This window comes from Pelodiscus sinensis, chromosome 12 (assembly GCF_052426305.1).
Source record: "Pelodiscus sinensis isolate ZL-2025 chromosome 12, ASM5242630v1, whole genome shotgun sequence".
NCBI classification, from domain to species: domain Eukaryota; kingdom Metazoa; phylum Chordata; order Testudines; family Trionychidae; genus Pelodiscus; species Pelodiscus sinensis.
In genome coordinates, this window is record NC_143063.1 from 20,352,090 (window position 1) to 20,424,178 (window position 72,089).

The 72,089-nt window shown below is 41.7% G+C and overlaps 2 protein-coding genes across 5 annotated transcripts; one reads left to right on the top strand and one right to left on the bottom strand.

Annotated features, from left to right (window-relative positions):
• Nucleotides 1-1,433: 1,433 nt before the first annotated feature.
• CYLD (CYLD lysine 63 deubiquitinase) lies at nucleotides 1,434-42,968 on the bottom strand. Of its 4 annotated transcripts, none has more exons than XM_075940253.2 (17): nucleotides 42,801-42,968; nucleotides 34,432-35,090; nucleotides 33,871-34,038; nucleotides 32,484-32,589; nucleotides 29,449-29,547; nucleotides 27,570-27,686; nucleotides 21,329-21,708; nucleotides 18,437-18,602; nucleotides 17,119-17,260; nucleotides 16,558-16,680; nucleotides 14,668-14,759; nucleotides 13,438-13,504; nucleotides 9,449-9,581; nucleotides 8,653-8,761; nucleotides 6,916-7,034; nucleotides 5,598-5,814; nucleotides 1,434-4,268 (listed from the first exon to the last, which is right to left on the bottom strand). In XM_075940253.2, the coding sequence occupies exons 2-17, from the start codon at nucleotides 34,936-34,938 to the stop codon at nucleotides 4,084-4,086; spliced, it is 2,730 nt and encodes a 909-aa protein (XP_075796368.1). In that variant the 5' UTR covers nucleotides 34,939-35,090; nucleotides 42,801-42,968; the 3' UTR covers nucleotides 1,434-4,083. The 4 variants fall into 4 exon arrangements, with proteins under 4 accessions (XP_075796368.1, XP_075796367.1, XP_075796366.1 ...); XM_075940252.2 differs by having other exon boundaries at nucleotides 29,467-29,547; nucleotides 33,736-34,038; XM_075940251.2 differs by having other exon boundaries at nucleotides 33,736-34,038.
• A 9,197-nt stretch (nucleotides 42,969-52,165) lies between these two features.
• On the top strand, nucleotides 52,166-68,447 carry SNX20 (sorting nexin 20). The gene is made up of 4 exons (XM_006121137.5): nucleotides 52,166-52,323; nucleotides 59,582-59,754; nucleotides 64,573-64,724; nucleotides 67,371-68,447. The coding sequence occupies exons 2-4, from the start codon at nucleotides 59,595-59,597 to the stop codon at nucleotides 68,037-68,039; spliced, it is 981 nt and encodes a 326-aa protein (XP_006121199.1). The 5' UTR covers nucleotides 52,166-52,323; nucleotides 59,582-59,594; the 3' UTR covers nucleotides 68,040-68,447.
• Nucleotides 68,448-72,089: the final 3,642 nt, after the last annotated feature.

The window sequence follows — 72,089 nt, forward strand, 5'->3', positions numbered from 1 at the left end:
TTTCCCAATGAGAAGCTAATCCTCAATAATTTACTATGGAAATTGCAAGAAATCCTAATGTCACATCAGGTACTAGGCACTGCTCAAGTCAGAATACAGCATTTTGATAGGATCACTGATGTGATCAGATATGGCACATTCTTTATTTCCTATGCAAAATTCAGTTAGGAGCCCCATCAAAGAAAGAGTGCAGAAAGTTCTTAAAAAACAAACTAGACCACATTTCCATTTCTATCATACCCAGATAACCCAAAAGTCCTGGGGGGGGGGGGGGGGGAGGAGGGGAAATCAGAGCTATAAGAATGTTAAGTTTAACATTAATACAGAAATAGCATATAGTACAGTCCTTCCTAGGAGGAATTCATTCTTCCATGAAATTACTGAAAAATATTAAGACTCTCTAATCACCACTTGGAGACAGTCTTTGTAAGTTTAAAGAACAATGTATGCACAAAAACTTGGATGTTTATTTAAACAAAAAGAGAGCAGACAAATGCAAAACATGCTTTGTTACAATGGCAAAACAATTAACTCAAACCTTAAACTTCAACAAGCAGTAAAGTTAAAGCTTAATTCAAGCTTCATGCCAGCTCAATCTTTGAACTGTAGGAGTCAAACAGAAAACATTTTGTAGTTTAATACTATGAAGCAGACAATCAAGGACTCGGGTGACAAGCTCATTCTGAAGGAGTGTAAAGTGCACAATAAGAAAAATGCATTGAACTGAAGTAACTGACTGCTTATGACCATGAATAGTAATTCTGCTACAGTTTCTTAAAATGAAAATTCTCATCCCAGATAATAACAAACAATTACGTTTCTTAGTGAACAATATCAGAATAAATGTCAAATACGTTAGAAATTCATTACACAGAAAGTGACCGTAAGTCATTGGAAAAATGTCAGCTGAACATAGATCTTATATTTTCCTTCTACTATCCGATCAATCCCCCAAAACCAGAAGTATTTGTGTATAATGCACCAACATGGGCTGCTTGTTTATTGACATATATGATGCAAGGCAGTTGCAAGATCTCTCTGACTTCACAACCACAGTCTAAGCATATGACAATTGCTGTGACTTGCTGGTTTCAATTGACTGATACTTAATTTCCAATTTGTTTACTGAACTAAACTGAATACATAAGTGCATTATGTGCTATTCTCAGGCTATCGATTCCATTTAAAGGTATCTAGATATTCAAATTCATAATAATAAACCATGTTATTTTTATTTCAAATGTTGTTTAAAACCTTCCCTAATAACACTTGCAGAATGGAAATCTTAGTTTAAATTATAAAGTCACATCCTCTAAATGAATCATCACTTTAGAAGATAAAAAACAAGTTCTGAAAGGGGAGATTTTCAAAATAATAAAAAGGGTCATCAAGTCCAAGTCCCACTGGACATCGGAGTTCGGCAACTATCTGCCCTCTGGCGATTTAAAAAATTATCTCCAAGTTACTGGTTGACATAAAACAGTGAGAGCTGCTTAAAAATGCCAACTTTTTGTGAGCTCTCGCCAGAAAATAATGGAGTGCAAAGAAAGCATCTTTTTATTCCCTACAGAATCCCAAATTCATTTTCATTTTTTAGTCTCCTCATAAATAAGATGAAGTAACTGGGTAGGATTTACATCGCAATGGTAAAGATCATGTACATTGTTTACAAGTCATTCTTCATAGTTTAAACTTCTCATTTCATTGAAGAGAGTTTTATATATTTTTACTGAAAGTATTACACAGAGAATCAGAATAGTCAACTTCCATACTCTTTAAAAAAAAAAAAAAAACACACTGTAATATGTCAGACTACATACGTTTCCCCATATTACTCTACGGGATAGAGTTATATCATTTTATTTTTATTTTTCTAATCTTAATCAAAAGTTAAATACTACAAGCACCTCTCCCACCTATTTTAACTTTTCAAGACTGAACTATAAACCCCCTTACTCACATACCATCACCAAAAATGGTTTACAATTCATACATAATTAGCCAAATGTATACTGCACAACTTTGTATATCAACATGATCTTGAACAATCACTAAAAATATGTACAAAGCAACATAACTGACATTCCCTCAATTCTTTATACAATTGTAATTGTATGTGAAATCATTCTCTTTGGAAAGAAGTCCAATGATATGAGAGGGAGAAGGCAAGAGGCCATTTATACTTGTCCTTATAATTCACAATTGTCAGTAGGCATTTGTATTCTCCCTCAAACATTGGAGTCAAGGGAAATACATAATTGATAGAACTGTGAGATTGATTTTTCTAGCTATTAAAACAGTATTTTCAGCTAAAAACAGCTGCACAAGTCCACCACTATTCCAGTTTGCTGGGGGGAAATAAGTACTGTAATTGCCTTAAAAAAGAGTAAATTTGAATAGAAAAAAAATCAGCACTGGATTTTTTCCAACTAACAATTGCATATGTTTAATACACACTTGCAAAATATTGTGGTCCAACTCAATCTGCATTTTTTTAACTAAAAAACTTTTTCCCAGCTTTTCCCCCACAGTGGTGGTCATTTGAAGAGCAAAAGATATCCTTTTCAATATCTTGCCTATAGACATGGTAGGAACAAATAAGATTTACCTGACATTTTCAAGGCAGCACATGGTGTTCTATCAGAAAAAATAAACTTAAAACTACAGAAAATAACTCCAGATAGAAAGTTTTACAATATTCTGAAAGCCACATTTTTTGGTATTGGGTTTGTTTTGTTTTAAAAGGATAATGTATTTTTCATCTGTTCTTCATCCTTTCTACATGAAGTGGATCCCAAAGAGGCAGTTAGTTACTCATGTACAACAATTCTTAAAATCTGAAAATATGCTACAACCCACAATAATGGAGTTTGAACTACAACTAGTTGTACAACATCCAAATTTTGCTGTACACACATTTCTAAACATTTAAAAATACTTTAGACAGAATTATCTAAAAGGCCATTAATACAACAGAATTCCATTGAAAATAAGAATCAACTTCAAGTCACAAAATATCAATAATACTTTACAATGATTTTTTAAAGTAGTGTAATTCATTTTTTGTTCATACATACCAGGTACCAAGTATTTAAAATGCTATTTTTTAAAATTTGTAATTTCATCTTTCCTGATGTTAAGATATAAACATTAGTTTATAATCCCAAACACTGAAAAATTTAGATCACCTATAGCAGCTCAATATGTTGCTGGACAGTCAAATTGTCTACTTCATTTTACTAAGGACTACAAATTCTACTTTAATAACACTCCCTGAGGCAATTAGCCACATTATTTAGCTTGCCATCCAGACACTTGTATAGATTTAGTTTATTATTTTTTGCAGAACATAAGACACTTCCATGTGTTAGTTTATGTTTCTACTGTTATACTTAGACAATATTGCCCCATTCCCTGAAGAAAACTGACATATCCAGTGAAAGTATGTATGATTTGCCCAAATAAAAGAGAAGTACAAACCTCAAGAAATAGAGCAGTTTGAGATTATGGTTGTTGTGATGACTTAGAATTCTATAAAAGTAGACATGCATGATAACAATAGATGGCTAAAGGTTAACAAGACCATAGAAGTCAATTGCAATGACTTCTCTAAAAAAAAATTAAACCATCCTTATTAAAACCAAAAATATTCCTTCCTGAAGGCAACTGTTAGCTACAGAGCAAAAAATAAAGTTCATCATCCTTGGTCCACAGAAATACACTGAGCAAGTACACAGTGTATGTTTACATTCTCAATGAACTAAGGATTTTCTCTTATTACAATTCAACTTCTCATTTCAAAATCAACATATCAATGCACTTAACTTAAAGCTTCAGTTTTTAGCAACTTCATTTAGACTTTGTTTATAAAACAAAACACACACGCACACTTCCTAGAGTGCAAAATGCTTAAATATTTCAACAACAGAACTCTACATGTAGTTTTTAAAACATTTGTCTTAGCTTTTCCCTATCATAGCATCCATTGCCGGCAACGGTTGCATCAAAACTGACTAAGGTGAATAGTGAATGCAACAGTAGAGAAATCTGCATACAGTTTTTTCTCCTTTCAGAGTATAATGTTCATTTGTACAAGCTCATGGTTGGGCTTTGATACATGCACATGTAAGCATCACAAAGTAGTCTTCGTGCACATCCTTGAATTTTTCTGGAGTCCAATGAATGTAATTCTTCTAGAGACATTTTTAGGTACTCGCCAACTTCTGGGCATGGTATAACTTGTGGAATGTTAAAACCATTCTGGCCTCCTTTTGAGAATGGAAGGGAAGCAAGAAAAACAAGATGAGGCTAGCATCTTAAACTTTATCAGTGCTTCCTTAAGGTGTATACCTCTTTGAAACACATCTTGCATGTGTCTCAAATCCAAAGCTGGCACTGTGTGTTACTACAGAAGTTCACCATGTAGTAAGCAAATATTAACACCTCCCAACGATTCCAACTGCCACAAGTTTTTTGTAACCCCATGGGGACCTCGTGAACAAAATTAAAATTATTTTGGTCTTAACTATTTGATAACCATTGATTTAAACTGTGGGTTGGGTCATGACCACCTTTAAACGTGGAGGCATCGGCTGAATTGGATTTGCTGAGGCCTGGGCTGAATCCCAACCCTCACTGTCCAAGGCAGAAGCCAAAACCTGAAGGCTTCAGCCCTGGGCAGCAGGGGTCATGTTGCAGGCCACTACATGGGGCTGAAGCCCTTGAGCTTCAGCTTTGACCTCCCTGTCCAGAGTGGTGGGGCTTGGGCAGGCTGGCTTCGGTCTACTCTCCTGGAGCTGTGAAGTAATTTTTATGGTCAGGAGGGGATCATGGTACAATTAAGTTTGAGAAACTCTAGTTTTGGAATTAATTCCCCTCGCTAGCATGAGGACTTGATAATGAATGTGTCAGTCAAATAGAATTACTATACCACACAAATCCACTATTATCCCAATCTTAAATACTTGCCTAACTAATGGGGTGCTATCAGGTATTCTGGAACATTCAATGGAAAAGTGCAGTTAGAGTCAGAAAAATTACATTATCTTTATCGGGTGGTCTTCTGTTTGCATCCTGTCAGATGCATATATTTTAATGGACTTTTACTCTTGCAACTTTTTATTCTGGTTAGCACTGCAGCACGAATATAGCTATAGCCAAATACCTGAATTGATTACTATCTGCTTTAAGGAACTAGCAACATGTACTGAAAGCATTGTCCTCCTCAGATCATCAGTGTTAATGCAACAATAATTCACAGAATAGCAATTAAACAAAATATTATCATAGGATAATGGTTTTCTATCGCTACCAAACCAGATGGCACTGATTTTGCTCTGTAGAGATTTTATTTCTATTATACCCAAACAATTATATTGTTTGAATTGTTTAAGACAGAGATTTTCGGAAGTGAGACTGACAGTGGCACAATGAATAGTTAAATAGCTATATTCCAGTGGAGTTAAAAAAAGTTTCTTTTACAGCCTCATGACATATAAAAAAGTTGAGGTACTAGAAAAGTTTAACAGTCACAGTATTTAAGAGCTATTATATTGTTTAAATGTGACAGTCTAACAGAAAAAAAATGAAAGATATACCATCCCGATCTGCCATGCTGTCAAAGAAGAGCCAAGCGGAGTCATCCTTCCCATATTTGACAAAAGCTACATAATGGCTTGTTTCGATGCAGAGGACAGCAAATAACTCCATCTTCTGGCAAGGGATACATCCATGTCTCCAATCCCAGTCTGGTAGATCTTTAGGAAGTGACACTGGATTGAATTTATGACTCTGTCTCTTTGGATGTAGATGAACCTAGAATTAGATCAATATTTCAGAAGTTAAAAACATGCACATGGAGGGGGAGTATTAAAAAGGCAGTGTGGATTTTAGTACTGATGCATTAAACCAACTGAGAGCACTTAAGATTGAAGTCTTACTTTACCAAAGAACAGACCTGATATGGACAGAGGCGATGCAAAATTGCTTAGGCTGTCTCACATAGCTTCACCTTGCCGTGAAGAAGCCCTCTCAAGAGATGAGAGTTGTCTTCAAACCTATTCAAGTCTTTGCACACACCCCCATCCCAGATCGATTACAAAAATACCATCACTATTGATACCTTATTGAAAATGGATCAAGACCATGATAATTTAATGTGTCAAACAGTAATCTGACAGTGACTTTCAATCAGAGCTTAATTTGAATAAACAACACAGGAAATGACAAATACTAATTTTCTGCTTTTACTATCATTAGGTGCTCTCCTGTTGACCAAAGTTATGGTGTTGACCAAAGTTATGGGATTGCAAACCATCATAGCCTGGAATTACTCCTTTCTTTTCATTGGTTCACAAGGTTGGACTGTGTAGTCGCCAAAAGCTACAGTAAATTCTGTTCAATAGATGTAGTCATCAATTGATGTTAGTGAATTAAACAGAGTCTTATCTTGTTAATGAAGTCTGTACCCTTCACATTATGCTCAGTTACCAATAACTTTGCTTCCATGTGTCAGTCTGGGTATGTCTACACTACCCCGCTAGTTCGAACTAGGAGGGTAATGTAGGCATACCGCACTTGCAAATGAAGCCCGGGATTTGAATTTCCCGGGCTTCATTTGCTTAAGCGGGGAGCCGCCATTTTTAAAACCCTGCTGGTTCGAACCCCGTGCAGCGCGGCTACACGGGGCTCAAACTAGGTGTACCGGTAGTTTGGAATAGGAATCCTAGTCCGAACTACCTAGTTCAAATCCCGGACTTCATTTGCAAGTGCGGTATGCCTACATTACCCTCCTAGTTCGAACTAGGAGGGTAGTGTAGACATACCCTCTGTGCCTTCTGATACTACTATATTACACCAAGTTATGAGTACATACTGCTTAAAAGGACTAAAACATTTTTTAAAAAATACACTTACTTGTGTGTTGCAGGTTTTACAAAACTGCTTGATTTTTCCAGCAGAAATGTCAGTATCTTCGTAACATTCTCTGCACTCATACATTGCAAGTCCTCCACATATACGGCACTGCCTAGGAGCTACATTGTGGTTTTAAAAAAAGAGCTCGTGTATAAAAGATTTTATAAGGAGACTATCTATTTTGTTCCAAAAATATAACTTTCATCAAGCCAGTTAACACCACCACCAATTTTTAAAAGGTAAAACCAAAAAAAAAAAGAGTACATCACTACTTTCTGTAGGCTTAATTTATGCTCTTCTATTTCTTTCTTGGTGGGGGTGGATTTACATACTAGGACCTAATCCAGGGGTGGGCAATAAAACAAAACCAAAAAACCCTGGCAACCCACCATGGTTAATCCCTGGTGGGCCCCCACCTCTGTTTACCTGCGCCTCTGCACTTGTCGGACAACCACAGCTCTTGTTGGCCAAAGATTGCCACTTGCAGCCAATGCGAGTGGTAGGAAGCAGTATCCTGGTCCGTGCCTCTTCCTGCCGCTTGCATTGGCCACAAACAGCAATCTGCATCCAACAAGAGCTGCGATCATCCAATACTTGCAGTGGTCCAGGTAAACATAGAGGTGAGAGCCCACCAGAGATTAACCCTGTGGACCATGGGATGGATCTGGTCCACAATTTGCCCACCCTTCCCCTAATCTCAGAAATATTGCTGTGGGAGAAAATGTTTCAGTACTGGTTTTCTGGATTTAAGCAGAAAGCATCCAACTTCCCCCTTGTACAAGGTCAAGATGGGTTATTCGAAAGGCAGTTGGCTTCTTGCCAAACCATTCATAGGAGCCCTGAACCCAATTCCTGTTCTGTTCTTTTAACTAACACCTCCTTTTTAAGTCCTTTAACCGAGTCATTTATCTGGTTCCTTTCCCTGCAGACTACCAGCCCTGGACATCCGAGTCACACTGACCCAGTAAGTTATGACCTATCACTAAACTCTTTTCACTCCTCACCAAAACAAAGACCTCCTTGAAACTGCTGTGGGGACAATGAAACCCTTCTCCCCCTACGCATTCCACCAAAGCCGATCTGATGGTAAGGGAAAAAAATGTCTTCCCAGCCCCCTAAAGGAGTAGCTAATGTAGTGCTCACAGCAGGTCCTGACCAAACCTGATATTTTGCCACCTCAAGGGGAGGAGGATGGGTCTAGCTTTGCCTCTCTTTGGAAAAAGGGCTTTCCCCAATTTCAACACCCTTCCAGGCTTAGGAGTACAGTTAACATCACCACATTGACCCACACTCCCTTTTGTAGCAGCTATTCTCTCTCTTCCAAATCCCTACCAGCGTTTCCTATAAGCTGTGCATTTGAGCAGCCATCCAGGAAAGATTCTAACGTTGCCCAGCTGGCATGTTTTTCTATTGGTGGTGCACATCTGCATGAATCCTGGTACATGCAACTTTTATTTCACACATAGATGGAAAAAATTAGAGGGAACATTGCTCCCTACCCATATGGCACTCTTCCCTTCCCCTTGGCAAGCCAAACAACAATACCGCCACTTAAGATGCAGTGTAGTTATATACTACTTAAAAGGAGAAAGAAAAATTTATTCATTAGTATAGCTTCCCTAAAGTATGAAATGATCAAAAGTTCATTCCAAGATCAATCTACATTTTAAATATAATCTTGCATATGGCTACAAGGCTACTTATTTTTATTATAAGCTAACTATAGTTTATACTTACTGTCTTCAAGTAAGTCTGTTATATTTAATTCCAGAGATGGAAAAATTTTGTTGAACATTTTGAAGTCTTTTCCAAATCGAGGCATCTGAATAATCAGACATGAGGGTGCCTACCAAAAATCCGAAAATACAATACAATTTTGATCTTCAAAATATACATCTAGCTTATAGTTTTCACTTAATACTATATAGATTTATATCTACTATATAGGTATGTGGCCTATTAGCTTCAAAAACATTAGTATGATTTAGCAATTAACCAAACATATGAAACAAAAATAATTGAATGTTTACACTATATCTCCAATCTCAAAAATTCTAACATAAGGAGAAAAGACTTGAGCCTAATCGTGTGCATCAGCCATGTTTAAATGATATATTAAAACATTCTTCCCTTCGCTGAACAGCCAGTCTCTTGCAAAAATGTTTACATGTAAAATTAAATTATTAACCAAAGAATTAATTTTAAATTTAAAAAATTATGTTTAAATATGCCAGAACATTAAACCTTATTTCTGATCATCTTGCTTCTTTGGCCAATTGATAGACACACACTAAACCTCAACTCTCCGGGAGATTTTATAAAAGATAATCTCTAGCATTGTGTCAATTATCTGGAATTAGTGGCCCTGTGTCCTCAACCACAAGCATTAATGTATTTTTTATTAGTACTAGTACACTGTTCTTCTCATAAACTGGTGAACGTCCAATGTACATTTCTCCTTTTTTATAAGCAGAATAGTTTGCAATATATAAAAGGTCATGTCTGTATAAACAAACTAACAACTGTCACCAACCTCTGCAAATTTCAAGCTACTGTTGATAAAAGACCATTCCAGTAACTGCTGAATTGTTGGGACTCCAACTTTCTCATTTTTGTCCATAAAAATTTGATAGAAGTAACAGTCTTGTACCTTTTGACCAGCTGATCTAAAAATGCAGGTATAAATATATCTTAAAAATAAATGGAATTTCGTAACAGTTAACTTTCATTTACAGTCGTATCAAGACAGCAGGCTTAAGAAAACACAAATAACTATAAAAAAACCTACAGTGAACACAAATGAAAAATTAAGCAAGGAATATTGGAGGTTGTTCCAACTCCCCCTTGGCAGACAGTCAGAAGGAACTAAAAGGAAGTTGGGGTTGTACTGTCTTTTATGCCCCTGGAACAAGTATTGCACGTGAATTTTGCATGCCTTCAATGATCCCAAAGGACACTGGTGGACAAAACATTTTGAACTCCTGAACATATAGTGCACGTGGCAATAAGTGGGAGCAATGTGTACAAATACTCAAAGAAGAAAACCATTTCACACCATTCCCTTTACTTTTAAGAGCTTTATGCTATGTACTTTACATGTTACCACAAATAACTCCTTAAAAGGCACATAGTCAAGGCCTGCATAAGCTTGAATTGAAGAAAGAGATGTTTTATAAAAATCACATAAAGGAATAGAAATATTTTAATTTATATTTTTATAATGCACCCCTATGAAACACCAACAGAACTTTCAAATGCATAAATATAAGGAGGAAAAATGACTCACTAAGGCAATTTTCACCTTGAAAGTTGTGCAAGCAGTAAGATAGCAGAAAGACTGAAAATTACATTGTAAGCCATGTCATACTCTCCTGCAGTTAAGTCTGCAAAAGGATTGTAAGAAATTAAAAGCTCATTGTTAAGAGATTGACTAATGCAGCGGTTCCCAACCACTGGACCGTAGCCTGCTGCCAGGCCAAAGACCTCTGGCTGCCGGGCCACAGCAGCTCTGAGAACTGGGGCTATGGTACAATGCTCTCACCACAGCTGTTGTGAGGCATGTCCTGCCCCACCTCTCAGCCAACCAGTGCTGGCGAGGTGCAGTGTCTCCTTCTGACCGTGGAAGAGCAGTTCCCTGTGTGGGGGGCGGCTCAGGGAAGCACTCTTTTACAGCCACAGGAGACCCTGCCCAATGCTGGTTGGCTGAGAGACGGGGAAGGACATGGCAAGATGGAAGGCACTGGGCAGTATACCCCTGCCCCAACCCTCAGAGCTGCTGTGATGTGGGCAGTAGCGCAGGATTAGGTGAGAAGGGTGGGGCAGGCACTGAGGGCTCCAAGGGTGGGGATAGTGCTGGGGGGGTCTGGAGGCTCAGCTAATAGTTGGAGGGGCCTCTAGGGATGGAGCTAATATCGAAGATTGGCACTGGTGGAGGCTCTGGGAGGGTTCGGTGCACTGGGGTTCTGGAAACAGGAGGCTGGTACGGGGGGGGGCGGTCTGGTTGTGAGGGGCAGGGGTCTGGCACTGGAGGGCTCTGAGGATGGGAGGCTGGCATGGTGAGGTTGGGTACAGAGTGGCTGGTGCTGGGGGTAATGGAAGGATGGGGGCTCTAGGGGTTAGGGCTGGCACTGAAGTTCTGGGGGTTGGGATTTTGGTGGACCAGTAATGTTTTATATGCAGAGTCATCATTTGCATAATGAATATGCAAATAAACAAATAAAATATTACTAGTCCACCAAAAGTTTGTGAATGGGTTTTGCTGGTCCCTGACATTAGTTTAGAAAGGTTGGGAACCACTGAACTAATGCTCCCATCAAGGAAAAAGGACGCAAGAGTCAGTCACTGGACTCTAAATCCAATGATCACGGGGAAAGGAAGTTAGAGAGAAGCTACTTCACCATACTTCTGGATTTTCTGACTAGTCAACATGGCTTCCTGAGAATATACTGTCATTAAACTTCTGTCTGTGCAATAACTGCTACCCTAACTGCTACAGATCAATGCAATAACAACTCGGCTATAAGGAGGGTTCTTGGAGCACAACACTCAAGTTGCTGCTATCCAGCCTTGCCCTACGCCTTACAAACTCCCTCAGAGTCCCAGTTTTATAAAATATGGACAAAAGACATATGTGAGGTCCTGCAGAAAAGATAGCCAAGAGGCAGGCATAAGCAGAGGCATGCCTCCTCCCTTTTCTTTAATACTCCATCCTACCATTCTGTTTATGGATGTGCAATACTGAGCTCCAAATTATTAAAATGTAACACATGCTAAAGTCTGTCATTTATAACTCTGAAAAAGAGTATCTCCTTTGAAAGTATGATTTTGTCTCTTCAGGGTCCCTTTAAGAAAGCACAGTATTGGGAATTCTTGGACTTAAAAGCATTCGTAAATTTTGTTCAACTATAAAGCTATCCTACATCTATTTTAATTTGAATATCCTACATTCCCAAACTGTCACGTCTGGAATAGGGATGTTAATTTCGATTAACTAATCGAATAGTTGATGTGATTAGTCAATAAAGACTAACACAGCATTCTGCCTTTGAAATGTACAAGAGCCCCAGCAGGGGCTCTAACGCACTTCAAAGACTGAAACGCCCTGTTGAGCCTGGGGCTCTTGTATATTTCAAAGTTGGAACAAGGCCACTGATAGAGGCAGCAAGGGGGAGCAACTAGTCACTTACATCCCTAGTTTGGAAAATCCACGCTTTCTACAGACTGATTAGGTAGAATAACAGTTTCACATTGCTGAAATAGTGTAGTATAGTGGGCCAGGATCTTGCAAAGTTATCATCTGAAAACACTGCCTATGCAGACTCCATTTTTACTTATTTTTGGTGAAAAGAGGGGAGATAAAAGCCTGTGAATCTGGCCCAGGGTAGAAAGAGGAGGAAATTAGAGGGTGACATCTCCACTGTATGCAGCCCACGACTTACAAAAGCTTATCTGAAGAAGCTCCATAATCCTCACTACAGATCTGCAGACCAACTCAGGGGAAGTTTACCACAGACCCTATGGGGAGAGAGGATTTCCCAAAGGCTTCTTTCACTGGGAATCTCTTGCAGCCACCTTATTGTCAGGGATATATTGTCAAGGGAACACAAAGGCAAGGGCTAGGCAAGAGCATGGAAGCAGTAGGCCCTTCATGTAATAGATCTTACCTCTATTGCATGCTCCAAAACATGCAGATTTAGGAAGCTAAAATCTGTCGTAATAAGAACCTAAGAATAGCCTTACTGGGTCAAAGTCCATCTAGCTCAGTAGCCTGTCTTCAAGCGGTGGCCAATGCCAGATGCCCAAAAGGGAATTAACAGAACAGATAATCAAGTGGAGAAGGAGGCAAAAGAGAATGACTCCAATATCCTCCCAAAGCATGCACATAAGTCTCCATTAATTGATGTATAGTTCTCAATTCCAGTTCTGTCCTCCAGCTTTAAAAAGAATAACTTGCATAGGTGAGAGTGAGATCCTACAATTTTATCAAGAATTATTTTTAATAAAGGCTGCATGAAAGAAATAAAAACTCAAATACCTCCTCCAAAGCAAACCATTAATATTTTCCCTGAAGAGCCAAAATATCTTGTGTCAGATTCTACTGCTTAAGATTGCTTCATAAAGTTGTTCCAATAGTCCACAGCTATACATTAAGGGCTAGATTCAAAATTGCTCTGTGGGTCTGCTATGCTAGTACAGAGGAGCCATAAAAGTCAGTCACATAAGGTAATGAATGCACTGGGGACAGGAAAGCTTTGCACACCCCCAGCGAGGCAAAAGCCTTGACACAATGGCTTTAAAGACAAAGATATAGGCAGCAGTAGGCACAGCCAAAACACTAATATGTCTTGCCAATACCCACAATTAAACTTGAGTCAATGTTAACAGGGGGCATAATTTGGACCAGCTCAGAGTGGAAGCCCACTTTTCAGCTCCTGCATGGGCTCTAGCATCATTACTTGAATAAATCTGGCTTTAAGAGTTCAACACATGCATTTTTACTGCTTAGTAAAAAGAGCATTTTACCTTATTTTTAATAGTGGCTCTACTCTTAAAATATGATGAAATAAAATATTCAAGAATTCTTCCGGATCTAAGCAAAAATAAAAGTAATATTAGCATATGAAAGCACATTCTCCAAGACCATTTTCTTTGTACCAATTACAATAAAACTTCCTAATTGTATTAAAGTCTTTGAAGGGGCATTCCAATTTTAATAATATAGTTATGTCAATTTGAGCATACAATCTTTAACTTTATCTTATGAACATCAAACAGAACAATAAACAGATGAAGGCTAAATTCTGAATAGCAAGGCTTACAATCAAAGATATCCTACTACAAAAGGAATCCGTTTCACACTGTGAAATGTTATCTTGATAAAAGAGAAAACGGCCACCATTACCAGAAGAAACAGAAAAGTACAGTATCTGCTAATCAATCTACAGCAGTAACCTTCATTTTTACTTAGTGTTACAACCTCCAATTTAATATTGATCAGTCCCGAGGAAAAAAATACACACAGAAAGATCTCCTATGTAGCTCTTAATATCAAAATAAGTGATGGGAGGAAGGTTTCTTCTCATATAACTGAAGATATTATTGTGTATGCTACTTCCCAAACAGGAAGAAAAAAAAAGGAGGAAAATTAATGGAATAGGTAAGCAGTGACTTGATAATAAAAAATTGGGTTTGAGACTTTTTTTTTTAAATGTATTTTATACCTAATTACTTCTCAAATTTGTAAGTCAGTCAGTCAGCTTCACAATATAGGCGAGTCTTTAGGAAAGACCAGATCACAAAAAGGATAAAGATACTGTGGATCAATTCAAGAAGGTCATTCTTGAACTGGGAAAGGTGCTAGTCTTCCTAACAAAGTTATTTTCCCTGTGCCTTGGTCATAGTCTACGTTTTTGTCCCCATGCCCTCCTCAAAACAGCCTTGGACCTTCTCTGTCTGGTGGAAGGGGAAGTTTCCCCTTCATAATCATAAGGCAAGAAGAAAAAAAAAAACAAAAACAAAAAAAAAGAAGCTTGGATTGTGCAGAAATTGTTAGCTTAGGTATCCTCATTTATCAGCAGGAGAGTTAACTTTTTTCAATCCCTATCCCTAATCAAAAGCTTTGATACTATAGTGATGGGTGCTACAGAAAAGCATTTGTATACCTTTACTTATAATATGTAATAAATTCAAGTTATTTCAGGGCCTTCTTACAGCAACTACTGCATATCTAGAAGCAAAACATGCTACATTTACCTTTTTCCTCAGAAGTGAACCCAGATGCAGCTTCAACTTTTTCAAGTATTTTCCTCAATTTCATTATTTTTGTAGCGCACACATATCCATAACTACATTAAGAAAATGGTTTAATACATTATTAGCTAAAGCTTTTCATCGAATCAGTAAAGAAAAGAGACTTAATAATCAGAGGCTAGAAATACAGACTTTTTACAATATCTGGCATTCTCCCCCACCCCCCCAAACCTATATGCCTCTTGTATTCTGCAGTACACTGGACCCAAGTTTTTTATCATAGCCCACAATTTTCTGTGATAGAGCTCGGCTGAATTATGAGTTGCACTGACTTTTCTGTGATAACTTCAAGTAAATGCAAAGTTGTATTAAAAATGCAGCTAATCCTTCTTGTGTTAATTTGAAAACTAAAATGTTACACAAATTGACAGCTATTATAAATCTGAAATTTAATTTACAGACTGTTCTCAGTGGTAACAGATGGCAAAATAAGGAGCAACACTCTCAAGTTACAGTGGGGGAGGTCTAGGTTAGATTTGGAAAAAAACTATTTCACTAGGAGGATGGTGAAGTACTGGAATGGGTTACCTAGGGAGGTGGTGGAATCTCCATCTCTAGAGGTTTTTAAGTTTCAGCTTGACAAAGCCTTGGCTGGGATGATTTAGTTGGGATCGGTCCTGCTTTGGGCAGGGAGCTGGACTCGATGACCTCTGAGGTCTCTTCCAGCCCTATGATTCCACCCTATTTAGTTTTCAATGTGCCGCCAAATTTTATAAAGACAGTATGCAACAACATTGCCAACATTGTTCCAGTTTAGAATATTTCACTTCTTCATGAATGCTAAAAACTATTACACATGTAGAGGTCTCTAAGATTTTGTGAATTAGAGAGGAGATATGTCCCCTCTTTCTCTATTGTGGGAAAGTGTAGCAAAAAGCCTTAAACTGTTGCAGATACAAGAAAACAAAAAACAAACCAATTGTCCACCCGAGCAATAATTTAAGATTTCATTGGCTGGCGATAGAATAGATTTCAGAATCTCTCTATGGCCACAGAAACACAAAATCATGAGGTGCGTTCATATCTTCACTTCTAACGGGTGCAAAATTCAGCATATTTTTCTTCAAGAGGAAGAAAGATGAAACCTTTTCAAATAAGCTGTTAATGGTGAAACCAAAGTATAGTTTTCGAACAATCATTACTAGTGAAATGTTTTTTCAAAGACCCTTGTGGTCCTGAAATTTAATTTTCTTGAATTACAGATGAATAATTTATAATTCCCTTTGCATAGTGCTATGTATGTACTACTCTAAAATTTACTTTGTTCTAGGAGCCTCAAGTTTCCCATTTGTATTCATCATTACCTTTGAATTTCTTTTAATATGATTTGCTAAATGATCTCTGTGTATGACATACATGAACAGTTTCTGAAACTTTTAAAAAGAAATTGTGACTGTTACTAATGAGGAAAAGCAGAATAAGCCTGAATTATGCAGTCCTAAACAGAACATACACCGTTTTCCAGGACATAAGTATTAAGATGTTAGGCTGTTCTAAGTACCTATGCCCATCCAAGTCACCACTGGTGCTTACTCCCACTTGCATTGTGCCAACACATATGGTTTATCTGTAGCTAGATACATGTTTGTTTCTAGTTCTAGGAAATGCTGATATGATTGTGCCTCATATTTTTGGTAACATCCTCTGCAGTTACAGCAATTCGATTAAAAGTCACCAGAGCTATTTGCCCTCCCTGCTTTACAACAGCAGCCATCTCTAGGAACTTTGCATTTCCATGACTTATTTCATAGTTGGCTAGGTGTTTATGAAATGTATATTAGACTGGAGACTCACTGGCCAGTTTGGTACAATGTTTTCTATGCATTTACTTACATCCTCAGAGGGTTTACAATTTCTGTCCTCAGCAGCTCTTGAGTTTCACTATAATATTCTACATCATTCTTTTCTTTAGGTCTAAGTAAAACAGTGTCCAAAACAGAGCTAAAAGAAAACAGACTGAAAGAAGAAACAATTATTTTCATTCTGTAAAATGCTGAGGAACATAACTGACCTCAGGACAAGCCAATGAAAGAGAGAGGAAGAAATAAAGAACAAAGCAAGCAAAAATAAGTTACCCCACACCAAAGGTGACAAAAAGTAGAAGACTAGAGTAATGTCTGGCTACCAGTCAAATATTTCATGTTAAGAAGCTACTGAACCTGGCCAGTGAATATCACAATGCGTATTTGGGACCCCAGTCCTAGTGAGTTCCATTCAATTAAAAATAATGTTATGTAACACTAGGCATTACATGTATAATGTGTGTCTGTCAGTTGCACATCAATAAAGCAAAACATTCTATACAAATCAGTACTCAGCTACTTTGTTATATCTGTAATTTTTCTCATTCTCACCCATATCTTTGGATTCAGTTGCATAAATTAAAAAACTTACCAGAACAAGGTAGAGTCTAAGTAACAGGAATTGTAGTGACCCTGGATACCTTTCTTCTTTCCAATCATTGTCTCTAAACCTTCTTTTTCAGTTTTTGGAGGGGTGTTTTCTTCTACCACTTCACTTAAGTATCCTCCAAAGGCTGAAAATATTTTTTCAAAAGTCACTTATAAATCCCAAAATTCACCTCCATCAAGATTTTTCTACAAGTGTTTTGTAGAAAATATACTAATAACTTTGAAATCATTCCTTTCCTATACTGTACTAGAAAGAGAGAATAGATAGGCCAAGTAACATTTTATTGGATCAATGTGTGCTGGTGGAAGGTAAAAGTTTTTAAAGTTACACAGGAGTTCTTCGTTGGGTCTGGAAAGGAAGGAGCATGACTTTAATTGCACTACTTTCTCCTAGCAGCTGCAACACATTCTGCACCAGATGGCGCATAAGTCCTTAAAGCCGGATTGATATTCCACATTACCACACTTGGATTGGGCCCATTACATGTGAACAGAATATACTGAGTGTGTATAAATGAATTTCCCTCTAATTTCTATTTGTTTTTAAACCACCTTAAAGATATGAAAATTTAAAGTCTTGATTTCTCTTTGCCAAAAGACATCTAGCACAAGATCATCAAGACCGTCTGAATCAGTTGATACTATTTTCATCCATAAAATATGCCTCCATCATATAAACAGGCACTCTTTTCCATAATTTTTCTCTCCTCTCAAAAATGAGCTGTACTGAAGGAGACAGAGTTGGCTTACACAATCTGAAACAGAGATCATTGCATAGCTGGAGTTGCAAACCTAACTGGCTTAGCCTGCACCAAACAAGATTTAGAAATAACATTCTAGCTGGAAAGATAGTTAAGCACTGAAACAGGCTTCCAAGGGAGGTTATGGAATCTCCATCACTAGGAAGTTTTTTTTTTTTTTTTTTAAATGATTAGACAAACACTTGTCAGGATATCCTGCCTTAGTCAAGCGAGAAATACCAAGTGTAATTAAAAACTTCAATTTCCAGTTTGTTTCGCAATTTGCACACTGACCTTTGTCACATTATACAAGACTACTTTAGCTTTCTTTAAAGTAGCAGTAAAAGCAAAAAAAGTTCTGAAGTCATTGACAGACAATTCACAGAAAAATGTTAAATTGTGTTGTGCATAGTACTCTCACCATTGTCTAACCAGATTGAGTAATGTTTGTACACCCTTTTAAAAGTTTCATATTTCTAACTGACTAACATATGAAGAACCAAATCCAGAAATAATGTTACTTCCACATGAATAAATAACTGAGAAGGACATGTTCAATACCTAGAGAGTTGCAGCGTTCAATCTGGTTGGAAACAGGCTGCAGGGATGCAAACCTAGAGTCTGGCCTGCAGCTCTTGAGTTTAACAAAGAGAGCCTTCTTTGGGGCACAAGTGAAGTATCTAGTTCCTTTAAATGTTCCATCTGTACAGCCTGCACATTCATCTTCCTGAAAATTAAACAGAGGTAGTTTACCACTATATTTGGAAAAGAGTGCCTGCAGAACTACTGGCCTAGAACTTCCCATTTCTAGGTTTCTGGTGAGTTACGTATTTGACAAGGTATCTACAATAAAGACACCTGTATTTGGATTTTTTACTTTGCTATATAAGATTGATGTAGGGTTACAATTTGGTATATATGGTAGCTCATGATTGAATCATTTTTAATTTAGCGATGAGAGCAGCGAGACCATTTTTCTCTGCCCTTCATCCCCTCTGCAATCAGGTATGTTTTGGGTATTTCCACACCACCACCACCATAAATAATCATTTGAATTTTTTCATGGTGAGGGAGTGGAAAATACACTGCTATAATGGTTGCAATGGTGTAAGCACAAACAAAGGTAAAACAGTCTGAAAGTTTGCATTATAAGATCTCTATAATTATAACAAGTAATTATTAAGACTGGAAGATAGCTATTTCAAGGATGATGTTAAAAGCATTAATGGATATTAAACAGATGTTAGACCTATTGCAGAGCTGTATTATGTACAAGCCCACAGGCCAACTTTAGCCCATGGACTTAAAATTCAGCCTGTGATTGAAAATATAAGATGAAGGATAAAGCTATCACCTGCAGTGGAGGTTTTCTGGTGACAACTCAAAACTACCTCTGAGAAAAATGTTTACATATGTATACTTTCATGATTTAAATGTATACTTGTGTAACAGTCAACAGAAAATTATTCTTAAGAGGCATCATATTACAAGCACAGAAAATAATGTAGCTGCTGCACAGTCACAACCAGATACACAACTACCATAAAAATAAACCATAACAAGTCTGTGTAATTTTGCTGAAGCTGTGGCTTTATTGATATTTGTGTAATTGGCCTTATAAGTAGAACTGGTTGGGAATTTTCTAGCAAAATAGTTTGTCAACAAAAATGCCGACTCATCAAAACTGAAAGAAAAACTTTTCCCACTAACTTCTGTCAAGTAGGATTTTTAGGACATGCAAATGGGGCATGAAAGACTAATCAAGTAAAACCTGGGCTACCATGTTCCAATGAATGCCCTAATCACTTGCCCTACAGTGAGCCAGTGAATTTTAAATGAAACAAAGCAGCTTCAACAGTATATAGAGGGAGATCCATCTCTAAATAGCCAATTGCCTAGCACTCTTCATCTGGCAAAGCAAGGATTTGATCCTGGGTTTTGCCCATATCCCCAGTGAATGTCCTAACCACCAGGCTACTGGCTATTTTGAGGTGGGAGGATGCACCTGTCCTTTCTCTCCATTCCTTTCCATCTCCTCCTCCCCAGGAAAAACATTTGAAAAGACTTTGTTCTGTTCCCATGCAGAATAGGACTTAAAAAATAAATCTCCAAAATTCTGCAAAATGAGAAAACCATTTCCTGCTCTGCTTGTAAATATGACTTAAATCTGCTCAGTTCAAATCTCTGAATATAATTATTAATTACTATGGAAGCGATGGTGGCAATCATATTCCACCACCATTCTGAAGATGATTACAGACAGTATTTTATATAGGTTGAATTCTGTCTTTAAGAAAATGATGGATGTCCAGTAGTGCAGAAGTTCTAATGAAACAGCCTATATAAATTAAGAAACAAGTCAAGACCCTTCTACACTATATGAGTATGTCTGCACTGCCACCCTAGTTCAAACTAGGGTGGTTAATGAGGCATTCAAACTTGCAAATGAAGCCCGGGATTTAAATATCCCGGGCTTCATTTGCATGTTCCCGGGCGCTGCCATTTTTAAATGCCCCATAGTTCGAACTACCTGCCCGCGGCTACATGCGGCATGGACTAGGTAGTTTGAATTAAAGCTCTTAATTCGAACTACCGTTAAACTTCCTTGCAGAAGGAATAATGGTAGTTTGAATTAGGAGCTTTAATTCGAACTACCTCATTCGTGCCACGTGTAGCTGCGGGCAGGTAGTTTGAACTAGGGGAGATTTAAAAATGACGGCCGGACGGGAACATGCAAATAAAGCCTGAGATATTTAAATCCCAGGCTTCATTTGCAACTCCGGTTGCCTGATTTGCCTACCTAGCTCAAATTAACGAGCTAGTGTAGACATACCCTAAAAGTGTAACTATAGGATCCCCAGTAGCTGTCCACTGAGCAAACTACAACTGTTCTATCAGTAGTACAGAACAGGCCCTAACTGTATCACAACTTAGGGTGCGTCCACATTAGCTAACTAGCATGATTTCAAAATAACAATGTGAAAGCAGACAGCCATTTCGAAATTATTTTAAAAATAACGGACGGCTTGTTCTGAAATTGCTATTTCAAAATAAGGCATGTGAAGATAATCCACTGCTGCTATTTTGAAATTAGCCCTGGTGAGAGGCTTTCTAAGTTATTCCTCCCCAGTACTTCCTGGGGCTCTAAATCGAGATAGCACGTCTAAATTACAGAAGCCTGCCTTGGACTAATTTTGAGGCTTCCCTGCAATGTAGACGTACCCTTAATGATGAAACAAAGCATTATTAGTGGAATTATCAAATGATTAATTCCTGTCTCAAATTGAAACTAATCTGCACTCAGTTCACATCACAACAATGTTTCAGCCAGGCCCCAGTATTTGGTAGAGTACATAAGCTAGGGTCCCTCAGGTATAGAACTATTACTTGAATTGCAACACAGACAGCAAATAGAATGGTAAACAATAAGATTGTGTACTTTGTATTATTTACCAGTTCCAATCCAGCCAATACTTCATTTACCCCTGGTGGCTGACCAATCCAGCGGATTACTCCATAGAAAGGAGGATTCTCTTTAACTTCGGCCAGTGAACCTGCTTCAAGACCATGCAAGTTACTGACAGGCACTACTGTTGATGGACTCTCCTGGGTGGCAGCCGTGTTCATATCCCCAATAACTGACTGAACAGACAGAGAGAGGGGACTATGTCCAATAGTACCATTAGTATTAGATGTTTTTGTTAAGTTAAAGGGTAAAGAATGAAATCTATTTTCACTAGATAAACAGTTTGTTGGGGGTGGCTGTAGTGGTGGTGAAGAATGACCAAACCCAGTAGATGAGTCAGTAAGAGATTTTGCAGGATCTTCAGCAACTGTTAAAAAATAAACAAGAAACAAATTAAGTAGCTCATTCTTGCTTCCCAAAGAAAAGCTGTGTAGGTGTAAAAAGAAACAGAAAAAAAAAAAAAAAAAGATAGACACAGTTACCTTTAACTAGTGTTCTTAGGGACGCATTTCTCATAATCATTCCATATTAAGTGTGTGCGTTCTAGGGATGTTAGATATGGATTAATTTAATAATCATGTAACCTCACCAAACCTTAGTGGTTACATGCTTATTCAATTGTCCCTAGGGCAGCGCTGGCCCCACTCCAGGGGAGCCCCCTGCTACCCTATGCTGCTGCTTCTGTATCAGAGGCAGCAGTGCGGAGTGGCAGGTGGAAGCCGGTCTGCACACAGAGGCTGTTCCAGCATCCCACCTTCCCCACCCTCCCATGCTGCTACCTCGGATACAGACACAGCAGTGCGGGAGGAAGGGGGGGAGAGGGGAGGCAGCTCCCTGGAGCTGGCATACACGGAGAACCGGCTTAAAAGTATCAGAGACAGTCACACGGGGCGGGGGGAGGGGAGAGGAGAGGAAGGAGCGGCTCCACGGGATCCAGTGCTTGGGGGGGAGAGCTGGCTTAGAAGCTGGCTCTCCACGGGCACCGGCTCCCACCAACCGCCCTCCCCTTGCTGTCTGGATAACTAATGAGCCCAGGTTCATCAGTTAATCATTTAAATGACTGAACACTAACATCCCTAACGTGCATCACATGCATTGGTGCAGGAAGTTTCTGAGTAATATTCATAGAAAACTGGTTCTTGCACCCTCTAGAGCAGCACACACATTGTGCAACAAACCGGGAGAGCAGACTGAGCTGGAGCTGCCTTGCTTCCCTTTCACCACCATGGTCAGTGAGTGTGAGGGGTCCAGATCCTCCCACTGGTCCCACCAGATAGCCATGGACTCTAGCCCCACAGATTGCTGGCCAGCCCCTTTCCCATCCCACCCACGGTGGGGGGGAGAAGGGAGGAATCTGCCCCCTCGTGAGTGCCCCTTCCTGGAAACTTGTCAGTGGGGATTGGAAGACAGGTCATGGAATGGACATGAGCAACACAACTCGAAGAACACCATTTACAGAACACCAGTTTTCTTCTTTGAGTGCTTGCTTATGTCCACTCCATATTAGGTGAGTCCCAAGAAGTACCAATAGAGGCGGGCAAGAGTTCATGGATGTGTCGATTGCAATACAGCTCTGCCGACCACAGCATAGTCTCTGACCTCCTAAGTGATGGCGTAATGTGCCATGACCATGTGAACTGAAAGCCACATCGCAGCTCTGCAGATGTCCCAGAAAGAAATGTGTACCAGATAGGCAGCTGAGGATGCTTGAGCTCTAGTCATGTGCTAGCATGTTTCTGACATCAGCTTGTAACAGGCCCTTATACAGGAGGTGATCCAATGTCCTCGCAGACGATTTTCAATTGAAAGTCCCCTTCACCAATCTGCTGTAGCAATTAAGATCTGATGCTTGGCATAGTCTAAGTAAAAAGCCAAGACCCTTCAGATATCTAATGTGTGAAAACACCTCTCTACTCTACTTGTGTGCTTTAGGACAATCCATCAGGAGGAAGATGTCCTAGTTCATAAAGAAAGTAGACACCATTTTTGGCAGCAAGACTGGGCAGGATCATAGCTTGTCCTTTCTGTTATAGTAGACTGTGTATGGTTGCTCTCTGGCAAAGGCGTTAACCTCAAACTTGTCTTGATGTCACTGCCACCAAGAAAGCAACCTTCCATGACTGGAAAGAGAGCAGGAGCACAGTGGCTCAAAGGGCAGGCCTGCGAGCCTGGAGAATTAAGATCCCACTGTGGGGCCTATATCTGCAAGAAAGAGTCTCAAGGTCTCTCAAGAATCTGACAGTCACATCATGGGGAAAAACCATCTGGCCCTGTATCAGAGATAAGACACAAGATGCACCCTAGTGTGTTGCACTGGTTCCTCAGATGTCACAGGGAATATGTGATAAACTGTACAGAAGAGAAAGACGGAGAGATGCCATGCCTGGATGACTAACAGGAAAACCTCATCCACTTGGTTAGAGTCTGACTGGTTGAGGGCTTCCTACTCCCTAAAAAGACCTGTAGGAACTCCTCCTAGCAGGTCTGCTACTCCAGGTTCAGCCATGCAGCATCCATGCCAAGAGACGGAGGGACTAAGGATGTTAAATATTAAGTAATTTACTAGTCAAACAGATGATGGAATTTCCATCAACTACTCAACTAGTTGATAGGCACTTCCACATTCCTCCTTTGAAATGTACAAGAGCCCCCGCTGCGGTTCTTTTGCATTTCAAAGGAGGAATGCGGAACTCTGAGTGCATCCCAGGGCCAGCGGGAAGTCCCGCTAACTCCAGGCTGTACGCGGGTGCCAACTTTGAAATGCACAAGAGCAGAAGCGGTGTGTGGCGGGCTGCAGAAGCTGGCGCCCCAGGCGGGCCGTGCGATCGGCGCCCCCGCCTGCACGGCCGTCAATGAGCCATCAATGAGGTGACGTCATCATCAGGTGCCGTTGAAGGCAGCGCCCTAGGCAACGGCTGAGTCGGCCTATAGTCATTGGCCGCCCCTGCAGAAGAGTCCCCAGCAGGGGCTCATGTGCATTTCAAAGCGTAAGCACCCTCATGGAGCCTGGGGTCAGTGGAGGACTCAGAGTCCCCCCATTAGCCCCAAGCTCCATGCTGTCGCTTTGAAATGCCATGTGGAGCCCAGGTCAGCTAGGGAGTCCCCAGCTGATAGCGGATTCCACGCGGTATTTCCCCAGAACCCAGGATCTTGAGTTCTCCAACTGACCCCAGGTTCCACGCAAACGCTGCGGTAGTGTTTCAAAGGGGCAGTGCTGCACAGCATGAAGGGAGGCATTAAGTCTAGGGTACATATGGAGTGTTTAAACTGCTGGTCATCACTTTTCAACTAAGGATGGTAAGGACTAGTCAACTATCCGATGAGCAAATTCTTATCAGATAGTTGAGTCGACTAGTTGATTCCCCCCCTCCTCTTTGCTACCTCTATCAGCAAAGGGGGAGAAGAAGGGGTACTTCAAGGCGGCAGCGCCACAAGGAGCCCGTACCCAGGCTCCGTGCGGCACTGCTGCTTTGAAACGCCACCTTGATGTTTCAAAGCATTGCCGCATGGAGCTGCCCCTGGGGTCCATGTGGCGCTGCCCCTTTGAAACGTCACAGCGGCATTTGAGGCAGATCAACAGAGGCCCAAAGGTGGATTTACCCTAAGACCTAGATACCACTGGAATTTATGGGGGAAGCACTGGGAGCATGAGAATCTCCCAATGCTTGCAAACACTACTGGAAGTATGAGACACCCAGGTGAGAAGGCAGGGCTAGACCTATAACCACTTTCACAGCAACCAACAGAACTGGGCACAGAGAAGGGAACATATTACGTTGTACTATTATGATGTTCAGGGATCGACAAACCGCTGAATCTACTCGCCTGTGGTGAGTAGATTTTAGCCAGTTGCTCCATGTGCCCCATGCACACGGAGCAACTGGCTAAAATCTACTCGCCACGGGTCTGGGACATGCGCGGTGCGGGGCTGGCAGCTCTCGCCAGGGTTTGTCAAGCCCTGATGATGCTGTAAGCCAGGGGTGGGGAACCTTTTTTGGGTCAGCAGCCAATGACTCACAGAAAAGTCATTTGGGGGTCACACACAAGTGAGAAGCAAAGTGAAAAGCCCCTGACAGAGAAGGAAAAAGACACTTCTCACATTCCCCTCATACACCAGTGCCTAGGGGGCCTAGGCTAGTAGATTTTGTATGCTTCAGCCGTTTAGGTGGGTGGCAGGGGGGTTGAAGTGCCAGCGCAAGCTCTCCAATGCGAGGGGGGGGAGGAAAAGGGGGAGGGAGAAGAATCCCTGAGCCTTGGGAGCCAGATCCAGGCAAGGCAGGGGCCACATCTGGCCCCTGGACTTGAGGTTCCCCACCCCTGCTGTAAGCACATTGCCCCAGTATGCCAAGAAGCTCCAAGAAATTGTCACTGGGTCACACAAGTCTTCCACTGTTCCTGATGGGAAAGAGTGTCTATCCCCCTTCCTCCTGCACAGGATAGCATTCAAAATTATGTAATATAGGCCTTCAGCAAAGTTAATTCATTTAAAATTAAAAGGAATAGCTAATATGCTATTATGCCTGTGGAGCAGTATTTCCTGACATCTCAAAACACTGTTCTTTTGCCTCTAGATTTTTCCTGTATTTACAGTCAAGTTTGCAGAACTAAGTAAATAGTTTGTAACCTCGCATCACTGTGTAATGGACAATTCATTTCACAAATGAACACACTACATTAGGCACAATATTCGCACTGTTCGCTGAGGAGATCCCATACCATGATGAAGCAACACAGATTTTCTAGGTCAGGAAAAGGTACATTAGCAAGCAATTATAGGAAAGCTTATCCTGAATATAGAAAATAATTTTCTTAAACTGCCAATCTTTATATCAGTGTCCAGGTCTCTCAAATTTTAAGAAATATGCTATGTAGAGTGGCCAAAGTAAAAAATTCCGCTGTCTTAATATACAGGCCAACAAGAATCAGAGTGACATGATAGTTGCAAGTTAGTAATGAGTATGGTATGTTTCACATTTGCTTGCGATTAACTATAGGTTATAAATATCTGATTTAGGACAGTAATCATCCCCAGTCATCATAAGAGCACATTTTGGTTCTCGCAGAGACAGAATCTGTCATCTAGTGCTCATACAAGATAAAGTAACTGACTTGCTACCTGAAGAAATATAAATAAATCATGAGTAATTCAGTGCTAGATAAATGAGGTCACAAGCAGATTTACTAGTATGATACTATTTATAAGTGTCTTACATCTTACCTCAACTCCCTGGCTTAGTCTACAATGCACAACGACTGACTTTTATGGAGCAAGTAGCAACTTAGCCTTTTCTTGACAGCCTTATTTGTGTGACTATTTCAAAATGCCCCCCAAAAAACAAAAATTATTCAGAGGAATTACCTCTCAAAGTGATTTTACACTAAAGTGATGCATTTATTATTTGAGAGGCAGCTAGGAATGATTTTTAACTCCAGTTTCATTTCTAACAGTTTGACTTTGGTGTCTCTTACTGCTCTGCGTGTCTTAATTACAAACCCATATTTTTAGCAGTGACCTCCCCAGTTTCACCCATAAGAACTCCTTACCAGACGAAACACACTTACTATGACCCTAAAAGCAATTTCTGGGAATAATATAAATTAGTCTTTTGTTAGTGAAAAGCAAAAATCTAGCAAAAATTACTGATTCTAGATGCTTTGGTTAGTTCCTTAAAAGTCAAGTGTGCAATATTAAGAACAAACATTAAAAAGAGATATAAAAATTTAAGTATCATTATTGATATAAACATACATTTGATTTTATTGAAACTGCAATTGAGCTGCAGACTCTGAACAACTGGTGTTCTGAATATGACTGAACATTATGATCCACTTAAAACTGAAAGTTAAATTAACATCAGAAGGGTAAGTCAGATAAAACTCTGGAGGACAAGGGTTTAACGATACTATCTTAGCTTAGTGATGTGCCTCAACAATCATGTTATGTGCAACATGTACAATCCATTCCACTTACATACAGTGACTTTGTTACAGAGCTACATACAAGACAACTGAAAAGCCATTGTCTTCAAGTTAGTCTTAAGTGTATATTATACTACTAAGGAGCACTCACCAACATTTGGCATGATCAACACACTCATGAACACAGAACAGCTGTTTAAAACATTTTTATCCCCCTGCCCAGTCATGCTCACTGTCCACTAAGCTAATGAACAAACCTATGTGAAACAGCATGCATTTGTAAAAAAGGGGTAACTTATTCCTCATTACCTTCGTCAATATACCATGTGTTTTTTGATTTAGCTTGTGGTTGAGAATCAACAGAAGAGCCATTTAATGTGTAAAAAAATTCAGATCTGTTTCTATTTCCAGGCTCGGAGGTAGATCCTAGAAAAAATCAGTATATTTTATTACAAATACAGAATTTCTTTATACACATCCTGTCTTGTGCTCATTTCATTAGTATCTTGCTTAAGAGCAATCCTATCTACCACTTTGCAGGGCCAACAAACACTCCTGCAGCAATGACAACATAGTTTGAAGTCTGTGCTGAGGTAACATAGCTCCTAAAACTATTTTCATTGTCCAAGATGAAATTTTAAATCAACAATCAGAATAGCAAAAAGTTGCACTGCAAAAAGTGATATTTTAAAGAGTATAAATTACTAGCAATAAGTAAAATTTTTATGACATATATGAGCATAAACTAAAATCCAAACTAAGGTCCAATTCCACATTGATATCCAGGTAGTTTCCTATGTGTGCACAGAGTCATGCTCTGACATCCACTCAGAGTTCAATGTAGGATTGGAGCGCGGGGGGGAGGGGGGGCCGTATTTTACAAAATATTCACTTTCAAGATGGGAATTTACAACTAGGCTTGGTGGAAACGGATTCTTTTTTAAATTACTACAATTTTGTCGCAATATATATTTTAAGCATTTCAATGTATTTAAATTTTACATTTGCTAAGATATAGAGGGAGTTCAAAATTATTTAATGAATGCAGACATTGAGATTCAAAATTTTAGAGTTTTAACACTGTCAAAACAAATCAGTATTGGGTCTCAAAAGTAAATATTCTTAACCAAATTAAGTTCAAGCAGCATTTTTCTTTCTTTGATTATCTACAATCATCAATAGAAGGTTGGTTTGTTTTTTGTTGGGGAGGGGAAGGCTTTTGAAAAAGTGAAAAATTGGCATTTACCAACATTTACTGACAAAAGTCTAATCTTTCAAAAACTATTTAGTGTCGGGGTGTGTAAAAATTAATAGGTCTGAAATGGCCTTAGCATTAGTTGTTCAGGGATCAGCAATAGCATTACCCTTAAACATGCTTTTTCCTTTTGTTTTTTGTAGTTTGGGGAGATAGATTAAGGGTCCGGTCGCAACCAATATTATCCTTTGACGTATAAACATGCTCTCTCTCTCTGTTCTGTAGCCTGGGAAACCAGATAAGTATGAAGTTGCTCTATTTTATTATGTGTCTTGCTTATCCTCATTGGCTCTGCGTAACGTATCTTCAGGGTCAAATTCCTTGTAATCTCTATAACCTGTTAGTTTGTAGTATAAAAATGTTGATTCAATTAGAAATTATATAAACCATAATTAGGGGCAGGTATAATTGTATTCATTATTTGCTTACTATATTCATTTTATGGGCGTTAACATTACTAAATAAGGTTTAGGAAAAGTAGTGATAGACGTGTGAATTAACATACTAATACAGATAAAAGTTTCTAACTACTGCCAACTTGTTGCCACCCAGACGTTGTGTTGAATGTCCAAGGTAAACGTGTGTAGGCAATAAAGCAATTCCATTTACCCCATCTGCTCCTGGGTCGCCTGTTTCTTCTCTAACATTTACAACCAACTGAATTTCAAGGAAAACCAGAAAATGTATTTAGCACTGTATTCTGCTTCTATGGAATAATGGTTTTGCATTTCCCTGCAAGTGTTTTTTCCTATGGGCATTTTCATGGAAGCACATTTGCTACTTATTTACCTGAAATCTTGATCATTATTTCAAAAAAGGACTCACTTCAAGTGTCAAAGAGGACCAGATGAACAAAAAAAATAAAATAAAGAGGTCCCTAAAAATAAAGTAAGATGGACTATGTTTTTGAGAGTAATTTTACTTCTTAAGTACCTGTGATTTTTTGCTTACTATGATTGAATAAGCTTTTATCACCGCCACCTCTTGAAGCAAAGGCAAGTTTGGAAGGTCTCCTGTCCTGTGATACAGTCTCTAGAATAAGCAGAGAGATAGAATTTTAGTTTTTTCACACAAATGCAAACATAACATATCATATGCTTTAAAGCAAAAGTAAGTTTATTGTACTGTGGTTTTAAAGGTTTTAAAGAAAAATAATGGCCATCTATTTCTACTACCAAGAGTCAGTAAAATAAACATTGCATCAACATGTCTCTTATTAAAAACCAAACGTCAAAGATTTCAAGCTTGGAAATACAAGGTCAGAATCTTATACATTTGGTAGGCTCTACTTGGTCTGTGTGTCAATTCGGGTCTCATTCTGCATATGGTGTAAAAAACAAAAAAAAACAATCAATACACACCACTTACTTGCAAACCAATGAAAAAACAACAACTCTTCCTCTCCTTGCCCCAATATAATATGATTTCCCACACACACTCACAGAAAGTATTGACAAAAATTAAGGGATTTTTTAAAAACAGGGCATGCAATAATTTAAATATGATATTGGTTTCATTTCCTCCTCTTTTGTGCACAATTATATATGTAGTTCATTGAAAACAGCAAGTTATCATGCAAGCACAAAAATCAACATTTCTTCTGCACAACATCAGAAGATTTGGAATATGCAACATATCTTTTGAAGAGTTCAAGTGAAAAAAAATCCTGATGTTTCTGAATCAGGATAGTTCATTTACATTTTAGGTGTTCAACCCCCCCAGGCGTTGTACAATTAAACACACATCAGTGACTTCTCCTAGAGTATATTAGTTTATGTCTGCCCATCCATCCAAACTAGCATCTCTTGAAGATACTTGGGGGGGGGCGGGGGGAGAGGAGAGGGGTTGGAAGGTTTTCCATTAACATGATCCAGGTCTATAGTGCCACTTAAGTTCCAACAATTTACCATTACACTGTTCACAAAAAATATTAAATATATAAAAAGCCTTAAAGTCATTCCTTTTGAACTGCTAGGCTCCAAGTCAACAAGGCATTTAAACATATGTATAATATTATGCATGTAAGTCCATTACAATAAGCTGGACTATTTATCTGCTCAAAGAGAGGCAGTCATATGCTTAAATACCATGTATATTTGGGAATTACAACTTAAATCTGAGCAGTGCAAAACCTAATTTTTGGAGGACTAAAAAGGCACACACAGTTGTATTTGCTAAGTTAAAGTACTATAAATTATTGCTGTACTTTGAAGTCTACATTTATTTTAAAAGCAATAAAACTAAACCCAATGAATTCAGGTTCTGTGATATTAGAAGTCTTATTCAAAAGTATAAATACATATGTCAATAGTTGAAACACAAAAGAAGCCTTCAAGTTTGAATACTTATGATTTTATCAGCTATGCTACAATAAACACTCTTTGCCAATAATATGCTTGTTTTTCTGAAAGAAAAACAAAAGAATCCAATGAACTCCATGCACTGCAAATTCAACAAATGAGTAGGAGATGAACATAATGCTTCCATGAGTGATATTATGTACATGTGCCATTTTACATCACTTCTCAGGATAAATGTACTACTGGGAAAAAAATAATAGAGTGAGAGAAAGTAGCAATTAAATACGACAGCTGTGTAAACTGCAACTATGCTAGCTTCTTTCCCTCCTACCTCTGTCCCCCCCCCCCCCCATTTTTAATATAAAATACTAAAAGGTAACAACTTTTAGTTAGGTGGTTACATATTCCAGCTCAGAATTTTGGTTACCATATGAAATGTAGAACTTTAAACAGAACTAGAAAAAAAATTTTAAAAACTGACTTTTAGTAGTTTGTGATAAGGATGTTAAGTATCGAGCTGATGCTACACTTCAAAGGCAAAAGTGCAGCATGGATCCAGAGTTCAGCGGGGAGTCCCCAGCTGATCCCGGGCTCCACGCAGTGCTGCCGCTTTGAAATGCCACGTGCTGGGGACACCCCAGCTTGTCCTGGGCTGTATGCAGCTTTTCAAAACGGCAGCACCATGTGGAGTCCGGGGTTCAGCCCCAGGCATCAAGCAGTGCTGCCACTTTGAAGTGCCCCTTCTTTTCCCCTCCTCTGCTGCTTGCTGCCTCTATCTGATAGAGACAGCAGAAGGGTGGGGAAGTGACTAGTTGACTATCCTATCAACTAGTCCTTCACATCCCTAGTTTGTGAAGTATCTACTCAAGCAGGAGTGGGAAATCTAAGACCTGAGGCTGACTGTGGCCCCCAGCTTGCCTGGATCCAGCCCCAGAGACTTGGTGCTTCCTTCCCCCCCCCACCCCCCTCCATCACCAGGGATCCCACACTGGTGCTCCAGCCTCCCATAGCCTCAAAATCTACTAGCCTGGGCCCCACTAGGCTCTGGTGTGTTAGAGGAATGTGGGAAGTGTCTTGCTTCTTCTCAGTCAGGGGCCACATTAGTGAGATTTGGTTTGCGGTTTTTTTTGCTTCTCACTTGTGTTCAGCCCTTGACTGATTTTTCTGTGGGTCAGCGTTACCTGAACCAAAAAAAGCTGCCCACCCCAGCATCAAAGGGCTGCAATTATTGCAGGTTACTTCACTGGATTGTTATGAACAACAAACACTATGCATTCACTAATTTTAACTGGAATTTCTCAAACCTTTACTGTGGGTATTTTCTTCATGCAATGCATTATACTAGTAGATCACATAGAATTATTTGCATTCTACTGGATGACCTAATCTTCATATATACAAGAAACGGCCTGTTCAAGGTATTCAAGTGGTTCAACACAATCTGATTAATAAGCAGCTTTTCAAGAATGGGTGCACTGACACCACTCAGTGCCTTTGATCGAAACTCCTCTCCACTCAAACGTTTATTGCATAAACAGAAAGGGTTTCAGTTACCAAGGAAAGCTAATCAGTAGTTTATATTTCAAACTGTTAATGTACTTATTTTGCAATTATATCCTTATGCACTGATTTACATAGCCAAGTGTTTTTCAGATGCACAAAGCATACCTGGGATAACATCATTGATATGCAAGAGAAGTGTACTTTCTACACTTGCAAAACTGCAGAGCTGTATTCCATTGTATCGTCCATCCCAGTTCCCAATAGGATTATCCTTTTTAAAAAAAATTAAGTATTAACCACATTTAAAACACACACACATTTGTGTTAGTTGCAGATTTGACTATATGTAACACAAGTGGAAAAAAATGCAAAATTTGAAAAAATAAGTTCTTGTTTGGCAAAATTGCAACTACAGATATTTTAAAAATCCACATTACTCCATTCTCAGAATCCATGAGTGCTGACACTAGATAATGTTATGTTACAATATTTTAAACATGTAACAGATATGTCATCATTAGTAAATTGAACAGAAACTACTTAAAGATAACATTTAAAAACAGTCAACCCTGATTTAATACCAATTAATATGAAAATACCACAGCTGATACAATTATTCATGAAGTGGCTTAATTAGGTGTTTGCAGAGCACTCATGAAAGGCTCTTGTGCTTTTTATATTCCAATTACTTATAACACATATGGGCTTTAAAAGACTGCCTTTTCCAGTTCATCTCACAAGTATTTCCTGTTTGCATGAATGTGCCATTTAAGTTTTTCTTTCTGTACTAATAATTACATTATCTAACAATCACTGGACATTTTGCAGTTTCTATCAAAAGTATGGGTATCTTTTTTTATTTGAAGTAAATTTTTCAGAAATTGCTAAGAGTAAGTTTAAACTAAGGTGGAAATGATAACTAAAGTTAGAGAAAATATTTAGAGTTTTATAGGTAAGTACAGTATTGCTCTTCAAAACTTCAATGTTATTGTAAATACAGAACAAAAAACACAGTATGCATACAAACTGATTATACCAAAATAAAACTCAAAACATAATAAAGAGGGAAAAGTAATCCAGTATATTTCCCTAAGAGCAAAATAAACATCAAATCATACTCACAAGCCACACCATTAGTTTGATACCACCAAGCCTCACATGATAGCTAGCAAAGCAAGTAACTCAGTGGAGGCAACTTGATCAGACTAGTCTGCCTAAACTGTTTGGGAGTCAAATATTATATTGTTACCTCGTGCCAAAAATCTGCTGAATGCTATCTTTACACGTTGGTGTTGGTTTCCCTCTTTCATGTCAACAGCCTCCACTGAAGTAACTTGTAGATACCTGTTTATCTTCTAATTGCATGTACTTTCACTAACATACACATGCAAACATTATTAAAATCAGATTTTCTTACCATGTCCACTCCAACAACGTATCCTAAACTTTCGTTTCCTGGTAAGACATCACAGAATATAACTGTCCCATACTCTATACCTTCTCCTATCTTCAGAGAAACCCTGGAGTTGATCTCCAAAGGTGGAAGTTCTACCTGCATCGTGTCAACTGGAGCTGCATAGTCACTCTCCAGTTCATTGTCATCATCTTCCACCAACTCTAATTTGTCCAAAGCAACAAAAACTCCACAATCCTCATCGCATCTGAAAAGCTGTTTTCCTTGGTACTGTCCATCAGTAAAGCCTTGGCCACGACCTTCTTCCTGGATTTTGGAAAAAAATTAAAGGTTACAAATATTTTTGTAGGGAATATAATGCATCATCTTGGAAAAATTCCAGTCAACAATTAGGACCTGATTCAGTAATGTATTTTAACAGGTAACTGGAGCAGTCGCATTGGCTCAGTTCCAGGACTATATATATGCTTTAAAAAGTTATGTGCTTAACTACTTTGCTGAATTGGAGCCTTATTTAAGAACAATAAAAAACCACCCATAAATTTAAGTGTACTATAAGAATCAATGCTTTCTGTAAAATTTTGTATGCAATTTTAAGTAATTACAAGGCATCTAGACCTTCTGCATGGATACCATGTTTTTTACAAATTCAACTGACACAGAGTTTAAGCTAATGTATCAAGCATGCCAGAAACTTACCAGTAGTTCTACTCCAAAAAATATCCCTGACAATAGTCTGTCTTGTAACAAAGGTCCCCTGAAGCGAACAACTCCCGGAAATTTATCATCTCCCGACCTCAGCTGTACTCTCACAGGTGAGCCAACATCTATGTGCAGGCCTTTACTTAGTCTGCTTTTGCTTTTAAATAGACTGTATCTTTCCTCACAGTTGGTAATAGCCAAGAGCAATTCAGCTAGTTTCTCATTTATTTCTATAACATCTTTCTCATCCACAAACAGGACTGCGTGTGGTTGTTCCAGAAGCTTTAAACCAATCTGCATTTTCTTTCCTTTAGAAGGGATATTTCTGCCATGTCCTACAGCAGAACGATCTTGAATAAACTGGCTTATGCTACCCTTGGGTACTTTCAAAAGCTTTTGAGTCTGTTTGTCTAAGACACTGCATTCCTGAAGAAGCAAATAAAAAATACGCTCTTCCCAATAGGATGAACTGGCTTTTTCTTGACTCCATAAGCCTGAATTCATGGTGATTAAAACTTCATGAATAAGCAGCTTTATTCAAGAAAGATGATCTGCTGACAGTTGTACAGGAGTTACAAAAGAAAATTCCTAGAGGGTCCAACATTTGTTTAACAATTCTCTGTCACTGTTGTCAAGATTTAAATCCAGAATGAAGCCTAAATTAAACAAAAATAAAAGCATAATGTAATATTATGTTTAAGAGAATCAGCTAAAATTAAGCATGATAGGAATTCATTTAGGAATTCATTTTAAATGCAAACAAATAGACATGAGTGATATTGAAGATAGCTTAAAATAGACAAGTATTTTTGCAGAACATCCTTCTGATTATATTCCACTTACCTTTCTCTAGTGTTTTGAATAAAAACTATAAAAATTAAAATTCAATAAAATGAAACAACCACACACAAGTTAAAGAAAGTCTAATTTTAAGTGACTAGAAAAAGGCCAAACCAAGTTTAGTGACATTTTGAAGAGACTCTCTCTACAAAGATTTTTTACGCATTTAATGATTATTTATTTCTGACACAGCAGAATTACCTCTAGACCATGTATACAACTTTTCTGAACCTACCACATTTTAGAAATTGCAAAGTACTTATTACTATGAGATATTATTTCAGAGACAATGCTAAAAGGTATTTTCATTAAATAAAGCTAGAACTTGAAGAGTACACTTTGTGAATTATATTGTCTAATACACACTTTTTTTTAATCAAAGCTAATGTTTGGATACTCAATTCATTTAGTTTAAAATGTATAATCTTTTTTTAAAAAAATATTTAAAATACATCAGCCTCACCACCCCGTGGGAAGTACTAAAATTGACTACAAAGAAGGACTACAACCCTTCCTTTTGTTTCTACAAAAACACATTACCTTTTATCATACAATTATGTTTTGGGTTCTCCATAGCAACATTTGAACAAATCTGAGGATCATGACCATGACAAGTAGATCACACTTTTCATTAACAAATATCTAGAAAAAAGTGATCCTAGTGCACAACATTGCACTCTATGGAAGTTCAGTGATCCAGAATGAAATATTGACCTTGATAGTACAGGTTGTACCTCCTAAATCCAGGACTCTCTGGTCCAGCAACATCTGTGGTCTGGCAGGATCATGGATGCTGCTGGACAAGAGAGGCCCGGCACCTGAGAGCACGAGCCGGTAAGGAGTCCAGTGATGGAGAGCCCTACTACCGTAATCAATGAGCCCCATATCCAGGAGCCCCGGCTAGATGCAGCAGAAGCGGGACCAACAAGCCCAGTCCCAAGGAGCCCCAGCCAGGTGCAGCATAACAGGGCAGCTGCAAAGCCCCAACCCTGCACACCAGCAGCAGGAAAGCCACAGAACCCCATCCTCAGGGAGCCCCAGCCAGGTGCAGCATAACAGGGCAGCTGCAAAGCCCCAAAACGCCAGCAGCAGGAAAGCCACGGAGTCCCATCCCCAGGAAGACCAGGCTGGTTGCAGCTACTGGGCCATGGCAGCTGGAGAGATCCATCCCCCCAGAGAGCCCCAGCTGGCTGGCAGCAGCAGGCCAGAGCCAAGCCCAAGCCCCGTTGCAGCAGGGATGGAACGGAGCCAGCTGAATGGAGGAGCAGTGTCGTGGGACAAAGGTGGCAGGGGACCTCACCTAATCCAGAAAATTCCCTCCTTAGGACAGATCAGGTCCTGAGGGTGCTGGACCAGGAAGGTCCAACCTGTATCTCACTTCTCTGCCACATTAAGCAAACAAAAAAGATTATGCTGGAAAGAAGGAAACAAATTCAGCCTGTCTTGAAAGAACAAGGATTAAGATTCCATTTTCTGTGATTCCCAAAGGAAGTTGGGGTAATAAAGAAAAGAGGTCTTGTGACAATGAAGAATTATAGTGGATGGAAGATCTGTTCTTTACCAAGAAGAAAAATCTGAAAGTTTAGTTAAGGTATTTGAGCTAGTTCACCAATGAATAGACTAAATATGAGAAACATTGAGATGTTTTATAACAGGATCTGCCATAATAAAACGGTACTTCAGACAAAACTCACTGCAAGACCTCTTTATAAACAGGCAATATAGCCATTTAAAAGTTAACCCTAAAAATGCAGTAAAATGTAACAGAACATTTACCTTTTTGCTTATATTCTAACAAGTTGGAAGTGACAGAAAGAATAGGACTGAAAGAAGAGGTCATCTCATTTAAATGGCTGTGGTAAACTGGAATTCATAAAATGTATAACTTAAACTTTAATATGTAATGTTCCAATACTTAACTGCAGATTGTTCAAATTCTATCAGGCAATTAAGTAAAAGAGCTTTCTACAAATCATACTATATCACACTGATTAAAGAAAAAAAATCTGAAATCTTACAATTTATTTATATTGTATTCAGAAAGTAAAAGTTGTCACAAAGGCTAAATATATATTCTCCAGCTATAATTTTGCTGGATTTTGGTTAATGGATAAATATTTCACTGATGACTTACTAAACTACCTTCTTATACTTGTAATTTTTTTGTTTGCATTTTTCCCCCCATTTCAGTCAGCCAGCCTCTCTTCTCAATCTATTCATATTCCTGTCACTCAGTTTTATCCCAAAATTGGAATCTATCCAGAAGCCAAGGAAGTGAAGTGACTACGGCTATTCATTTCTAACTAGCGCACATACTGATTCCATCGCCCCAACACAAAAGTACATTTTAGTTCTCTCATGCTTCAGAACAAACAGAAAGTTATGCTATGACACAGTAGTAGAGGGTATAATGGAAGCATCTAAAGCAAACAAAATTTCTAATGACTAGTCTTTCACAGATATCTGTACTGAAAAAAACAATACCTCCTTCTGATGCTTTTTTACAATAACACAGCCATTCAGTTCCTGAATATACTATTTGTTTCATCTTTATTGATGGAGAACATGAATATCCATGCCACTAACATTCTATATTGCTGCAGCAACTGGCAGAACCAATGCATTTAAAAGACTAGTACAACAACTGGACCGTTTCAGTTCTCACTGAGCCAAAGTTTGGTAGAGGCTGTCAAGCTGTATTCAATTTTTGAAAATTAGCCAATCAAAACATAGAAGCCCTAGTTGTTTGTTTTTTGCCAAAACACCAGTAACTTTACTAAAGATTATTAAGAATTAACAGGATATGAGATGTCAGTCGGGGCCCCTCAATGCCGGTGATCAAAGAAAAAAGTACCTACATTTGCATCACAAATCCTATCCTATGATCTCATGAGCCATTGCAAATTTCAAGACAATCCCTGTAAACATGCTGATGCAACTCTATAGTTATATAAAAATCAGAAGGAAGAGGAAAAGGACTCCAAACATCCATCTGAAGCATGAAAGGCCCCGACAGGTATGAAAGGACCATTCATCTCAACAAGATTTTCCCAGCTGAAAGACCATACCCCAAAGCCTGAATCTGTAACTCCTTTGTGAAATGCTCCAGTCACATCAGTGGGTGTGGCATCTCCCTGACTGAGTGCTAAAGAGCCCACGATATTCATCAAATATGCCCTCTTTAATTTGCACCCCAGTCTCAGCAGAGTGTTCTTTGTCTATGCTCTAAGCCAGTGCTTCTCAAAGTGTGGCCTGCAGAGGTGGTTCACTTGAGTGGCTCATGGTGGGGGTGGGAAGGGTGAAGAAAGTCCTGACCTTCACCACCAGATCTGGTTCAAGAAGAGGGACAGAGCAACAGTTCCACTCACTGCTGCTCCCCCAGCTGGAGGAGAAATGGCAGCGCATGGAGCCACTTGCTCTGCCTCTCTCCCCTATCACTGGGTCTGGCAGAGAAGGTAACCCCTTCCATAAATAAAGAAAACATCAAAACCTTGTGTGTTTGACATAAATTTATATTTTACTTTAGTTAAAATTAAGTTTGATAAACTAACATGAGAAAGTTAAAATGCTTAACCTGTTTAATTGATTTAATTTAAATCATTCTCCCTAGCTACAACACTAGCAAAATGGCTCGGGTGTAATTATGTAATTAATTGTGAGTTTCTATTAGCAACTGGTGGTCCGTGGAAAGGTTTACATTGAGCCAGGTGATTCATGGGCCAAAAATGCATGACAACCACTGCTCCAAGCGTATCTGTTTCTATGCTTTTGAACTAGATGAGCAGGGGATGAGATGAAACAGGGAGGTGGGTCCAGACCTGCCCACCCCAATATCAGCTCACGTGAGTAGCCAGTAGAGAAATGCCTATGCCACCCTAACTAAAAGGCAAATCCACAAATTGAGTTCACGTTTCGGTGGGAGTCAGACCCCCACAGACATACACAGGTACCCCCCCATTTCTCCCCCCAAAATCACCAAAATCCCAGCACACATACAGGGAGCAAAGCCCTTCCAAAAATGTCTGAGTCAAGCCCATATCTGGCCCACATGAAGGGGACATAGAAGAAAGGGGTAGTCAGACCCCCTCCAGAGGATCTGACAGCTTCAGAAACACAAAGGTGAGGGAGAGGAGGTCTGAGCCTCTTCCCCTAAGAGAGGCTCTCTTCCCCAGCTGCCAGCACACATAAGAGGGAAATATGTGGCTGATGGGCAATCCTATCCCTATTCTCCCCCACTGGAACTCAACTGTTACATAGTCCTTCTCACTGTACCATTCCACCTCTCCCACTCCATATCACAAGACCCCCACCCATCCATATCTCTCTCTCTCTTTCTCATCTACTCATACCCGTAATTGCTCCTCCCATTCCCTACACTACAAACCTCTCCATCCCTTTTGCCACCCACTCTTCCACACTTACCCTGTGAGCATTTGCATATGTGATTTATTACATTGCATAGCAATGCATTGTTGAATATTATGCACTGTGCCTAACAGAATGTATAACAGTATTGTCACACTTCTGCATGACAAACTTAAGAATATTTTCTATCCATCTAGGGTCTTTTACCATAGCCATGTTTGGAATATCTGAACCTAACTTAGTATCAAAACGGGTTGAGACACAAGAGAGAAAACATCTTCCGAACAGGAAAGATCTAATAGGAGCAAGTGACTGAAACTTTGTAAGTGGGACTTATTGTGGCTCAAATGTGCAGTTTCACCCACGAACCGGTCCAGTTAGAAGTTTTCCTATATCTCCCCACCCCTTTCTTCCTTGGAGTCACTCACATATACTGTTACAGAGAATCATCTCACTTGAATAAAAAATTTGTTCTGAAATTTGAGAATTTTGTTTCTGCTTTAGCATTACTTGGGCTAAGAAATGTGATTTGTATCTCCTATCACCATGAACATACTCAAATTATTGCCCTGTCTCAAACTACAGAACAAGTGGGGAAAACTGGATGAACCTGATTCAGATTGTCTCTTGTAGATTCCTCACTTCAAATACCATGTTTTTAATAACTCCATGTACAGAACCACCATGACAGTCAAACAGCCTGAAAAATACGTTTAAGCGCAAGAAGCTATATCCGTTGATTAGACAAAGTAGCGTCCAAAGAAGTCAATAGCTGCACATTTGCAATGCTGAATGAAATAAAAATATGCCTTTTAAAAGAATGCTTAGCATTGCTAAGAGAAATCTTAAAAACAGACCAATAAATTATACATTTTAAAATTTATTTTTACTGTTTGGATTTTGCTACTTAACTTTAATACTGTAAAATATGAAATACATATTTTTCAGTTTTCAAAAAGAATGTTTAGATAAAAATGTGTTTAAAAGAGAAAACACTACACTATAGTTGTTTGATATATTAGGTACATGGACTTGATTTGGGGATGACATTTGTGTATCAGTGTGGCATTTATCTCCAATTCAGCAGGGCTGTGCACAGAGTTCATGTTTTGAAATAAAAGACGAAAACAGTTTTAATGTTCTTGATTATGACTTAATATATTTCTTTATTCTTGTTAAAGTTTGTTTCCTGAGTAGCATAAAATATACTTAAACATTTCCTCTTTTAAATGCTTACTTTTTTTAAACACCGATTTTCATTTTCGATTAACCTACCCTTTTTTCTTAAACATTTGTACACATGAAAATACTGTTTAAACTTTTAACTAGATAGCACTAGCACATTTACCCAGTGTTGCTTGGGTCATTAAGGAGGGGCTCAGGACAGGGGGCCGAGGGTTCAGGACTCAGAGTTGGGGGTACTAGAGGCAGGGGGTATGGAGGTGCAGGAGTCAGAGTTGGAAGATAAGAAGGGACTCAGGAAAGGGGAAGCAAGGGTGCAGGAGGTTGGCCAGCTCACCAGCACAGGAACCTTATCTGTCTATCGTGGCCAGCAACATCAAGAATCCTGCCCTCGGCCAGCCACTCAGTGGACCTGCCCTCCTGTGGTCATTCCGCAGCATAACTGAGCCTATAGCAGACTTGTCCCTTTGTGTTTTATGAGAACCCATAGTATTTCAGGCAAATCCCATTGTTCTGGCACAACCAAACCCTTACCTTGCTTTGAAATTATGATAAGAAGCAGCATCTGCATACCATATTTGCTGGTCCTAGCTTTTACATTTAGGATGACTTGAACCCACTCAGACAGACTCTCTCAATTTTGTATATATAATAGAGGAATGGTGGCCAGGATCATTACAGTAAACCTGTGAGCCGAACTGACCAAAATCAGTGCCCTTCTACACAGCACTTATTTCAGTGGGCAACTGAGAAAAAGCACAGATCATTATAGTGCTAAATCCTAATCCTACAAACAGATCTGAGAGTGTGAGCCTCTTACCCAACTGACTTCAAATAACGTTCTGCAGGAGTTACCAGAGCCAACTGTAGGATCAGGGCCTAACGGAGATAGCCTACCTCCAAGATACATGTTGGTTGGCATGATTTTCCGCAAATGCTTTTAACGGAAAAGTTTTTCCCGTTAAAAGCATTTGCGGAAAAGAGCGTCTAGATTGGCACGGACACTTTTCCGCAAAAGCACTTTTTGCGGAAAAGTGTCCATGCCAATCTAGACGCGGTTTTGCACAAGAAAGCCCCGATCACCATCGGGGCGTTTTTGCGCAAAACAGTTTTTAGCTGTCTACACTGGCCCTCTTGCACAAAAACATTTCCAGAAAAGGGCTTTTGCCCAGGAATGTCAAAGCATTTGCGCAAGAAGCACTGATTTCAAACAGTAGAAGGTCAGTGCTTTTGCGCAAAATCAAGCGGCCAGTGTAGACAGCTGGCAAGGTTTTGCACAAAAGCGGTCGCTTTTCCAGAAAAACTTGCCAGTCCAGATGCAGCCGTTGGGTTTATTTAAAATAATCATAACGAAAAGAAGCCAAATCTCACCTTGCTGCTCTGTAGCCAGTGTCTAAGCCTTTGGGCCAGCTCAGTCTAAGCACAGAGGGGCTGGGCTGCCTTACACACCCGGGAGGGAAACGGGGACACCGACAGCGCTCGGCACGTACCCTGCCCTCATCTACCGGCAGCCCTCCGAGCGCTGTCCCACGGGCGGGGAGGGGGGGCTTTTACCGCCGCACGTGCAGAGATTTAAAGGGATTTGCAAGCGAAGCAACGTGGGGAGCAGGGAGACAGCGCAAGGAAAGCGGGTCCGGCTCCGCCACAAGTTCGCGTGGAGCCGCGGGCAAGCTAACGCTGCCCCCCCCCCCTTGTTACAAGGACCAGGCGGTCGGACAAGCTCGCCCGGGACAGGCTCGCCGGCTGCGCTCCCACCGGCCGGGGGGGGGGGGGGGGAGCGTTTATAACCCGCCGGTAAAGCAGCTCCCGAGCCTAAGCCTGGAAAAAGGCCGCTGCCGCCGCCCATAGCGGCACCGTTAGGTGTCAGCAGCCACCCCCCACCCTGCCGCTGCTGCCGCCTCAGAGGAGGGGGGCGGGGGGAGAGGGCAGCGGGAGGCAGCCCCGAAGCGCAGAGCGACCGCTCCGGGCCCATCACTCACCTCATCCTCCGCCCCACGAGCCACCTCGCTGCTACCGCCCAGGCCGCCCCTCCCGACAGCCCCGGAGCCGCTGGCGCGGGGACTTTCCCAGCCACCTGACATCCTCACGGGACTCCTCAAGAGCGAGGCAACCCGCGTAACCCACCCCCTCAGAGCCGGCCCGGCCCGTAAAACCTACCCTGCTAGACCCATAGCACCGCCCCCAGCCTTCTGCCGGAACCAACCACAAGGCCCCGAGCCGGCCACTCTCCCTCCTATTGGGCAAACACACACATGTTCAGCAACCCTGCCGCTACGAGGGGATTTCCACTCCATCAGGCTTGCCAGAGCCGCAGATGAAGGCGGGGACAGACGTGAGGGAGGAATCGATCAGCTAGGATTGATTGGCCAAGCCCTTTAGGCCCGCGATGAAGATTGGCTACCGAGACGAGGTGGGAGGGGAGAGAGGAGGAGCGGAGGAATGCTTGGGTTTGATTGGTGAAATCATCCGAGTCTAGCGATTGGTAGAATTTAACCAGGTGTGGGGTAAGGCAACTTGATTGGCTGGATCCTTCAGTAACCGGCTGACAGCAGCGGGGAGCGAAGGCGGCGTTCAGGAGCCGGCTAAGGGAGCAGAGTCAGCAGTGGCTGGAGCGCATAAGAAGGGCCATACAGAGTCAGGCCACCAGTCGCTAATGGAAACTCACCGTTAATTACACCCAAGCCATTTTGCTAGTGCTGCAGCTGGGGACATTGGTTCATTGTAAATTATTACACAGACTAAGCACTTTAACTGTCTCATAGTCATAGAGAGGTAGCCCTGTTAGTCTGCTCTTGCTAAAACAAAAGGAAAAACTACGTAGCACTTCAAAAACTAAAAAGATGGTTTAACAGATGATGAGTTTTTGTGGGCCAGACCCACTTCCTCAGATCATATTCTGGAAGAGAACTGGCATAGCCATATATACCAAAGGACTACAATGAAAAAAGTGAACATGTTATTAAACTGACAAATCAAATTTAGTGCGGAAGGTGGGGTAAGGGAGAGGGAGGCTGTTTTGATCTCGAATTTTTTAAAAATGCAACATATTTTGAAGCTTTTTTAATTTCTAGTTTCTGCACTTACTTAATGAGAGCAGAGATTTTTACTAAATCACAGGAACCTGAGGATTAAAGAGAAATATGAAATATTGCAAGATCTGTGATAAAATTGCTCCATATTTATTAGAGATGTTAAATATTAGTTAATTGACTAATCAAAAGCGGAGAGGAGTCCTGTGGCACCTTATAGACTAACTCCGTGGTCCCCAACACGGTGCCATTTGTGTGCGCCCACCAAGTGCTCAGGGCTGGCCTGGCCCCGGGCACATGGTGCATGCACAGTGCCGGAGCTGGCCTGGGCGCATGGTAAGCGCCAACCCCGGGAGCGCCGCGAATTGGCTGCTCGCACCTCGGGCATGCGGCGCTTGCGGGGGGGCGGGGGGGGCGGGGGCCCCGGGCGCGCGGCGCTTGCAGGGGGGGGCGCCAGCCCCGGGCGCGCGGCGCTTGCAGGGGGTGGCGCCGGGCGCGCAGCATTTGGAGGGGGTGCCGGCCCGGGGAGCACGCAGCTATGGGGGGGCCGGCATGCATGTTTCCCCTCCCTCTGGCGCCCGGCAGGCGAATGGCCACGCCCCCTGGCGCCCGGCAGCCTCTAAAGGTTGGGGACCACTGGACTAACAAGTGTTGGAGCATAAGCTTTCGTGGGCAAAGACCCACTTCGTCAGATGCATGCAGTACGTGCATCTGATGAAGTGGGTCTTTGACCATGAAAGCTTATGCTCCAACACTTCAGTTAGTCTATAAGGTCCCACAGGACTCCTCGCCGCTTTTGCAGATTCAGACTAACATGGCTACCCCTCTGATACTTGACTAATCAAGTAGCCTATGGAATTTCCATCAACTACTCAATTAGGGTACGTCTAGACTACATGCCTCTGTCGCAGGAGGCATGCAGTCTAGACGTACCCATAGCCGATAACAGGGGGAGTGGTCCCACTCCAGCTCTGAACTTTAATGGTAGTAAAAGCCTACTTCTGTGCAGTGCAGAGTCACCACCCCCAGGAGCTAACCCTATGGTGAGTTACCCCAAGGTAGCTCCTGTGGGCGGTGCAAGCCTGGACTGAACAGTCCCAGCTCACACTGCCCTCTAGGATGCTGCAGCTCTGCATTTTAAATGTAGTAAGAGCCCAGCAAAGTGCAGAGCTGCAGCAGGGTTAGTTCTCTGGGTGGTGGGAGCTGGGACTGAATAGTTGCTCTGCTACCCCTGGCTCCCATGCACCATGTAGATGGTGCTGAGGGGCAGCCAGCTTTCAAGCTGTCTTCCCCCACCACCGGCTCCTGTTTCCCCGCCCCTTGCTGCATCTAATACAGATGCAGCAAGGAGTGGGGGAAAGCAAGCAGTCACTCGACTACCCGATAAGGATAGTCAACTACTCGACTAGTCGCTTACATCCCTAATATTTACCATTGCCACTCCCTTAGACATGCAGTGAGACATAGCAGTACAGGTAACCTGCAGTGACCTGTGCTATACAAGTACATACACTCCCTTTTGATGTATCATGATCTGACATATCTGTCCATATATGATCCATTAGATATGGAATAGCCCATATTCAGTCTCCCTCAGATCTGCGTTTACTCAACATGCCCAAAACCTGTCGTCCCACACCTTAGACATGTCATACACTTCTGTGCAGTGCAGATATACCCCCATATGCAGACAAGCACTCACTGTTAGATGTGCAAATACCCAGTTTGATTACCACACACCTTCCTATGTGAAAGCATCCAGTTCCACATAAAAGAAAGGGTACATGCAAATCTAAACGTATTTCCTGATATGCATGCATGCTGGTGCATCAAACATTCATTTGCCTCATTTGCATATTCACAGAGTAGAGAGACTGCATTTATTCAAATAGGGGCTAGTACACATTTTGATGAAAAATGTTCACTTAATACATGTTGATAGAAAAGCAGTTTAACTAAATTTCCTTCCTTAATTAACTAGGCAATATATTGCAAAGCAGAAAATGTCTGTTGCTACATCAGTTGTAAGTAGTAGGAAAAAACTACAGATGTATTGTTAAATCATTCATTATCTTTGTGAAAAGTTGAATCAATATTATATGTTGGATTACCTGCAGTCAGCATAAATTGCGATTTAAAGGCCTTAACCAAAGATCAATGAAATCATTGGAAAGACACCTCCATTGAATTTGGTGTGCTTTGCATTGGGCCCTGACAAAGTATTTTGGCACGATAACTCTTTAATTACACAGCATATGTGTGGTCAATACATGATGTGGAACGTGTATATTAACTAAATAAGTCCATATGATACTGGCAATATTTTCTGCTGGTAAGTAAATTACAAGAACTCCTGCATCAGTTAGCACATTTGCTACTTCAAAGACATACAGTACTTTTCAAAAGAAAATTCTTGTGCAGAATTTTCAGTGCTTTATACCAAAAGGTTTTCCAGTCAAAATTTCTCCATGTTAAGACTAGCTAAGTGCATGTTTTCAATTAACCATTAATGTTTCCTTTAGAAATCAGTGCCGGTCATTCAGTCATTACAATAAGGCTATTATAAACCTATTTAATACAAATATGCAATTTAACTTTTCCCCTACTATAGCGTTGTCAGTCACTCAGAACTCATAGGATAATTAATTTAAATAATGCATCAGGGAATACTCAGTAGTGAAGACTTTGTGATAAAGTTACTTACATATATCTTTGTGTGAACACTGAACATGTGAACATTCAGTTGCCTCTAATCTTTAATACCCAGTTTAAAAATGAGTCAGATTCTTAGGAAAGTGCAAAGTAGTATTATAAAATAAGATTAACATATACATGCATGTATTAAAATCCAGATTTAGCAACTGCTAAAAATGCACGATTCATACTTTTATACATACTAGACTGTTACTAACTGGTGATTTAAATAATTGTTTTCCTTTAAATCATGGAGAGACAAACCCGCAGTCCTATCTCTTCCACCTGAAGTCCTGCAAGCCACTCCCCCAGCAGGAGGCAGGTGGCCCCAGCCTTCTCCCATCTGCACAGGGAGGGAGGGCGGACAAAACCCATGGCCCAAGCCTTCCCCAGAGCATAGGACAGGCAGGTGGCCTCTGAGCCCAAGAGGGCAAGCAGCTCCCCTGACCTTGGAACATAGATGGTTCCCGCCGCAAGCCTACCTGGCCCCAGGAGAATTGGTGACACAGCTTCAGCCTTGCAGGGGTAGCCACAGGGCTGAAGCCCAAGTAGGCCCAAGAGACTGGGGGGCCCATAATGAATGGGGGTGCTGAGGGCAGAATGTAGCCTGATTCAGCTGGGCAACATGGGAAGGCATTGCCTTTCCTGGCCTCTTATTCCCTCCACCCATGCTTTAAATCATATAAAAAATTCCTTCTCTGAAACTTGTGTTTCCAGCAGGCAACTTCCAATATGCTTAGAAAACTATGAAAAAATAGTATGAGTTCATGTAATTAAAGACTGTATCATAATGTACATACAGAAAGAGTCCAAATTAAGATTTCACAGACATCCTTAAATCTGATATTTCCTAATTCAGAGCTTGACTTTTCATCCTTAATGTTCTTGTAATGTATTACAGACCATGTCAACTTTAACTTGGATTAATTAAAACAATCCTGGGGCTGTCCTAGTTTACACTGGGTACTTACTGTTCTGGTCCCCAAAGGTCTTCAGAACCCAGTGGAGGCAAAATTAGCCCATAAGCAAGAAAAAGTCCTGCTGCAGCTAGAATCAGGCTTTTGAATATATCTGTGGTAAAAGTCATAGAACGAAACATGTCTTTTTTAAAAAAGGAGAGAAGGCACAAGAACCCTGTTATTGTGATGATGTGTGAGATGGAATAGACTCAGTCTAAATGTGAGAATCCAAAATTAATTAGGTTGACTGCTTGTAGTGAAGAGTACGTTTTCCTTACAAATGGATTAAATTTGTTATGTAACTAGTGAAACACAATGAATATGCAACCTCACCACAACATTTTACACCGTCACTTTTTAGAATAAAATTGCACTTAAAGTCATATTTATTATTTTCATGAAAAACTACAGAAGGAACAAGGTGCCTGATAGTTGTTTTACAGAGCTTTTAGACCTCCATTATGTTGCTCTGGCAGTGTGAGGCCTTAAAGTGAGTACACTATTAAATTAATCACACTTTAAAGAATTAGCTTTTGTTTTAACATTGACATAAAAGCACACTTTCCTACAAGGTGGGTAAATACATTTCTTGATCACACTCTTGATAAAAGGAAACAGACTTCACTGTTTCTTTCACAATATTAACTGAGGCAAAACAAATCTCCATTTCAAATTAAACAATATACATTAAACATTATACAGGTTAATATGAAGTTTTTGTGCTGTGCTGGTATTGCATTTTGGAACATATTTGTTATAATTTCATCAGTGAACAGCAGCTGAATGTTTCTGTTTCATCAGACATTGAGATGCTTTAAAAAAATAAGCAGATTTCTGATGGAAACTTGTAAGATAACAGCATCCCAGTATTTAGACATCAGTAATATAAAAAGGTTTCAGATAACAATGTTAGACATTTCTGCCTCATCTTGATTTTTTTTGTCAGTCAGTGTCCAATGAATCATGATGTTTGATAAACAAGGATTAGTTACACAGTTTGAGCCATAAAATGCAGGGTAGAGGAGGGGAAAGAATGGGCATGTCAAAACACTCAGGCTACGTCTACACTGCAGGCTTTTTGCGCAAGAACTGTTTTGCACAAGAGTTCTTGTGCAAAAGATCTTCCACAAGAATGTATCCACACTGCCATGTGCTTTTGCGCAAGAGATGTGCTTTTGCGCAAGAGTGTCCATGGCAGTGTGGACGCTTTCTTCCACAAGAAAGCTCTGATGGCAATTTTAGCCATAGGACTTTCTTGCACAAGAAATTCGTGTTGCCTATGTACACTGCCTTCTTGTGGAAGAGCTCTTGCGCAAGAGGGCTTATTCCTCGTGGGGAGAGAAATAACTCTTCCGGAAGAAGCCCTATTTTCTGATGCTGTACTGTAAATTTACTTGCGCAAGAACACGCGTGCAGTGTAGACGTAGCCTCAGAGCCATGTTTGCTAAGAAAGGAGATTAAGTACTGTCTGGTCATACAAATATCACTAACATGAGTTACTGAAACATGGGTATTACTCTAGTAAACAAGATAATTAGCATGTCAGTATCCTCAAAATATGATCATGATGTTAACTTGCTGTGCTCATTACTGAAAGATAAGGGGTGCAGTTTGAACCTCTCTGGTCAGGGAGTCTCTGGTCTGGCAACATCTGGGGGCAGGAGGGCAGTGGCCAGGAGTGAAACTGGGAACCTGGTGGCTGAGGACAGTGGCTTGGGGGCAGGGAGCCTGGTGGCAGGGGCCAGACCAACAGGGGAATCTATATTTAAATAATTTTATCAATTTGGATGTGTATAATTCATCTGAATGGACTAATGTAGTCAGATGGCCAAATAAGATTTTTGTTGTTGCACATTGAACCTCTCCAGTGCGGCACCCTCAGGACCTGACAGGCGCTGAACCAGAGAATTTGCCGAACCACAGGAGGTCAATAATGTCTAGCAGCATTACTAATGCTTCCACTGCTTACTTGGCTCATAGAAGACATTTAAGAATAAATTAGAGCTAAATAACAGCACAGAACACTGAGAGCCAGGCCTGGTGGCAGTAAACAAACTTTATGGGACTGCAGGAAAGTTTGCCACGCCCATGGTAAGCGAACATCCAGCTAATTAAAATCTTGCCAGACCACCAATGTTGCCAGGCCAGAAAGTGCCGGACTAGAAAGGTTCAACCTGTACTATCCCAATTGGACAATAGCACAATATGGGTACGTCTAAACTAGCTCATTAGTTCGAGCTAGGTAGGGTAATGAGGGCAAGCAGAGTTGCAAATGAAGCCTGGGATTTAAATATCCCAGGCTTCATTTGCATGTCCCTGGGCGCCACCATTTTTAAATGCCCCTTAGTCCGAACTCCCTGCCCGCGGCTACATGCGGCACAGAGTAGGCAGTTCGAATTAAAGATCCTAATTCGAACTACCGTTACTCCTCATTCGGACTAAGGGGGATTTTAAAATGGCGGCATCTGGGAACATGCAAATGAAGCCCGGGATATTTAAATCCCAGGCTTCATTTGCAACTCTGCTTGCCCTCATTACCCTACCTAGCTTGAACTAACGAGCTAGTGTAGACATACCCAAAGATACAGATTTTTTAACAGAGAGGGCAATTATCTATTGAAATAACTTACCAAGGGTTGAAGAAGAAGTGGGTTGTGCCCACGAAAGCTCATGATACTATCTATATATTTTTTGGTTAGTCTCTAAGCCTATGTCTACACTGGACGCTTCTTGCACAAGAACATCTTGCGCAAGGGTTCTTGTGCAAGAAGTCTTGTGCAAGAACATGTCCACACTGCCATGTGCGAGATGTGCTTTTGCGCAAGAGCATCCATGGCAGTGTGGACGCTCTCTTGCGCAAGAAAGCTCTCATGGCCATTTTAGCCATAGGGCTTTCTTGTGCAAGAAACCCCTGCCGCGTGTCCATACTGCCCTCTTGCACAAAAGCTCTTACACCTGTTAGAAAAGAGCGTAGCTCTTGTGCAAGAATCCCTCTCTTACCACACTTTACTGTAAATCTACTTGCCCAAGAGCGAGTGGGTAGTGTGGATGCTCTGCAGAAGAACAGCCGTTCTTGCACAATAACCCCCCCAGTGTAGACATAGCCTATGGGTACGTCTACACTTATTTCAAAATAGGCTAGTCCGGAAGAAATTCTCAGAAATAGCTTATTTTGAAATAGCACATCTACAACTACAATTCTGAGGCTTCCCTAATGTGGATGTGCTATCTCAATTTAGAGCCCCGGGAGGCACTGGAGAATAGTTAGTTTGAGAGGGCCTGGGAAGAAGCTATTTCAAAATAGCAGCAGTGGAGCATCCACACTACAGCTATTTTGACACAGCTATTTCGGAATAGGCATTATTCCTCATGGAATGAGGTTTTACAGAAGTTGGAATAAGCCATCCGTTATTTCGAATTTATTTTAAAAAATGGAATTGCGTTATTTAAAAACGTCATTTATTTTGAAATAACTGTGCTGTGTAGATACACCCTAAGGTGCTACATGACCACTGTTGTTTTTTACGTTGTTTTTTTTTTAGTTACAGACCAACATGGTTACCCCTCTGAGATTTTTATGAAGGGTCAATGGAAATATTTCATATAAAATGCATGGTGAATGAGCGTATGGATCCAGGCATCAATCATTACCAACTACTAATAATTTTAAATAGTCAGTAAAATTAACCTTTTAGAAAATCTTTTCTTTCCTCAGAATGTGTGCTACCACTGTTAAAATGACACTATTTTTGTATGTGTAAAATCTGAGTATTTATTTGATAAAATCAAAATCAATTTTTCACCAGAACATTTCAAACATACTGGCCAATACAAGTTTTCCCCCTTTGTACTCTCCTTGTACTCCCAAACAGTAAAACTTTTCCTTAAACTCTAAAAAAAAAATCACATTCGTGCAGTCCCTAGAGACTATACTTTAAATCCATTTCTCATGCCTCATTTGATTATTTAAATGAAACTAGGAATACAAAGAGATAAATATTATTACATTTTTATTCTGTTGATATGCAGTTTCATTGCTATGCTAATTGTGTTGTTAATTTTCTAATATTACTAATTATAATTTGGATAGATTTTAGTAATTAACTCAAAATTTTGAAAACATATTTTTATAGTCAGTAAATAATGCTGGTAATATTTCTGCAGGGTATTTAATTAGGAGGTCCTGCTCTTGAAATAGCTGAGCATATACGTCTTAGATGCTAAAAGGGCTTTTTGCCACTTTCATTTAGCAAAACAAAAGAGTATTCAGACCCTTGAGTACCATAAAATAATATAGTTACACATAAATTAGCAGAGTTAAAATCTGAAATTCTCATAAAGCTGTATATTATCATCATGAGTGAAATCCTGTATCCATTGAAGTCAAGGATTTCACCCATGACACTGTGTTCACAATGTAGCAAATACATAAAGCTAATTTTAAAAGATTTGGATTTGTGACAGAAACCAACATAATCCAAGTTAACGTTGGCATTGTCTGTAATTTGCAGCATTTTTTTTTTAAGTGTAACAGTAGGAACAGGATGAGGTTTACCTTGCTTGTAAACTATATGAAAAATTTCTACAGGCAGATAGACATTTTCATTTTGAGGTAACCACCCACTCGAGCAACAAATCATCTGGATGAGGAAGTCATATTTAAGCAAGACTTCCTCCTTCCTTTCTGTAAAAAATAAGCACTTGTCTGCTACAAGACAACAGACATGTTCTTCTATATTTTGAAAATAAAAGGAAAAGTTCCCATGAAATTATATAGATTGCAATCTTATCACCCTTGAAAACTCTGCAAAAGCTAAAAGGTCAGTATTTAGTATGTTATATTTTATAATATTAATAAGCATTCAATTAAATTACTTCCAATGGTATTTTCAATTAAACAACCTGTTCAAAGCAACAGTCTGTGCATGGTAGTGCTGATTTCTCTTTATTATGCTTTTTGATGGATGGTGAATAGTTTAATGGTTAGTTAAATAGTTCACAATAATTCCTATGTGTTACAATGGCAGACTATTACTTTATATATGTGTAGTACTATACCTTTGAACACAATGAACAATGACATTTGGATCTATTTCATCACCATAATAGCACCTTTATGTTTATGAGCACGTGAGTATTTCCATTATACAATTTTGTTTTCAGAGGTAAGTATCTTAAACATAAATATCACTGTGCTATATCTCATCATACAAATCTGCAGCTCAGAAGGAAAATCTAGTTCAAATTGGGTCAGCCATTTTTAGTTTACATGTATTTAAGATGAGTTTAATAATTTAATCTGCTTTTTTCAGATTCCTGTTTTAAAAGTAAGATTTTCCAAGTGCATAGTCTATAAAATGAACTTATTTCTCTGTGATTTCAAGGTAATAAATCAAACTGATTGACTAACTGAACTTTAAATAACTGGCTATTCTGAATGTGCAATGAACAGTGGTTGACAAAGACTGAAAGAGCAGTGAGAACTCTCATCTCTCTCTCTATATATATACTAGCAGATATACCCGGCAGTGCCCGGGTCCTTCAGGGCAGGGAGCTGGCAGTGGAGGGGCGGGGTGGGAGTCAGGGAAGGGTCTTGTGGATATGGGGGAGCAGGTGCAGGAGGCTGCGCCGTGGGGTGCAAGTGTGAGGGTTGGGGGGTTGAGAGTCCCACCCAGCATGGGCCTTTTCTCTCCCCTAACCTCCTCCTGGCTGACAGGGACATTTTCTCTCCCCCAACCCTCCCTCCCCCAGCTCCCAGGGGCAATTTATCACCCCTAGCCCCCCAAAGGCCCACTCAAAGACAGACAGGCACACTCTACAATCTAACATTTATATCTGTTTTTGAGTCTGGTTGTTCAAGATCTCCTCTTAAATGATAAGAGCTAGGGCCACCAAATTTGGTATGCAGCTTCCTTTTCTCCTAACTTAAAGCAAAGTGAGGGTTTGGTTGTACAAGGAAAACCAGAAGCCCAGGGAAAAGGACAGTTTTCCATAACATGCAAAGGGTAGGGTTACCAGATGGTTTAAAAAAAAAACAAACAGATACACTAGATCTCAGATCGCGGGGAGGTGGGGGGGAGAGAAAGGGAGGAACCAGCCAGGATGGGGGTTGGGAGGATTGGGGCTGGCCGGGGGAGATCGGGGGCGGACCGGCCGGCGGGAAGCAGGGCTGGCCGGGAGGGGGAAATGGGGAAGGGGAGCAGGGGAGGAGAGAATTGGCTGGCGGGGAGCAGAGCTGGCCCAGGCGCACACAGGTCCTGTGGTGCTGCTTGTCCCTTGCACGGTCCTGGCAGGGCGCACAAGCGAGTCTGGCCCTGGGGTTTCCATCCCGCCCCAGCTCCGCCCCCTCCCCCCTCACTGCGTAGTTGCATACTGCCTGGCTGGTAGACACGCTCACACTGCGTGAGTGTGTCTACCAGCCAGGCAGTACACAATTATGTACTAATACTCATAATAATAAAATTAACGTAATTAGAAAATACCGGACATTTATGTGTCCGGTATTTTCTCTATTTATTTACTGGACAGAAAGCTCAAATGCCAGACTGTCCAGTTCCAAACTGGACACCTGGCAACCCTAGTAAAGGGTGGGACACAGAGAGGAGGGACGCAATATGAGATTAGCCACTGGGGAGCAGCAAACGTCCAGTGCCTCTCTGCAGGATTGATTTTCCCCTTCTAGCCACTGATGGACCTATCCTCCATAAATTTATTTATGTTATAGATTGGGCCTTCGCAACATCCCCCAGCAATGAGTTCCACAGGTTTATTGTGCATTATGTGAAGAGTTTGTATTGTGCATTTTATTTTTGTTTTTAACTTGCTGCCTATTAATTTCATTGGTGAGTCCTCATTCTTGTATCATGTGAAGGACTCTTCCATATTTGCTTTGTCCTCACCATTCATGACTTTATATTCATCTATCTTATTCCTTCTTAGTCATCTCTTTTCCAAGCTTAAAAGTCCCAATCTTTTTAACCTCTCCTCATATGAAAGATGTTCCACATCCTTAATCATTGTACTACTCCTTCTTTGTACTCTTTTTCTAATTCTAATATTTTTGGGGGGGTTTTGAGATGGGGAGACCAGAACTGCATGGAGTGTGGCTATATTGTGGATTTATATAGTGGCATTGTGATATTTTCTGTGGTATTATCTACCTCTTTCCTACTGGTTCTCAATATTCACTCAGGTTTTTTTTTTTTAATTTCCACTGTACATTGAACAGAGGTTTTCAGTGTCCTTTTCACAGTGTCTCCAAGATCTCTTTCTTGAGTGGTAACAGCTTATTTAGACCCCATCATTTTGTATATAAAGTTGGAATTATGTTTTCTAATGTGCATTACTTTGCATTTATCAACAATGAATTTTGTCTGGCTTTTTGTTGCCCAGTCACCTAGTTCTTTGAGATTTCTTTGCAACTCTTCTGAGTTCACTTTGGACTTAACTATATTGAGTAATTATGTATTGTCTGCAGATTGTTACCTTACAGTTTATCCCTTTTTTCAGAAAATGTATACTGAACCACACTGATCCCTATACAGATCCTAGGGAATACCACTCTTTATCTTTTTTCATTCTGAGAATTGGCCAGTTATTCCTGCCCCTTATTTTCTATTTTTTAACCAATTGCTAATCTACCAGAGGACTTTCCCTTGCATCTTATTACTTTGTTTAGCAGTCTTCGGTGAGGGACCTTGTCAAAAGTTTTCTGAAAATCCAAGTATACTATATCCACCTGGAATAGTGATAGAAATGTAGCCGTGTTAGTCTGGGGTAGTTGAAGCAAAATGCAGGACAATGTAGCACTTTAAAGACTAACAAGATGGTTTATTAGATGATGAGCTTTCGTGGGCCAGACCCACTTCCTCAGATCAAATAGTGGAAGAAAGTAGTCACAACCATATATACCAAAGGATACAATTAAAAAAAATGAACAAATATGAAAAGGATAAATCACATTGCAGAAGAGGAGGGGGATGCGGGGGGGGGGGAGGGAAGGAAGGAAGGTAAGTGTCTGTGAACTGATGATATTAGAGGTAGGGAGAGTGGGATGTTTGTGAGTTAATGGTATTAGAGGTGATAATTGGGGAAACTGTCTTGGTAATGGGTGAGATAGTTCAAATGTTTGTTAAGTCCTTGTTGGCAAGTGTCGAATTTTAATATGAATGACAGTTCAGAGGATTCCCTTTCAAGTGCAGATGTAAAAGGTCTTTGTAGCAGAATGCAGGTGGTCAAGTCATTGAGAGAGTGTCCTTTCTGGTTAAAATGGCAAGAAACTGTTTTCTCTTTGTGATCTTGTCTGATATCTGTTTTGTGGGCATTAATCCTTTGGCGAAGTGTCTGAGATGTTTGTCCAATGTACATAGCAGACGGACACTTTCGGCACATGATAGCATAGATTATATTTCTGGATGCGCAGGAATATGTGTTCTTGATCTTATAACTCACTTGGTTAGGTCCAATAATGGTATCAGCAGAATGAATATGTGGACAAAGCTGGCAACGGGGTTTGTTGCAAGGGAAGGTACCAGGGTTGGTATTAGTGTGGTATGTCCTGTGGTGTATATCCACCTGATCATTCTTGTCCTGTGGTGGTATAACCACCTGATCATTCTTGTCCACATCTGTTGATGCCCCTCAAAGAATTCAAATTCCTCAAAAAATAGATTAGTGAGGCATCATATTCATCTATGTGTCTGACTAGGGATGTAAGCGACTAGTTGACTATCTGACAAGCACATGCTTATCAGGTAGTCGAGTAGAGACTCAACTTGTCGCTTCTCCTACCCCCATTCGCTGCCTCTATCAGAGAGAATTTATGCTCCTTCCTATTTTTCCCCATATGATTTTATTTACAGTTTTTAAAGAATGCCTTTTTGCCTCTGACCCAGAGATGGGCAATAAAATGGTGGAAGTTAGCCAGAGATAGCCCCTGATGGCCTGCCACTGCTGTATTTACCTGCATCTCCACAAGTACAGGCAATTGCAGCTTCCGTTGTCCACGAATCTCCGTTCCCAGACAATGGGAGCTGCAGGAAGTGGTGGGGACCAGGACACGGCTTCCTGCAGTTCCCATTGATCAGAAATGCCAATCCATGGTGATCAGGAGCTGCAATTACCTGTACCTGCAGAGACGCAGGTAAATACAGCACTGGTGGCCCACAAGGAGCTAACCCTGGTGAACTGGATCTGGCCTTGTATTTGCCTGCCACTGTTCTAACCACTTCTTTTTTGCTTTGTTCTTTAGCTCTGATGGCACTTTTTTTGGTCTTCTTCTTATGTTTTTTTAATTGGGATATACATTTTGTTTGAACCTCTATTACAGTACAGTAAAACCTGCACTATCCGGCACTTAACTATCTGGAAAACTTTAGAACCCCGAAAATTTCCTAGGGGTTCAGCATGGTGTGGCGCTTTAATACAGTTGGTATGAGGCTGGGTGCAGCCTTGCAGCACGCCGCTATGATCCGGCCGACCGGGAGCTGGGCTGGGCTGGGCAGCTGGCAGCCCCTGTGGCGCAGGGGTCACAGCTCCAAAAAGGCTGAATTGGTAAATATCTAAAATTTGAGTTTTACTATTATTGTCCATTGGTTTTTCCTAGGTTGATGGGACCCTCAGATAACTGGAATTTTTAGATAACCAGAACACCCTAATCCCCACGCGTGCCAGATAACACAGGTTTTACTGTATTTTGAAAATGCTTCCATGTAGCTTGCAGGTATTCCACTTTTGTGACTGCACCTCTCACTGCATCAGGGACTTGATCCAAAATGTTCTGAAGCTGATGGACTTTGAATCAGGCCCTTGCTAAGAAGAACAGAGAGTTGTGTGGAATCTTGCTTGCCCAAGCCATGGAGCAGAGGAAGCTCTCACTTAGCATTTTCAGTACAGCTGGAGGCACTGCCTTCTCTAAAGTTCTGCTAGGTGCTTTTTGCAACCTTGTAAACTTCTATGGACACAGCAGATTGCAAGAGAGTCAATAAAGGAATTTCCCTACTTCTAGGTACAGCACTGCATAATTGTGCACAAATGTCCTTAAATAATGAGGAAGTGAGAACCAAGCAGTCTGCAGTAGCTCCAACTTCCTAAACATACTGTAGCAGTTCTCTCTCAATAACATATTTTACTAATGTTTTAATTTTGCTGCTGGAATGGGAGTTGTGACTTTTTAAAGTAGCCATCTATATCCGTGGTCCCCAACACGGAGTCCGCGGGCGCCATGGCGCCCGCGGGGGCATTTCAATGCGCCCGCCAGGTGCTCAGGGCTGGCCTGGCCCCGGGCACATGGCGCACAGGCGCTTGCGGGGGGAGCGCGCTTGGCGGGGGGAGCGCCGGGCGCGCGGCACTCGGCGGGGGCGGGCGCCGGCCCCGGGCACGCGGCGGGGGGGGAGCGCCGGCCCCGGGCACTCGGCAGGGGGAGCGCCGGCCCCGGGTGCGCGGCACTCGGCGGGAGGGGGGGAGTGCCGGCCCCGGACGCCTGGCACTCGGCGGGGGGAGCGCCGGCTCCGGGCGCGCGGCCCTTGGAGGGGGCCCTGCCCCCGGGCGCGCGGCTATGGGGGGGCCCCCGCCCCCGGGCGCGCAGCTGGGGGGTGCCCGCCCCCAGGCATGCGGCAAGGGGGGGTCCGCCCCCGGGCGCGCTAGTATCCCCGCCCCCTGGCGCCCGGCGGGCAAACGGCCACGCCCCCTGGCGCCCGACAACCTCAAAAGGTTGGGGACCACTGATCTATATTATTTGTTTTTCTGATTTAGCCAAATTGTTAGCAAAAAAATGTTCCTCTCACGTAACTGATCAAACACAAATCCCTGAGAAAGTCATTGCAAGTTTTTAGAACTTTTCATCACAATATTATAAATAATTATTTATATTATAATAGTGGTCAAGGATGCTAATTTGAAGCTGTATTGCATTACTTTCACATAGAATCTGGAGGCCTATTATAATAAGCTCTCTGTTAATGTGTGGATGAAATCCTTACACACACACAAATCCAGATACAGAGAGTTTACAAATCTAGATTTGTGACAAGACATAGCACAAAGCACAGAGCTGAAATAAAAAAGCAAGGGTGACAAGAGGAACACTCTGGTACCTAATAAATAGAAGACTCAGTAATTTACCTGCCTCCCCATTGTCAGATTCAGGAGTTTATCTGTGATGCAGTAGAAGGTGTCACTTCCAGTTTAGGTAGACATAAAAAACCTGACTGAGCTAGCATGCTAAATAACAGCAGATACTAGATATGGTACAGGCATCAGTTGAGCCAGCTGCCCACAAACCAGGAATCTCAGATGGGATTGTATGTATTTGGGCAGCTATCCTGAGCTACTGTCTATGCCGCCACAACTAGACTGCTTAAGCTAGTGTGTGTAGGTCTAATTAAGCTGGAAATTACACTGCCATCGGTAGTGTAGATGTACCACTGTAGGCACCATAGCAGAGGTGAGTCTCCTGAAAGGACTTAAGAAGTGCATTTATACTACAGTAATACATTTAATTCATTAACGTTTCACCTGCACTCCCGAGCGGTGGCTAAGACCAGCTGGGAAGGACTGGCCATTTAATCTTGGGGGTGAACTCTCCTGAACCAGCAATCTGGCTCTTTTCACTCAAAGGCTTCCAGAATTTGTTCCTCTCAACAACTGCTCTGTGACCAAGTCCAGAAAACATTAAGGAACAAACAAAAGGTAAAATCCTGGCCCCACTGAAAGCAATAGCAAATATCCATTGACAATGATGGATTGAGAATTTCACCTAAAATTCACCTGTTGTTTGATATAAGTAGCACTTTTATTGGCAGCTACAGCATTCTTTTATTGCTGTCCCTTATGGAAGGGATATCTGTATATCATATCTGTTTCTTTCACTTCATACATAAGCACTTAGTTGTTGAGGAATTAGTAGCTCTGAAAGCTTCAGACTACTGACATCAATGAGAATCTTTTCATTTATCTCAATGGGCATCAGATTAAGTCCTAATTCAATAAGTAATAAATAATTATCTAGAATGGACTTTGGGAGACTTCTAAAGTTCTTAGTGTGTCTGATGAGAAGTATATGATTTTGTATTTCTTCAGCAACAGTTTCACAATGGACCTAGATCAGCACGACACAGCAGATCAGTGGGAACCTGTCACTGACATGTCAACATGTTCTGCAGCCGCTGAGTCCGATGAAGAACAAGATGAAACCAATGCTGAAATTTCATGTCAAGTGAACAATGAAAATCTAGAAACGGCCACTTTCTCAGGTTAGGACTGACCACTCATTCTACTCCTTTTTCATGGAGCTATCATTCTTACATGTCTCATGAGTTAAAAACTGTGTACTTGATTCATTTCTGCATTGCTACAGTTTGACATTGGCATCATTGTGTTGAACTTAAAGCTACATAGGAATCAAGTACTGGCTTGCTTGCTCTCTCTCACTCAGGCTACGTCTACACTGAGTTTTTTGCAGAAGAGGAATGCAAATGGAGCACTTATTTGCATATCTCACACTCTCATTTGCATATCTTCTTCCGATCCTTTTTATGGAAGAGGTTTTTGCACTAAAAAGCTCTGTGTACATGGGGCCATTTGTCTGAAAAAAATAACCCCTTTTGAGCAAGAGCCTGTAAACCTTATTTTTTGAGGAATAAGGGATCTTCTTGTTCTGACAAATGGCCCCATCTACATAGGGATTTTTATCGGAAAAACCTCTTCTGCAAAAAGAATCGGAAGATATTCAAATGAGAGCGTGAGATATGCAAATGAGCACTCCATTTGCATTTCCTCTTCCGCAAAAAAACCCACAGTGTAGACGTAGCCTCATTCATTCACACACATATACTTTTCCTTTCAAAAGTCTTCTTCAAAAACTTATTCTGTTCTAAGCTGCACAGGAGTGACCAAAATTAGTGATAGAAATGTAGCCGTGTTAGTCTGGTGTAGCTGAAACAAAATACAGGACTATGTAGCACTTTAAAGACTAACAAGATGGTTTAATAGGTGATGAGCTTTCGTGGGCCAGACCCACTTCCTCAGATCAAATAGTGGAAGAAAATTGTCACAACCATATATACCAAAGGATACAATTTAAAAAAATGAACACATTTTGATTTGTCCTTTTCTTCCACTATTTGATCTGAGGAAGTGGGTCTGGCCCACGAAAGCCCATCACCTAATAAACCATCTTGTTAGTCTTTAAAGTGCTACATAGTCCTGTATTTTGTTTCAAAATTAGTGGTGACTCTTGGCTATCCTATCTACTATATATTTGAGAGAGTCTGTCTGTGAGTCTGTCTGTCTGCTCATTCAAGAATTCCTCCTAAATGGTAAGAGCTAGGACCACCAAATTCAGTATGTAGCTTCCTTTTATCATAACTTAAAGCAAGGTAAGAGTTTGGTTGTGCCAGGAATGGGATTGCTTCTCAGAAACCATAAAGAAAAGAGATAGAATCGCTAGGAACATGAAAGCGGCTGGCTGCTGCCCCAGCCCTGAGCCTTCCATCCCCCAGATGCCTGGACGGGAGGGCCAAGAAGGCCAAATCTGATTTGTTTGGGGATGTTGCTGGCTGTTCACCTTTGTCAGGGAGAAAGGGGAAAGTGCTCAGTTTGCTGCATTCCTTACTCTGGCTGGGGAGTGCTGGGGAAAGATGAATCTGGACCTGTCTCAGATGAAAGACGTGCACCCCTTCCCTGGCTGTGCCTGCTGGAGTTTAGCGGTCATGGAGAGATGCTACTCATCTAGCCCCAAGCTGTTGCATTTAGAGGCTGGGGTTGTCCTCTCTTCCTGAGGCAGCCTGCATACTGAACTCTTCATTCCCAACCCCACCCCAGAGCAATGATTTACATGAAAAAAACAACAACAATGAATTGATATAAGGGCCTGAGAAATGCTGGGTAAATCTTCTAGTATAGGTTTGACCTCCCTGATCTGGCACCCTCGGGACCTGACTGGTCCTGAATGAGGGGATTTGCCAGACCAGGGGAGGTCCCTCCTCTCCTGACCCGGGATGCCACCAGGTTAGGGCTCCAGCTCTCCCCTGCTGCTGCCCCAACCCCCTGGGGCTCTGTAGATGCCACCCGCCCTGCTGCTGCCAGGGCTGTAGTGCCATGGCCGGAGCTCTGCAGCTGGGGCCAAGCTCCATAGCCGCCTGGCTTGGAGGCTAGGGCCAGAGCTCAATGGCAGCCGCTGGAGCCAGAACTCCCCACTGTGCCGCCCGTCCGGTCCCCCCTCACACACCCTTTACACACTGGGGCTCTCTACTGAGTTGCCAGTGCCTCCTACGGTGCTTCTGCCTCTCTGTTCCTAGGCTCTGTGGTCCAGGAACATCCACGCTCAGTGCCAGACTACAGATTTTGCCGGACCAGGGAGTCCCGGTAAAGGGAGGTACAACCTATATGAAATAAATTGGTTCTTGTAGTTTAGTTCTCACATACACCACAAAAATCTGCCAACACATTTTACAGAGAGCAAGGAGAGAAGAGGAATGAAAAGTGAATGACCACTTCATCTTTGGTGGTAGCTTCTTCAGTTCAGGCTGAAGGTACTCTGTGATATGGCCATATGGGGAGGTTTGCTTTGACCTTATGCAATGGCTAAGAATGGCAATGCTTTCAATCATGCAAATACATTTATTGATCACTTTTTAAAAGTATGGATTTTAATTAAAAGAAAACTATTTGGGTTTCTTTCTGCAATGCTGTCATGAACAGCATGCCTCTCTTAAAGCCATACATTTAGGAAAGACTAGGCCAAACCCAGAGAAAGTGAAACTCTTTTAAATAGTATTTTAACCTATTAAATTAAATTTTAACCTAAAGCAGGTTAAAAAAATTCAGTTATGTAAGGGACTTTTTGGGCACCTACAATTTAATGTGAAAAATACAGGTGTTTAGTAATTTCCTTTTTATTCATTTGCAACCATGTATTTCCACTGTTTACAATGCTCAATAATTTGCTATATGTTTGAGAGAGTTTATGCATCTATCTGTCAGTGTGTCCATCCATCCATGTGTGAGTCCATTTACTCAATATCTCCTCCTAAATGGTAAGAGCTAGGACCACCAAATTTGGTATGCAGCTTCCTCTTACCATAACTTAAAGCAAGATCAGGGTTTGATTGACCCAGGACAATGGAATCCAACTATTTCTCCTCAAATGCAGAGCCAGCCCTCAACATTTTGGCACTTGAGGCAGGGAGCAAAAATCATGCCCCCTTGCTTGGGCCAAAACTTTGAAAGTTCTCAATTCTGCCTTCTTCCTGTTCTACTCCTCTCATGGTACTGCAGAGAGAATACATAAGCACCAGCATCAGACACAATTTTCTACACTCTGAGCCATAGTGGCGCCCTTCCTCCCCCCCCCAGTCTGGCACCTGAGGCGGCCACCTCAGTTTGCCTCATGGTAAGGCCAACCTGCTCAAATGGAAGGGGAGGGTTATGATAACAGGGACAATTATATCTGTGAATGACCATGGGGGGCAGCAAGTGCCCACCACTTTGTGCCTGTTGTGCATCCCTCTCCTGCCCCACCCTCTAGCCCCAGGGAGAAGCTGGTGGGCAGGCTGTGTGCCCCCATCCCTGCTCAGACTGGCAGGGGCTTCCACCCCACACACACACACACACACACACACACACACACCTCTCACTCTTGGGAGAAGCTGGCAGGTGGGCCATGCTGCTTCTATACCCCTCATACACACACCTTCCAACTCTCTGTCCCGAATCCTGCACCTGCACCCCCTGCCCTGAGCCTCCTACCCCTACCTGAGCCACTCAGAAGTCAGAACCCTGACTTCTGCACCGTCCCTCCAAGCCCCCCAGCTCCTGCTTGATTCCTGTACCTCCCCCCCCCCACACACACACACCCTCAGCCCCTTGCCCTGAAGGACCTGAGCAATGCCAGGTAAGTCTTCTAGTTTGCTAATTATGTTCCAGGTCAAGATATGCCCATAGAAAACAGCAGTTGTAGTGATGTCACACATTATCCTCATTGTGCTAGTTCACCTGAGTAAAATTATTAATACTGGATTCCAAAGAGAGGGAAGTGTGCTTCAATGCTAAAAATCTAGTCCAGATTTCTGGTAAGCTATTTTCCCAATCTATCATACACCATTTTTACCTTTACAGCAAATGACATTCTGGCTTTGGTTATGACCTAGCTACTGTGATTTAGGTTGTAGCTTGTACCAAGTGCCCACAAAAAGGAGCTGGGGCAATAAGAACTCTCTTTTGTGCTCCTGAACAGGCTACCTGGAACCAATAGAAAGGACAAAGTATGAATGGAGCCTTGGTTCCATACCCCCCCACACTGCACTTCAGTCAACAATGCAGAGCACATGAGCAGGTGCAGGGGGTTTCAGACTTTGCTACAGATCTGAACCAGATATGTAGGACTGCTTCCCTTTCTCCTCTTCCCCCCCCTGCCCATCAAGACGTAAACAGAAGGGCAGGGTGACGCAGATGCATGTCTGAGTCATGACCTCCCTGTGGCTACATATACTCTACAAGTCTACAATATGCTTGCAGGATATTTTTTTTCACCGTGTTTTCTTCAGGCAAAGTTGTTGTCATCAGGACTGTACTTATAAGCTTTACTAACAAATCTTCATACTTTGTGGTGAACTAGATGAGTTTAATTTTGTGTAATCTGTTTATTTCTTCCCATTTCAGAGCAGCGTAATGTTCACAATTAGATGATCTCCAGTGATTCCGATTAGCTGTGAGCTGCCTTATTTTATCACTCTCAGTAGCAGGAAAGGCCTGAGGCCAGCTGCAGCAGCTGGTGCTCTAGGCGGAATGCACGATTGGCGCCCCCTCCTGCTCAGCCGTCAATGGCCGTGATGTAACCACGGGGTGCCCCGGCGTCCTGTGATGTCATCATTGGGCACCCGGGCCAGTGGCACCCTAGGCAACTTCCTAGTCTGCCTAGGCTCACAGGCTGCCCCTGCTCAGTAGTAATGATGTAAACATTCATGCAGTATGGTATCAGAAATTCACATCTCCACTTGCATGGCAAATGTACACTGATTTCCTTGCAAATGCATTAGCTGTAACATGAGATATTCAATATGTTGTTTTAGATACCAGTAACTCCCCAAATCTCAACTCCACAATGACAACTAAGCAGCTTCAGGAACACTGGAGGAATGAGAAACGCCGCTGCAGACAAGTTAAACTCCTTTTTGAAATCCCATCAACCAGAATTGTAGAACAATACTTTTCTAAATATGTGGTAAGATAACAATTGAATATGTAACATAATTTCATTCATGGGGACAAGGGGGAGGAGGGGTTACACCGCGTAAGTCTTTACCCGAAAGCCTCACTCAAGGTCAAATTTTGCACCCCCTGTTCACATAGGGATAAGTATCTACTCTGAGAATAAGGTAGTACATAAAGTAAGCCTGGTTGGCGGAATTTTGCCTTAAAAAAAAGCCCTTCAACAAACAGTTCATAAAGGCTGGATCAGTGAGGGGAAAACATTAACTGGGCTAGCAACTTGTAGGCCCCGTCTACGTTATTATTACCTGTATTATTATAGCACACAGCAGCCCCAGTCCTGGTCCAAGATTCCATTGTGCCGGACACTGTATAAACAGAACAAAAAGACCGTTTCTGCCCCCCAGAGGGTATGTCTACACTACAGGACAAGGTCGAATTAAGATACACAACTTCAGCTACGTTCATTGCGTAGCTGAAGTCAAAATACCTTTAACTCAACTTTTGGCACTGTTCATAATGCAGGAAGTTGAAGGGAGAACACTCTCCCTTCGACTTCCCTTATTCCTCATGGAAGCAGGACTACTGGCATCGACTAGAGTGCCGCTTTCCGTTTGATTTAGCATGTCTTCGCTAGACCCGCTAATTCAAATCCAGGATGATCTGGCTTTTTTTTTTATGTTTACTAAATTCATGTTGCTATCAAGGTCAGTGAAAAATCAAGGGAAATTTATTCTTGAGTACTGTTAAACTGTGAATGATTGATAAAAATGTTTCTGCTAGAGATTGCTAAAGGATGTTGGATAGCAAACGTTGTTTTAGAAATGTGGCATTCACTTCTGTAGTCTTTTTATAAAGTGGTAGGCTTTGCATAATAGGACAATGATTTAGAGAAAAATCTCTCTGGAGTTGCTCCGTCTCATTTTTGCATATACCAAATGTACCCTCCAGCTCTCTCCCCCTCCTGCAGAGAAATCCCCAGAAATATCTGATACAAATATTTCTAACAGTTATAACCAATGAAATATAAACGTCTTACATTCAGTATTAGGCCTGGGAAATCCATTCCATTTGCTATGGATGATTTTTGTAGTAACCATGCTTGTTATAAGGAGTGCAGTTACATGACTGCACCATCAGTTATTTAAAGCAGGAGTGGGGAACCTCAGGCCGGGGGGCCAAATGTGGCCTCTGGCTTGCCTGAGTCTGGCCCCTGAGGTTCTGGTGCTCAAGCTCTCCCACTGCCTCACTGTGGGGCTGAAGCACACAAAATCTACCAGGCTGGATCTCCCTAGGCTCTGATGTGCGAGGGGGATGTGGGGAGTATCTTTCTGCTTCTCATGTCAGTGAGGGAGGGGTTGGGGTTTTTTGTTTTGTTTTTTGTTTGTTTGTTTGTTTGTTTGCTTGCTTGCTTCTCACTTGTGTGCTGCCCCTGACTGATTTTTCTGTGGGTCCATGGCCCCCAACCCAAAAAAGGTTCCCCACCCCTGATTTAAAGCATTCCTTCTAAGGCTTTGTCTACACTTAAAAGTTTAAAGTGCAGCCCTGGCAGTGCTTTAAACTGAAAGTGTGGCCAAGGCACAAGCATGGGAGAGAGCTCTCCCAGCGCTCTATGTAAGCCACCTCTGTGAGGGGAGTAGCTATCAGTGCTAGGAGCGCGGCTTTACAGTGCGGCGCTTTAAAGTGCTGTAACTTGCTGTGGAGGAGGGGGTATGTTTTCACACCCCTGAGCCAGAAAGTTACAGCACTATAAAATGCCAGTGTGGACTTAGCAGTTTACTAGTTTACCAGATTAACCCCCCAAGATACTGAGGGCCTTCTTATTGAAATCAAGCCCCCTAAGGTGCTGCCCTTATATGCAAACTCTAAGGCTGCGTCTACACTGGCATGATTTTGCGCAAATACTTTTAACGGAAAAGTTTTTCCGTTAAAAGTATTTGCGCAAGAGAGCGCCTACACTGGCATGTACTTTTGCGCAAAAGATGTGCTTTTGCGCAAAAGCATCCGTGCCAGTGTAGACGCTCTCTTGTGCAAGAAATTAACGTTGCCTGTCTACACTGGCCTCTTGCGCAAGAATACTTGCGGAAGAGGGCTTATCCCTGAGCAGGAGTGTCAGAGTATTTGCGCAAGAAGCACTGATTTCGTACATTAGAATGTCAGTGTTCTTGCGCAAATACTCGTGGCCAGTGTAGACAGGTGGCAAGATTTTACGCAAAAGCAACCTCTTTTGCACAAAATCTTGCCAATGTAGACACAGCCTAAGCATTAGTAACCACAATCTGAAACGGTAGTGGGGAACCATTGACTGAAGAGAAACATCTCAAAGTCCTTGTTTACATTATATTGCTCTAAGTCTAGCAACTGATGGCCAATCACTGATGTAGCAGAGGTAATCTAGAATGCAAATCAGTTCAATTAGATGTAAATTGGTGCAATTTGCATTGGTGGGGGTTCTTTTTCAAGCCGACAAAATCCACTGGTGTAAATCATGGATTTCCTTGTCTACAATTGCACCTGCCCCAATGTCAATCCTATCAGGGCAAAGTCCCAAAGCAGACAAAGCTAAAGTTTAAAATATATTTGTGAACATTCAGCAAGACCACAGACTTACGTAACAAGACTGAATATTTTTTGCTGCTTGTTTTTTTTTTCCTGTCAGTTGTATAAAATCATTATCATCCAGACAGGCAGTTTTGATGGCAACAAAACTGTCATTGAGCGTCGATACTCAGATTTTGAAAAACTGCACAAAAATCTTTTGAAAGACTTTAATGAAGAAATGGAAGATGTGACCTTTCCCAAAAAGAGCCTGACTGGAAACTTTACAGAGGAAATGATCAATGAAAGAAAATTAGCCTTCAGGGACTATCTGGGCTTTCTGTATTCTATGAAGTATATCCGGAGATCCAAAAAATTTATTGACTTCTTAACAAGACCAGAGATGGAGGAAGCTTATGGCTGCCTAAGAGGAGGCCAATATACAAAAGCTTTGGAAATACTTGTGCAAGTCATCGCTCTGCAGGAAAAATTAACCAAACACTGCCCTGTTTTAATAATCCCTACACTCTGTGCTATAGTCGTGTGTCATAAAGACCTTGAGAACCCAGCAGGTGCCTATGAATATGGAGAGAAGGCTTTACTTCGCCTACAGATGCATGGTGGGCACAGGTATTATATTCCATTGCTAGAGACAATGATCACTTTGGCATATGAACTTGGCAAGGATTTTCTATCCTTGCAAGAGAAACTGGAAGAGATTAAGGCAAAAAGAGATCAAATAAAGGTGTTTTCTCTGAAAGAACTTGCAGTTCGCGAGTATATACAATGAATGCAAGAACAAAATCATTGATTGTATTTCACTGAATAGCAAAAACATCTGAACCTATTCCCATTGAAGTCAATGAAGAATAGGGGCTTTTAAATGGGTTCTTAAAGCAGTTTTGAGTAGAGAATGCAGCTTAGAAATACAGAAAGCAAAAGTTAAGATTCTGATAGCTTTCAATTTTAAAAAATATGGTAAAATATAAAAGGGTCATTATCCCATTTCTCTAAGACAATGTTGTACTTACATTGTTACAAATGATACCTATGCTTACAAAAATGGGAGGTAATTTGTGTGGAAAAACTCTTTTTTTCAGTTTGTTTATTTTTGACTGTACTTTGTGTATAGCCAGTTTCACCTGTATAGTCAATTAAAATGGAACTGTTTGTATAAATAAAGTTATGCAAATGCTTATATATTTACATCATGGGCCTTCTGTTGCTAAAAAAGAACTAACCTTTTGAACAAGGAAGGCGAAAATATTTTCAAAAGAAATTTTCAGGATTTATTATTTAAAGGTCATACTATCAGAAATTAGCTCTTGGGGTTTTTTTCTGCAACTATAATCAAAGCATTGTCAAAAGACTGCTCAAAAATTCCCAGTCATTTTCTCACTTTTAACACCATGGGGTATGTTCCCATTGAAGTCAATGGATTATTTTACAATTTACTTCAATGAGAGGATAAGGTTTACTTTTAATTTCCTTTTAAAAACAGAGTTGATTTCATCCAATTTGCATTGAAACCACATTCCTGTTATTGGCAATTTTTAACACAGCTCTGATCTCAGAGAAAATTCAGACCTCATGCAAAATATCCCTAACGAAAAGGAACTACGGACGAGGTCTGTAAAGGGATCAGCTGGCTAATAAATTGGTAGTCTTTCATTCTAATCAAGCTGCAAGACACATGGTTAGAGAATTTGGTTTAAAGTGTATAATTCATTTTAAAGCCTGGAATAGCATGGGGAAATGTCATGACTTAACTCTGACCTGACAATACCAGCCCTGAAATATGCTAATTCTTCCAAGAGCCCCACCCAGAAGAGAACTTGAACTCACCCTGATCCTGGCATCTCTGTGACAGGTTCTCAAATGGAAGTGGCACAGTGTTTGGGACAAATGGAAATGTAAAATGCAGAGCAATCCACCACTCCTCTACTCTTTTATTTATTTATTTTCCCTCTACAAATGCAATTATTTTTATCTGCTATATATCTGAAGGTATGTCTACACTACAGCGTTATTTTGAAATCTCTTATTTCAAAATAGTTAATTCAAAATAAGTTATTTCAAAATAACACATCTACATACAAAATGCATTTCGAAATAGCATTTTGCTATTTCAAAATAGCGCGTCCACACTGATTGGACGCTGAGTTGAATTTAAGGGCAGCTGAAACCGGTTCTAGCAGGGCATCAGTTCAGTAGTTGCTTTGTGTAGCTGCTGCCTGAGGCTATCTGAGGCTTGTGCTTCAAGGAACCTCCCCCCCCCCCCCCCCCCCGGACAGCCAGTTCTCAGCTTTCCCTGCTTGCTTGCCTATCTCACTGAGGGACAGCAACATATTTTTCTCTCTGTCTGCTTTGGTTTTCCTGACTTGGGACACCACAGCACTCGGCACCATGACCCGGAGCCGCCCCTGGGCACTCTGGTGCTCATTTTGGATGTGTTGCTGCAAGCCCGGCTGCAATTGCTGGAGACTGCCTGGCAGCATCTGCTGCAGCCCAACCCCCAGGCCTTCTTCCCGACCCCCCCTGGGGGCCAGGGAGGAGCAGCAGCAGCACCCAGATGCCAGTGTGCCCCACCGCATCTGGCGTCTGAACAGCAGCAGCGACTGGTGGGACCACATCATCCTGGAGCACTGGGGAGACCAACAATGGACCCAGAATTTCAGGATGAAGAAGGACACCTTCCTCGAGCTCTGTGAGTGGTTCGCCCCTGCTCTGCAGCAACGGGATACGCACATGAGGCCCACCATTCCCCTCCAGAAACGTGTGGCTATCGCCCTCTGGAAGCTCTCCACACTGGATAGCTACCGATCCATGGCGAACCAGTTCATCATTGGGAGATCCACCATCGGAGCAGTGCTCATGAAGGTATGGCAATCTCTAGCCACTGTGCCAGGAGTGGGGGTGCAAGGAGGGGATGGGCTGCCCTAGAGAAAAGGGGGGGAGGTGGTGAAAGTCCCCTTCCTAGGAGGGTTTGGTCTGTCCCAGCTGCACTATGGACTGCCCGTGGTGGCCAGGATTGCAGGGGGGGGTTGCTCCTGGGAGTGGGGATGCGGGGCAGTGATGGGGAAGGAGCACTCTCAGCCACCCTGGCACCCCACTGACTCTTGGTGGTTTTGTGTGTCCCTCTGCAGGTGGTCAAGGCCATGAATAGAGTGCTGCTCTGTAGTCATCCGCTTCACCAATTTGGACGCAGTGATCGAGGGGTTTGGCACCCTTGGCTTCCCCAACTGCGGGGGGGCAATCAACAGGACGCATGTCCCCATCCATGCCCCCGACCACCAGGCCTCCCTCTACATCAGCCGGAAGGGATACTTCTCGGTCATACTGCAGGCTGTGTCTGACCACCGGGGCCAGTTCGTGGACATCAACATGGGTTGGTCCGGCAAAGCACACGATGCACAGGTCTACCACAACTCCTCCAGAGACTGCACACCGGGACTTTCTTCCCCGACCGCCACATCAGGGTCAGGGATGTGGACGTGCTTGTGTGCCTGGTGGGGGATGTGGCCTACCTACTGCAACCCTGGCTGATGAAGCCCTACACAGGACACCTCACGCCCTCTCAACAGGCCTTTAGTGCCAAGCTCGGCAGGGCCCGCATTGTGGTGGAGGGGGCATTCAGCCGGTTGAAGGCCCATTTTAGGTGCCTCCTCACACGCCTGGACTTCTCTGAGCAGAATATTCTGCACATGGTGGCAGCATGTTGTGTGCTGCATAATTTGTGCGAGAGGAAGGGGGAGGTTTTCCTGCCAGCTTGGATGGCAGAGGTCAACCACTTGGCTGGCCTCTACATGCAGCCTCACACGGCTGCCAGTCGGGAGGCCCATCGGGGGGGCTGTCCGTATCCAGAAGGCCCTGTGGGAGAGCTTCCACCCAGAGGAGGAGTGAAGTCTCCCTGGCGTGCTCCACTGGGGCCTTGTGCCTTATTCCACCCTTACGTCCTTCCACTTTCCCCTCCCTATCCCCCCTTTCTGATGTCAAATAAAAACACATGAGTTGCCAAAAACAAACTCTCTTTATTGACCATAACTGGGGTGAGGGGGGAATGAGGGTGGCAGAGGGGAGGGGGAGGAGGGAGTTGGAAAGGTGAGGCAAGAGGAGGAAGGGGGAGGAGAAGCTCAGGGTTGGGGGTCTTGCTGGTCCACCAGCCTCCCAGCACTGCAGTTGTAGGGGCCACGCCATCCCTGGGGGGGAGCGGGTATTGAGGGTGGGGTGGGTGTGAAGGGGGGGAGGAATAAGTGAGAGGGGGAGCAGGAGTGGGAGGACGAGCGATAGCTGGGGTGGCCACAGGGGCTGGAGCGGCAGCAGGCAGAAATCTGTGCACCAGGGTCTGCAGGTGGTCGCAGATGGCATGCCCCTGGTCAAGCAGCTCCCGCAAGCTCTCCCACTGCAGATGCAGGTCTTCCTGAACCCAGTGCTCCTTGCAGTGGACCTGCCTTTGCAGGAGCCCCAAGGTGCTGCCGCTAGTATTCCTCCTGGTTCCTGGTCAGCCTGCTAAGGGCCCGGGTGAGGGAGGATGTCCTGGGTGGGGTGGTGCACCCTGCACTCGCAGCTGGTACAGCTGAGGAGAAACACGAGAAGTGGTCAGTTCTCCCTGGGGACACAGTGGGTGAAGCCCAGCCCCACTCTGCAAGGTGAGGTCGGCAGGTGTCCACACAATCATGTCCTGCTATCCCCGGGAGTATGAGTTGGCCCTTGTGCTGTATATATGTGTGTGTATGGGGGGGGGAAGGGGAGATCTGCATAGAGAGGGCTTGTGGAGGGAGGGCATCATGCAGTGTCCCTCCCCGGGGTCATGAGCACGTCATGTGCCTTCATACATACA

Coding starts and splice junctions, on each gene's coding strand:
- CYLD (XM_075940251.2), bottom strand. CDS start 34,938: ATGAATTCAGGCTTATGGAGTCAAGAAAAAGCCAGTTCATCCTATTGG. Junction 8,762..9,448: donor GTAGCTTGAAATTTGCAGAG/GTTGGTGACAGT, acceptor GATTTTTGGTAG/GCACCCTCATGTCTGATTAT. Junction 4,269..5,597: donor CAGCATGGCAGATCGGGATG/GTATATCTTTCA, acceptor CATTCTCAAAAG/GAGGCCAGAATGGTTTTAAC.
- SNX20 (XM_006121137.5), top strand. CDS start 59,595: ATGGACCTAGATCAGCACGACACAGCAGATCAGTGGGAACCTGTCACT. Junction 59,755..64,572: donor AGAAACGGCCACTTTCTCAG/GTTAGGACTGAC, acceptor ATGTTGTTTTAG/ATACCAGTAACTCCCCAAAT. Junction 64,725..67,370: donor AATACTTTTCTAAATATGTG/GTAAGATAACAA, acceptor TTTTCCTGTCAG/TTGTATAAAATCATTATCAT.